This window comes from Arachis stenosperma, chromosome 2 (assembly GCF_014773155.1).
Source record: "Arachis stenosperma cultivar V10309 chromosome 2, arast.V10309.gnm1.PFL2, whole genome shotgun sequence".
NCBI classification, from domain to species: Eukaryota; Viridiplantae; Streptophyta; class Magnoliopsida; order Fabales; family Fabaceae; genus Arachis; species Arachis stenosperma.
Window position 1 is genome coordinate 97,912,635 of NC_080378.1, and position 69,420 is coordinate 97,982,054.

Here is a 69,420-nt window from a genome sequence, read left to right on the forward strand (position 1 = left end):
TAAAAACAACATACAAAAGGCAAAGTATTTATTTTTCACCAAAACACAATGGTCCAGTCAACACACATGCATTTGAGCAAATGACAATCAAAGCTCAACTTGAAATCAATCCACTAACACAAAATGCTCAAAACAAAACCAGATCAAAGCATAAAACAGAGCAAAAAAGGTCTGCAAAACAGTACAACAAATCAATGAAACATAACAGTTTTAATTTAGCCTGAAACATAACAGTTTCAATTCAGCCTTTTTTTTTCTCCTCCCTCTTTTGTCATCAAGGAGGGACCCTGCAAAAAATGAGGAAAAAACAATGCAGTCCATACTAATTCAAGACAAGTGAAAATAGTTCCTAGAATCAAGGGATGGGGGAAGGATAAAGATTTGATTTGACAACTTCCCAAAAGTATAATTTAAAAAAAAATGAGGAACAGGTCAGAGTGAGGTCAAAGAGATTTGGTGGGGCCCAAAATAATTAACTTCAGTTCAGTCTCCCCCTGTATCATGGCCCATTCAACACATCCTGAAATTTGTCTCCTGTTTTCCTACGAGACAAAACCAAATAGAATTAGAATTTCACAGATTTTCAACAGAACTTAAATCAAACATTCCCAAACTTTTTCTTAGAGAGCAGAATCTATTTTCACAGAGGGGTTTTGTAAAAATGTCAGCAAGTTGATCTTCAGATTTTACAAATTGAATATCAATAGTACCCTTTTGCACATGTTCTCTAATAAAATGATATTTGATTTCAATGTGCTTTGTTCTTGAGTGCAAAACAGGATTTTTTGAAATATTTATAGCACTCATGTTATCACAAAATAATGGTATACTATTGATTTTTAATTTGTAATCTTCCAACTGTGTTTTTAACCAAATTAATTGTGAACAACAAGCAGATGCGGATATATATTCAGCTTCAGCTGTGGATAGAGCAACTGTGGCTTGTTTCTTACTTGACCACATGTTGAGTGAGCTCCCAAGGAAACAACACATGCCGGAGGTACTTCTTCTATCCACTCTATCTCCCGCATAATCTGCATCACAAAACCCTACTGCACAAAAATTATCAGATTTTGGATACCACAAACCATAATCACATGTTCCCTTAATATATCTAATGATGCGTTTAACAGCCGAAAGATGGGATTCTTTTGGGTGAGATTGAAATCTTGAACATACACCCACACTTTGAACAATATCCGGTCTAGAGGAGGTAAGATACATTAATGAACCAATCATTCCCCTATACCGTGTTTCATCCACATCTTTGCCATTATCATCCTTTTCAAGTTTATTGTTTGGATGCATTGGTGTTCCCATTGGTTTAGAATTTTCTAGGCCAAATTTTTTGATAAGTTCTTTTGCATACTTTCCTTGGTGAATAAAAGTACCACTAGGAGTTTGTTTAATTTGGAGGCCAAGAAAGAAGGTTAGCTCCCCTATTAAACTCATTTCAAACTCACTAGTCATGAGTTTTCCAAACTCTTCATACAAGGACTCATTGGCCGATCCAAACACAATATCATCTACATAAACTTGAACTAGAAAAATATCATCATTAGATGCTTTAATAAATAAAGTTGTGTCCGTGGTACCCCTTTGAAATTGATTTTCTAATAGGAAGGCACTAAGCCTTTCATACCAAGCTCTTGGAGCTTGCCTAAGGCCATAAAGAGCCTTTGAAAGTTTGAAAACATGATTTGGAAAATCTTTATGTTCAAAATGGAGTTGGGCCACATACACTTCTCTATCAATAAAGCCATTAAGGAAAGCACATTTGACATCCATTTGAAATATTTTGAAACCCTTATGGGCAGCATAGGCAAGAAGCAACCTAATTGCTTCCATTCTAGCTACCGGAGAAAAAGACTCATCAAAATCTATTCTCTCTTCTTGATCGTAACCTTGGGCCACTAATCTAGCCTTGTTACGAACAACTTGTCCATCCTCACCAAGTTTATTTTTAAACACCCACTTAGTACCCGTAACTTTCTTACCATCCGGATGAGGTACTAATGTCCAAACCTCATTTTTGTCAAATTGAGCGAGTTCCTCTTGCATGGCCTTGACCCATGATGGATCTTCAAGAGCTTCCTTCACATTATTGGGATCCATTTGTGACAAAAATGAAAAGTTGCTTGGTTCGGATTGTCTTTTGGTTGAGGATCTTGTTGTCACTCCTTGGGAGGGATCACCAATTATGAAGTTATGAGGATAACCTCTCATAGACTTCCATTCTCTAGGCTTCCTTTGTGGTGTTGAGCTTTGATGAGTTTCTGTTAGTCTTACTGTTTCAGTTTCTCGTGCTATCTCAGGAGACAAAATAGAAATGTCTCCTCCAATCTGACAAGACAATTCTGGACTGGCAGATTCTTCAATTTGGGCAGACTTGGAATTTTCTTTGCTTGTTCCAGCTCCTTCACAATCCGAATCACTCTCTATCACAGTACTGGGAATTAAGTTAGAATCACAAAAAGTAACATGTATGGATTCCTCTATGGTTTTATGTTCTTTAAGGTAAATTCTATAGGCTTTGCTAGTGGTGGAATATCCAACAAACATTCTTTCATAAGATTTTGGATCAAACTTACCAAGATTTTCTTTGTTGTTAAGCACAAAACATTTGCATCCAAAAACATGAAAGTACTTAAGATTTGGAGAGGTTCCTTTCCATAGCTCATAAGGAGTTCTTTTCAACCCTTTTCTAATTATTGTCCTATTCAAAATATAACATGCTGTATTTACAGCTTCAGCCCATAGAAATTTAGGAACTTCATTCTCACATAACATAGCCCTAGTCATTTCTTGAAGGCTTCTATCCCTTCTTTCAACAACCCCATTTTGTTGAGGTGTTCTAGGGCATGAAAAATTATGAGAAATTCCAAAGTCATCACAGAATTTTTCAAAGTCTTAGTTTTCAAATTCTTTTCCGTGATCACTTCTCAAATGAGCTACTTTTAAATCTTTTTCATTTTGAATTTTCTTGCAAAGGGTTGAGAAAGCATGGAAAGCATCATTTTTATGAGCAAGAAAAAGTACCCAACCAAATCTAGAGTAATCATCTACTACTACCAAACCATAGTATTTACCTCCTAGACTTTGTATTCTAGTTGGACCAAAAAGATCAATGTGTAACATCTCTAATGGCCTTTTGGTTGAAAATCCATCTTTTGGTTTAAAAGAGGATTTGACTTGTTTGCCTAATTGACAAGCATCACAAGTAAGATCCTTATCAAATTTAATTTTAGGAATTCCTCTAACCAGATTTTTCTTCACTAGCTTAGAAATTTGGTACATGCTAGCATGACCCAACTTTCTATGCCATAGCCATTTTTCAGATTTAAGAGATGTAAAACATGTTACATTTTGTTCTTTCAAGTCCTCAAGAGTTAATCCATACACATTGTTGCATCTCTTAGCTTCAAAAAGAATATCCCCAGTTTTTTCACAAACAACCAAGCATACAAATTTTTTAAAAATTACTTCAAATCCTAAATCACACAATTGACTTACACTAAGTAAATTATGTTTCAAACCATTGACAAGAAGAACATCATTTATACAAGATGAAAAGTTTTTACCAACTTTTCCAATAGCCACTATCTTTCCTTTTCTATCATTACCGAAAGTGACAAGTCCTCCATCATATTCATCAAGTTTTTTGAAGAAGGTTGTCTTTCCGGTCATATGCCTAGAGCATCCGCTGTCCATGTACCACATATTTTCCTTCTTCTTGGATGCTAGGCATACCTACAAAGTAAGCTCAAGTGACCTTAGGTATCCAAATTTTCTTGGATCCTTTCACGTTAAACCATCTCTTATGTCCCAAATCATTGTAATAAAAAACAACCTTGTAAACTTTATCACCAATCATTCTTTCACCAAAGAAACATTGAACGGGAAAATGACCACTTCGGTTACACAATCTACAAAACCTTGGAGTTGCTGTTTTGTTAAAGTAGGTGGGATCTTGAAACCTTGTGTCATTAGATGAAGAAGCTTTATCTTTAAAAGAAGGTTTCCTATCAGATCTATAAAACCCCAAACCAGCTTTATCAAAGAGTAGTTTTTGACTAGCCAAAATTTGATTTAGATTTTCAGAACTTTGAGTAAATTTGGCTAAGTCATTTTCAAGACTTTTGACCCTTTTTAGCAACTCTTCATTTTCCTTAAAACAGTTTACATATGCAACTACAGAGTGATCACTTTCACAGCTTCTAAGTTGAGCTTTCAATTGCTTATTTTCTTCCACAAGATCACAAGCAGTTTTGGCCTCCCTTAACTTTTCTTTGAGAAAATCATTTTTAGCTTTAAGAATGAAAATTTGTTGTTCAAGATCTTGATTATCAGTCAGAAAACATCTTATTTTTTCATAAAGGTGATCTATCATAAGATGAAGGTCTTCAGTGTCAGGGTTTTGAAAAAATACCTGATCTATATGATTTGCCATGAGGCAAGGCTGTGACTTGGTCTCAGATTCTTCATCACTATCTGAGTCATTTTCCAAGTCTTCCCATGATGCCATCAGACCCTTCTTCTTTCCTTCTTTTTTCTTCTCCTCCCTTTTTAACTTAGGACAATCAGATTTGTAATGCCCCATTTCCTTGCAGTTGAAACAAGTCACTTTGCTAAGGTCTTTCTTCATTTTCCTTGAGCTGCCGCCTTTGCCTTTGAACTTTACCATTTTCCTGAATTTTTTGGCAAACAACACAAATTCATTTTCAGAGGAGTTATTACTGGATTCATCATCCAGAGGGTTAGTTACAGAAGAAAATACAATTCCTTTCTTTTTTGACTCTTTTTTCAAATATGTGTTTTCAAAAGCAAGAAGGTTTCCTCTCAAATCATCAAGTGTCATGGAATCAAGATTACTGCTCTAAAAAATAATTAAAGCTTTTGTTTTCCACTCTTTAGTGAGACATCTCAGCACTCTTCTCACAAGCACAGAATCAGAATGTGTTACTCCCATAGCATCCAAGCCAACAGTGATGGTGTTGAACCGTTCGAATAGTTCATCAATGGATTCTCCTTCCTTTATTGTAAACATTTCATATTCTCTATTTAACATGTCTATCCGAGTCTTCTTTACAATGGTGGTTCCTTCATGAGTGATATGTAATTTATCCCAGATTTCCTTTGCCGTTGTGCATCGTGATATCCGTCGGTACTTCTCGAAGCTGATAGCACAGTTGAGTAGATTTATGGCCTTGGCATTTAGCTCTACTTTCTTCTTATCTTCTTCGGTCCAACTTGCTTCTGGTTTAAGAGTGACTACTCCTTTAGCACTTGTGTTAGTAGGAAACTGTAGTCCTTCTAGGATGATCTTCCAAAGCCTGTAGTCTACTGCTTGCACGAAGATCTTCATTCTCTCCTTCCAATAGGTATAGTTTTTCCCATTGAAAAGAGGCGGTCTGTTGCTTGACTGCCCTTCTGTGAGATTATACGATACCAGATTTGAGCCATTGCTTTCTGCCATGAGGATCTTTTCTCCAAGCTGCAAAGCTTGATCTTTTTGAGACCAAGCTCTGATACCAATTGATGGTTTCAGTGGCTAAGAGAAGAGGGGTTGAATCTTAGCCCCCTTTTTCTTGATTACACTTTCTAGTCTTTGAGGAGACTTTTCTGTTTTTGTCTCGTCCCAAGCCACGAGACTTTTTACTTTTGTCTCGTCACTTGGCACGAGATTTTTTTATTTTAGCTCCTGTGCAGTAGAAACAGAAATGAAGAACTAGAGAGAGAAGATTACACCTAGATATATCTTGGTTCAGCTGCTAAGTGCAATGCAACCTACATCCAGTCTCCATCACAACAATTATGGAATTTCACTATAATCATCCAGATTACAAATTGTAAAGTGCTAACCCAACTTACAAGGGGATTCCCACAGAATCATGAAACACAACATAGATGAACAAAGGAACTCTAAGACATTTATGGCTTTTTCTTTTAATTTTGCACTCTCTGTCTTTTTCCGCTCTATGGCTTTTTCTTACAAACCTCACTGTTTGCTTTTTTCTATGAGACTCGAGACATGACAAAATTAAACAGAAAAATACTAAACAGAATACATTGAAGGAGAAAAAAATCTGTAAGCTTAGGTAGCTCTGAGACTTCTGTGCCTTGCACTCTCAATGCTTACTTCTAACTCCTTGCTTCAAACCATGGCTGTTCACCCTTTTTATAGAAGAGTGAAGCCTCCACAGTTGAAACCAAACAAACCAAGCTTAACTTCTTCTCCATCAAAACAGAACCGGTTCGGCCACAGAGAGAGAAGAGGTAACTCATGCAAAACCCAACATGCAAATACCTCTTAGTTCTTCCTTGGTCATCACTCTTCATCAATCCGAGCGCTCCATCCTTGGCTTGCTCTCCAAGATGGATTTCTGGCCCTTGATGCTTCATGATGATGATGGCTTCATCTGCTCCAATCTCTGCCTCTTCCATCACTTCGCCACTCTAGCTACTTCCTGTGGTGGTTGAGCAGAATCAGAGACAAGCCATGCCTCCAAAGATCTCTTACTTGCTGGCCGAATCTTCTTCTTTCTTTTTGGATATGAAGAGCTCGAGATTACTTCACCAAATCTTACCACTTTTGGTAAAAATCTCAGCCACAACATACTTTTATTTTCTTATGTTTTCTTGCCATCATTGTGATGGTCTTTAGGCGTGCTTCTTCTTCTCTTTTTTTTCGGTGTGTAGCCATAACCTCCATGCTTTCTTTGTGTTGATATGACCGAAGGTGAGAAAGAGAGATGAGAGAGAAGAAAGAAAAAGGCTTCCAAATGAAAAAAGAAAGGAATTAAAATCAATTATGTTCAATTAAAAATCCACTTCCTTTTCTTTTCTGCCTTGTAACGTGTAGCTCACATTTAATGGCCATCAAATCACATTTGCATTTTCTCTCTCATATTACCAAGGCAATTAAGGCTATTTCATAAAAATTTGAATTCCAACTAAAGAGAAAGAGAGGTAACGGAACAAAGCATGCAGATTTGCTTTCTCTTTTCATCCAAGCCTTAATGGACTTGGTACAGCAATTATTTTGGGCTTGTTTAACATAATTCTGGTTCAATTAACACATCATAAATTCAGCTACATATATTAAACCATTTTCGTACCAAAGCTGAATTTTAACTTCACATTGGGCTTATAAATTTTTCTTTTAGCCCAATATACATATCCTGTAAAATAACAAAATTATTAATCAGCAAATATAGCTTTGAAGATTAAATTGATAATTTTGTAATTAATTATTTTAATAATATTTGATCATCATCAAATTAGTTTAGAATTTTTCAAACTCATCAATTTCGTTTCAACATTATATAATATATATAACCCCCTTGTTTTCTAAAAAAAATTACTACTAATGTATGTATACATTATTATAATAAGGTGAATTCTACTATGTAGATGATTGTTGACTTCTATAGGTATAAAATTGTAGTGGCAAATATAAATGAAGACATCTGTTTCAAGAGGAGATAGAATCTGAATTTTAGCAGAAAACTTGCAGAAGAGATTTAGTGGTATTCACGTGAGGAGTAGAGGAGATTAATGCTTTGGTTTGATAATTATATTTTATTTGTTCAAATGTTCAAGTTGTGGCAATCTCCTTTTATCCATAACTCCAAAGTTATTTTTTTTTAAATTAAAGTCTATGCACATTGGATCAGATATTGAATAACTCTATATTTAACTTTTTTTGATGTTATTTTCTTTTTTAAGCAAGTACAGAATAAAGTTTGGCGTCATTGATGATTCTGACTGTGCATGTTTTGTAATTGACAAGGAGGCAAAACAAATTTTGGGAAAGAGCTGTGTTGAGATACTTGATCCACTCTTACCGGTAAGATCTAACCAATATTTATTTCTAAAAATATTAGTAAAGATGTTTTTAATGGTAATTTTTATATTATTTATTATTAATATATTATGTAATACCTGCAGAAAGGAGATCTATCAGATACACTTACACTCTTACTTATCCTAATTGATAAGACCTTTATCTTCATCGTTGAAGTTCAAATACCTAATAATCCACATATTTCACCTTCTTATAAAGTTAAGAAGATGATTGATGATGTGGACCTCATAAATAAATTCAAAGAGGCTCACCTTATTCAAATTATGAGTATAATTATAAGTGTACTTTCTATTAAAAATCAATTTATTTTTTGCTTCCTTGATCATTAGTAGTATTTAATTTATAAGTAATAATTAATAATTAATTATAATTTTAGGATGTTGACTACACGGGTGGTTTGCTTCCAATTTCAAAGGCATCCTCAATCATTGAAGGGAAGAAAGTAGAAGGTGCTAAGGTATTTGTTCAAAAAATAAATTTTTTATTTGTTTATTCTCTCAAAATTAGATCTTAATTTTATTCAAAAAATATTAGTGAAATAAAAACAAAAGTTAAAAAGAAGTCTTTAATTTAAGGTGGTATTTTGTACCGAATTTGTTGCTTGAATTCTTCAATAAAGTTGTGGCCAATGATGAATCCGAATTGTTGGAAAATACTATTACACCAACTAAGCGACTATCCTCAGAGTCAGAAGATTCGAAGGTGGAAGGAGATACCTCAACTTGCAAGAAGATCAAAATTGAGAATGAAACTTGAGAATTTGAATGCACATGTTTTAGAATCCCTTTTAGAGTCTATCTAATAGAATAATGCCAAAGCATATGTTTGTTTTGGTAGAAATATTGTCTTTTATTGAGTTGTTATTTTTGTTTTGGTTCTTTTTTATTTTTATGTTTGGAATTTAGAATATTTTTAAATATAAATTGAAGTTATTTGGTTATTACTTGTGGTTTTATTTTTAATTTGATTCTCACCGTTGATATTCTGATAATTTCTAATTTAATATTTAATGTCATAAAGTTATAAATTTTTTCTTTGAATTATTATTAATACAATTAAGTTAGTTATTAATTCTTAATGTGTACTTATTTTAAAAATAAATCTAATTATAATTTTTAATTAAAGTACTATGTTTAGAATTTTAAATTTAAATTCAAATATACTTTTTTTTGAATTTTTAAGTAAGCAACTGGGTTTGAGAATATTTTTTAAAAATTTATATAATTTATAAGCTACTATGCTAATTACAAAGAATTATAATAAAGTAAATAGAATTACCAGTCTTATTAAGATGTGAGGTTATTTGTATTATTTAAAAACATTAATTTGACATTCTTCTATATTTAATTCTGTTTCTAATGTTGTTTCGACAAAATTAACTTAATTGTGTATTTTAAAAAAATTTAAATGTTTTTTCTACATTTACGTAATTTATAAGGTAATTAATTTTTAGATTATAGTTAATTTTATTTATTTTTATCAGCAAATAATAAAGTTAATAATATTTATGATAAAACTAAAAAAAATCAATTTTAAATTAATAAATTTCTATATTCCTAATGGACAACAAACGTTTAATTAGAAAATTTTATTTAAAAATTTTAAATTTACACTAGCTAATTAAGAAATTCTATTTAAAAATTTGAAATTTAAAATTCTAATACTAATTTCTAATTAAGTGACTTCTTAACCGATTTGATTTTTAAAAATTTTTATTTGTCACATTTATAAATTTTTTCTTTTTACTTTGTTTACATTATTATTATTTTTGTCTTATCTTAGCACAACAAGGTACTTTTATTTTTTTTTTCTCTTTTTACTTATGTTGTCTCAACATAAATGAGACATAAACATAGATATACAAAAATATATAAACATAAATTTTATTAGTCTTTTAATATAAAGTTTAATATAAAATTAATATGCTATTATTATAGTTATATATATTTTTATTTTTTTATGTCTCTCTCCTTATAATTCAAAAATATTATAAACTTTAAACTCTTCTATTTACATTTTACTCTAAATAAAAATAAAAACATATTCAGCACATTTATTATATAATAATAATATAATAATAATGATAATATTATACTAAACTCAAAAAATTTATGAATATAAAATATTATTTTTAATTTAACATATCAAATTTAAATATAAGCCTAACACTAGTTACAATAAAAGGCCCATCAAATCATACCGCCATAATTGGACACTTCCGTTCCCTTTATAGGCGCTCACCCATCGAAAAACACTTTCCTTCAAAGCCAAACTTTTCCCAATTCTAATTCTAACCCTAACCCTAATTAATCATTCTCCCCTTCTCCTTCAATCCTCCACCATCGATCTCCGATTCCAGCTCTGCAACCGCACGCGGAGTTGTTCGTGATTCTCTCATTCGAGAGTTTCGATTGCAGAGGCTCGTCCAAATCCGAGTTCTCAGTTTCGCCTCCTTCACGTTCTTCCCCGAGTTGGGTCGGTTGTCGAAGCGCGACCGTCGGAAATTGTTGCTGTTCTTCCTGCTATCGATTCGACGATTGCATCGCTTAGCTCCTAACTGTCGCTGTGTCGGTGCCACGGTGGTTTCTGTTTTCATAGAGGGCTTCGACGGAGATTCATCTCTTGGATCGGTCGTATTCGGAATACTCTGATTTGTGATGGTTTTCATTGAGAGCGGCTGCAACGGAATCTGAATCAGCGGAGATTCTGAATGCGTAACGGAATTTTGTAAAGAACTTCAAGATTCCGCGTTGATTTTTGCTGGCAGGAGAGAATTCTAGTAGTGTTCGTGCTCTAAGCCTCAGCCTCGGCCTTGTGGGTTCGATTTGATCGATCTTAACCCTAGTAATTTGCAAGTGGAGGACAAAAACAGAGAAAAGAAGAAAAAAGAAATAGAGCTTTGGATATAGCATTGTACTGTTTGTTTTGTTTTGATTTATTTAATATCAAGGGCCATTCTAGTTTTGGAATTTCATAGGCCCTTTTAATTCATTGTTTATGTTCGTTATCATTAATCTTAATTAATAGAAAGAATAAATATACCATGGCGGTGTATTATAAATTTAAGAGTGCAAGAGATTATGATTCAATTTCCATGGACGGTCTTTTCATCTCTGTTGGAACATTGAAAGAAAAAATATTTGAATCCAAGCATTTAGGCAGGGGTACTGATTTTGATCTCGTGGTAACCAACGCCCAGACCAACGAAGGTTGGTTCTGAGACTTTTTAATTAAAACTATTGTTATTCTCATTCCGATAGCTATTTGGGTGGCGATACCATGAGTTTGGGGGGTTAATTGTAAAATTAAAATTTGGAACTATTGCATTCTCTTTGCCTTTGAGAAGGGCTTTCGTGGTTAAACTCTCGGTGTTTATCATGTTCCTCTCAAAGGAAACTTTTTTTGCTAGTCTTGGCTTTCAGGAGTTCATGATGTTGAAGTTGAGTTTGATGTTTTATTTTCATGCACTGACAGTGTTGTTTTACACTGATGTCCAATAAAAATCAGGGAATTGTTGTGTTTTTATTGACAGTTAAATAGGCAATTCTCATTAATTCTATTGGTTAATAAATATATAAGATTACACCGTTAGTACATGAGAATCACTTTACGATGAAATTCTTGGCTTTTGTAGTGTGTTTTTTATTTGACTAACATTGGCCTCCACCTCTTCTATTGCAAAAATCAAACGAAAAGACAACGAGTTGAGAATTTGAGTTCCAGTGAGGTTGTAAGCTAGTTGTAGGAATTACAAGCGCCCAAACCTTGCAGGATTTGCAGCGTGGTAGTTAATATATATAATTGCCTTGATGAATTGCATATTCAGTGTTTTATAGCTGCTCTGTCTCTTTGGAATTTCAGAATATCTTGATGAAGCAATGCTGATTCCTAAAAATACCTCGGTGTTAATTCGTCGGGTTCCTGGTCCGCTACGTTTACCAATTGTTACTGAACTAGAGTATTATCTCTAACCTTTAATCTTATTACTGTTGTTGGTTTTTGGACTATTGTCATGCATCATGCATGTTGGTTCTTGAAATGGGCAGTCATGGGCTTGCTATTCTCATGTTGATACTTCACGTTGTAGTCACACAGTTTTCCCAAGAAACTACCCTTTTGATTTGTGAGAAAAATTCTGCGTTGAGTTGCTACTTTCCTTGGCTTTTGCAGGCAAAAAAAGGTGGAAAATACGGCTATGGAAGCCGAACCTGAAAGCAGCAGCTTACCAGCTGAAGATGCATCTGCTGTAAAATATGTAAGTCCCTTTTTGCTTTCCATGTGTTTTATTTAATAAACAATTCCACTTCATTCCTATTTTATTTACCTTCTCATAACATGACAGCCAGAAGATTCAGATTGGGATGAATTTGGAAATGATTTGTATGCGATTCCTGATGTACCACCCATTCAATCAAGCAACTTAATTCCTGAAGCTCCTCCAACCAACAAAGCTGATGAAGAAAGTAAGATAAAGGCTTTGATTGATACTCCTGCCTTGGATTGGCAACGGTGAGTAAACTATCCACTTTCCTTCAGTTGTCTTTCTTTATTCTTGGAATCAGCATAAAAAGGGATGATGACTGTAAATATGAATATGAATTACTAATAAGTAACTTCGTATTCTTTTTCACCTGCAATAATATGGTCAATAATCTCTGGTGGAAGGGATTGCTCATTCTGGAATCAGCACCTGTACTAGAGGAGCAGTTGTTTCTTATTTACCATCATTCCTGTACAAGGATTTCTGCAGAAAATTTCATTTCACATACCAAATGTGCTTTGTTTTGGTGAAATCATTGTCACTCTAGACTTGGCCATATCTAAAGTTTCCTTTTGGCATGCAGTCCAGGATCGGACTTTGGTGCTGGTAGAGGTTTTGGAAGAGGTATGGGTGGACGGATGGGGGGTGGTCGTGGTTTTGGTGAGTCTCCTTTTCCTATTCTATACAAGTTTGAGTCACTGCCCGCTTTGAATACAGATTTTGATATTACCGTTTAATGCTTATTCACTTACTGAGCAGGGCTGGAGCGGAAAACACCTCCCCAAGGCTATGTATGTCACAGGTGCAAGGTTCCTGGTATATCCTAGACTCTTATTATTATCAGGGAGAAAAAGGGGATCTAAATCTGCTTAAATTGCTGGATGGCATTGTCGGTTATGCTTAGCTTACTTATTAAACTTTTTTTGTAGGCCATTTTATTCAGCACTGCCCTACAAACGGTGATCCAAATTATGACATCAAGAGAGTTAAACAACCTACTGGTATTCCGAGATCCATGCTGATGGTGAACCCACAAGGTTCCTATGCTCTACCAAATGGTTCAGTAGCTGTATTGAAGCCAAATGAGTGAGTACATGTTGGTTCCTTGTCTCCATTCTGTCATATGTAGGACTAATATTGTATTTCTCACCTAATCCTGCTAAACAGGGCTGCTTTTGAGAAAGAAATAGAAGGTTTACCTTCCACGACTCGTTCTGTTGGGGATCTACCACCTGAGCTTCACTGCCCCTTGTGCAATGATGTGATGAAAGATGCTATGCTGACAAGCAAGTGCTGTTTTAAAAGCTTTTGTGACAAATGTATGTTTCTTTGTCTTCCTGAAGAAGTCCTGGTTCTTAGAATTTGAGTAAATACTTACGTTTTTAAGCTTGTAATTCTTCATTAAGCAAGTAAAGAATGCTTTAGATGATATAATCTCTCCTCATCATTTCTTCCCGATGTACAAACATCTCAGATGAAGTTTTGTAAATATCATTCTGAAAATTCTTTTCAGGTATTAGGGACTATATTATCTCCAAGTCCATGTGCATATGTGGTGCAACAAATATTCTTGCAGATGATCTTTTACCAAATAAGACCCTAAGAGATACTATTAATCGTATATTGGAGTCAGGCAATAGCAGTGCTGAAAACGCTGGGAGCACCTTTCAAGTTCAAGGTTATTGAAACAAATTATCATGTGACTCTTACGTGGACTTTATTTGGTTAAAAATTTATTGAAACTAACATGCAAATTGCAATTGTTTTCACCTCCTTTCCAGATATGGAGTCTGCTCGTTGTCCACAACTGAAGCTTCCATCTCCAACCTCATCGGCTGCATCTAAGGGAGAACCAAAGGTTTCACTTGTTCATGAAGGAATGACAAATGTACCGGAAACTGTTGATGATAAAAAATCAGTTTCTGCTCCAGCTCCATTGCAAACATCAGAGCAAGTGAAGCCCAGAATGCCTGATGTAAGTGAAGCTACACATGGGTCGACGAGTGTAAAGGAACCAGCCTCACAAGGGAGTGCACAGTTGGTTGATGAGGAAGTCCAGCAAAACATGGTTCCTGCTGAAGCAGGTAATGTAGATTGCTCATGTCATCGTGTGTAAGACATGTAATAATTTATTTTCTTTGATGACAATCTTATTTGTAGTTTCAACTTTCAACTTTGCAGGAAAGAAGAAAAAAAGGAAGAAAGTCTGTTTGCCTGCAAATGGTAAATCTACTCTCCTGCATTCGAATCTATATATTTATGTTCAAATCTGGACATGTATCTCTAACTTTTCCTTTATATTAAACTTTGCAAACTGGATTGCTGCTTGAACATTCGGGAGAGAGGTCTTTTTTTTTTTTTACCTCTATTTATGTTATTTGTAACAATGTCAAATTATTTTTATCTCTTGCAGATTTTCAGTGGAAAACCCCACACGACCTTGGGGCTGAGAGCTACATGATGCCAATGGGCCCAGCACCTGGTTACAATTCATACTGGAATGGCATGCAACCTTGTATGGAAGGATTTATGGGACCATATGGTGGCCCGATGCAAATGATGGGTTATGGCCTGGGCCCCTTGGACATGCCATTTGCAGGTGGTCTGCCTCATGATCCATTTGGCATGCAGCGCTACATGATGCCTGTTGTTCCACCTCATAGGTATGCACCTTTTTTTATTATCAAAATTTGTCTTGCATATTTAGATAATTACTATTTTAGAAAGCTAAATTATTGTTTAGGGATCTTGCTGCTGAGTATGGCATGGGGATGAATGTTCCACCTCCAGTTATGAGTAGAGAGGAGTTTGAAGCTCAGAAAGCTGATCGTTGGAGAAGGCGTGAAAATGAGAAACGGATTGATAGGTAAATATTCACTGTTCAACTTTTTATTCGTGTAATTTTTGAAAAAATCAACCATTGGATTAGAAACTTATATATTATAGATCATCTTAAAAATATTTTGTCAATCTAAAATCATTTGTTATATCTTTTATGCACTTGAAAATAACGTAATATGTTTGTTCAAAATATACATAGATAAAGAGGTCTTCTATTACATGTTTGTTAATGTTTGATTTTGGTAAAATGTGTTATAGATGATCTTTATTATTTGTTAGTGTGATCCAATAGTTGGATCGAAAAATATATATCCTATAAATAGTTATGAGCGCCACCCAATTTTATGTGGGTTATTTTCGAGGTATTTCTGTTTTGTTTATCATTGTTAATGAGTTTGTTTCTTTAATGAAATAGGGATTTCTCCAAAGATCGAGATTTTGGTAGGGAAGCGAGCAGTATTGGGGATGTTCCTATGAAATCAGAAACTGTATGTGCTTTTTGTTCTCTTATTTTGCCTTTATTTATCTGTGGACTTGTATGCATCATTTACCTTTCTAGGTTTTTCCCACTAAATTTTGGTAGAAACTTGAACCTTGAGCTTGAACAGTAATTGCTTTAGATGATGCCATTCACTGTTTTGGCTTCTTAAATGATGATAGTAGTCTTTAGCAGTTAGTCTTGCTTGTTTTACAGAGTTCTATTCTTGTTGGTCATAAATGGTTGAGGGAGCAGTGCCCTCTCAGAACCATATATCTCTAATCAACAGCCACTGGTTGGTTTAAAGTTGACTAAAAGGGAATTGGTATAACTAGATTAGAGTTGCATTGCTGCACTTGGATGGTAACAGTAATGTGATTAAATTTATATGCTCTCTCTGGGTTCAGAGTCTCTTTAGCAATCATTTATGGACTATTGTTTTTCGATATTCTGACCCATGATACGTTTAGATTTATGCCTTTTATCCTGGTTGTAAGGGTTCTGTTCATAATTGTTGTCCACTAATGAGGGCAGGGTGTAGTGATTAAAATTTAACATTCCTAATTTTTGTCTATATGGTTTTAATAACTAATACATGTCTGTACTGCATTATTTATTTTTCGAATGTAAAACAAACTTGAGTCAGTATATTGTTGGTCTGTTTTGTGGAAGTTAAATTTTTTATTTGTCATTCTTGTCATGTCATAGATCTGCCTTTTGAGAGGTAAACTTCTAGTCTATATTAGTTGTAACAAGGGTAACAAGGATGAGTGTGCCACCTTGTGCGCCAAACAAAAACAAACACAAACTGCTCAAACTATGTGTCCTAAAATGATGTGTTTTGAGCGAAGAAGAATATCATGTGCGTTGAAACTAGTGTGTTACTCATGTTTCACTTGCTTGATTCCTTTAAGTTCCAAGATGGAGTTAGTTAATATAAGCTATGTTAGAATGAATAATTCTAACCTATAGCTGCATGAAATGTACAAAATGTGTAGCAATGCTGGCAAAGATCGATTTTTGAATTACTAGAATGCACAATAGTGCTTTTAAAATGTTTAAACCTTGTGCGCATGAAGAGTGGCTTTTGGAAAATGAATATGAAAGGGAGCTTTTAATTGTCCTCTAAGTCGCTCTTAGGCTATCTTAATTGAATTTATTTGGGTGACCATATTTCTGTCCTGTGTTAGTGTTCCTTAATATATAGAAAGAAAACGTGATTGGTGTGGCTATGTTGCTTACATATTATTATTTATAATATTATTGTCATTGGAAATTATCATGGAATATTGTGGTTTCAAGAGGAAGGTCAAAAAATAATAATAATAATTAAAAAAACTAAAACCGTACATGTTTCAAACAATAATTTTTGTTCTTTTTTTCAATGCAGAAGTCACTTCCAGCACCTCCAAGTAGTGAGTACCACCGTCCCCAACCCCATCGTCACCGTGCGGAACGTGTGTCACCTGATCGGTCTTCACGTGAGGTGGAGCCTCCACGTCCTATCAAGAGGAAAGCTGACTACCACGTGGATTGGGATCGGGAATGTGAACGCAACCATGATCATGATCGTGACCAGAGGGACCACCATGATCGAGAAAGAGGCCATCACCACCATCGCCACCACCGGTCAGAATCCTCTTCCCGGATGTCATCTGAACCAGTGACCAAAACCTCCTCAACTGCACCATCATCATGCCGCAAGCAGAAGGACAGTGTTTTCTCCCGCATAAGCTTCTCCGCTGAGGAAGAAATGACCAAGAAGAGGAAGATATCTGCCTTTCACACAACTGAAGCTGCTTCAGCTGGTCCCCTGCCACATCTTCAGCACATCTCAAGGCAGCATCGAAAGCCTACTATGAAGGCAGGAAGAGCAGCACGATTTCTGAATACGAGTCCAGTGATGATGAGCGGCATTTCAAACGGAGGCCATCAAGGCACTTGTATACGATGAATAGTAATAAAATTCTAAGTCACAATAATTTTGATGGCAATGCCGAAAAAATTATTGTGCAGTTAGTGTTTGCTGTTTTATTGCATATGATATGGTAGGTGAAAATAAAAAGCAAATGTAAAATGTGTATCAATGTATATTTTGTTACTATTTTTTTTTTTTTTTACTTTTATTAGAACTCCATCTTTTCATGTGCCATTTTGAGCCATCAGTGAATTTATTCTCAATTTTGGTCATAAAATTTGTGGATACTACTTTCAATCAAGTGTTAGAAAAAAATAAAGAATTTGTTTATGGCGAGAAAGTATAAATTAGTTCTTTAAGGATCAAAGAGAATATGCTATTTTTGTGGTTATGATGATTTTTCTATACTAATTTTTAATATTATGTAGATGGTCTTTAAATTGATAAAATCAATTTATAATGAGTGAATTGAAAGATAGCCCAATTAGACTAATAATTATAAGTATAAATTTAATAAAAAAATATGAATTTGTTTGTGATAGATACGTGTTTAATAAAATAATTTATTATATATATATAAAAGTAAATATCAATTCTAAATAAATAAATCAGTTATCTCTATTTTTTATATTGATAAAAAGAAAAGAAAATTGGTATTAATTTATTTACTTTATTTTGTTTCATTGCTACCAAAAAAATATATAATTAATTTATATCTTTTAACAAAATTATCACCGCGCAAAAGTAAATATCAAATTTAAAATTGTTATTTACAAACTATGTAATTTGTATATATTTAAATTGATTAGTAGATAAATATTGGTAACTACATATATAATGAATAATACAATTATTAATAATACGATGATATTATTTAATTTATTATTCATATAATTATATTAATTAAGTAAACATAGTCAATCTTTTAATTGTCTTTTATATATTTAAAATAAAAAATTTCAATCTTTCTTTGATCTTAAATTAATATAGTAATTAAAGACAAAGAGGTTACACATATATTGATTACGGTCTAATTTTAATTCTTTTAAAATTAATAAAAAAAATATATTAGTAAAACTTACACTCTTAATATAAAATTTGTATTTCTATAAAAATATATATACATAGGATAAAAAATAAAGATTTAAATTTAAAATCTCCTCTTTTTACATACAAATATTTAGTGCCATCAAATTAGTAATTTTTTTTTTGTAACTTAAATAAGTTAAACAGTTAGTAATTTAATTTGTTAATCATAAATAAATAATATTTGATATTATAAAATATAAAAAATAAAAAATGTCCTTTTACCTATAAAATTGTTTAATTGTATTACAAATTAAAATTTGATTTTTAATTTTAAAATATTGAAACTCCAGATTTTTTTTAAAAAGTAAATATTTAGCAGTTATTAAAAAATCCTAAAAAAAACATGTTTTGTTGTGGGACCATTTAATATTTCAAACGTTCTGGGATAATTTTTTTATTTTAGACATTTTTTTAAATAAATAATTTATTTATTGATATATATTTTTAAAAATATTTATATTTTTTATTATTTATATCATTATCATTTCTAATGAGATAAATAATAAAAAATAAAAAATATTATACGATCAAATTATTTTTATAACCAAATTCAATTAAGTATTTTTTTATATGTCTTTTCTTTCTTCTCTATTAGACCAATTAATTTCACTTAAAATAATAAAATTTATATTACATCAATTTAAATTTATTTTTCCATCCATTCCAATTTAAATTATTTTAATAAATAAATAAGTAAATAAATTATTGATATATAATTCTTAAAATATTTTAAATTAAGATATGTGTATTAATAAAAGAAAAAATGTAAATATTTCAAAAAAATATCTAAACAAATAATTACTTTAATTAATTTATTAAAAAAAATTCTTATTAACAAAAATTCTTATTAGAAAAGGGTATTTTTACAATTTTTTTGCCAAAATCCAACTTCCCCAACCTAATTTACAAGAGAATAAAGATGAAAATTGAGTGTTTTTGATTATATTTATTTTGTTTTAGAGACAATATTTATAATTATGTTTTTGATTATGTTTATTTTGCTTTGGGAACAATATTTATAATTATGTTTTGGATGAAAACTTGGTTTATATTTATATTTATTAGATATTTAAAATTACAAAGACTTTAATGTTTGTGAATATAAAAATTATAATTTGTTTATACTTTTAGAAATTATAATAGTTAAAAATAAAAAATAGGAGAGATTTTTTATGCATATATATATATATATATATTATTTAATAGTTAAAAGTAAAAAAAAAAAAAGAGGATATTTGGCGGGCTATGCCCGCCGTTAGGCGGAGAGGGTTAGGATTTTGGGACCGTCTCACTAGGCGGGGCGGGGCGGGCTTCCCCGCTTGCCACCCTATATATATATATATATTAGGGGTGGCAATGCGGGCCGGCTCGCCCCAACCAGCCCCGCATCACCTAGGCCCGCACCTTAAGCGGGACGGGCCAGCGCGCCCCGCCAACTAAAGTGGGTACAAAATGCTAGTCGTTCAACTTTTTTTTTTTAAATAAAATTAATTAAAATTAACTAAAAAATAATAATTAAACAATTAATTACAAATAAAAAATAATCAAATTATAATATAATTTTTTATTATTTTTTTAAAAATTTTTAACTTCAATAAAATTATTTAAAATAATATTTATCAATAGAACCATCTTTATTTTAAAAAATAAGTCACATAATTTGAACATATATACGAAATTGTAAAATAAAATAAATAAAGTCACATAATTAGAACATATATACATAATTTAGCGAATTTTTTTAATTTGACCGATTTCAAATTCTAACCCAACCCACATTTTTTAGCGAGTTCGGTGGTCGGCCCGACGAATTCGACCCGTTTTACCATCCCTAATATATATATATATATATATATATATATATATATATATATATATATATAAGAAGATTATCACATATTTTATTATATAAAGATAAAAAATTTTTGTTTTAAAAAATAAAAAATATAAATACAAAAAATATAAGTTTTTTTATCCATTAAGATTAATTATTATATACAAATTTTTTTTATAATATTAAAATAATATTTTAAACTACAACATAAAAATATAAAATAAATAAATTTTATTTTATATTACTTAACAAATAATTAGTTTATTATATTTAAAATTTATTAACTAATTACTTTGTTAAATATATTATTATATAATATATTTTTTTATCAAAATATTTGTAAAAGTAAAATTTATTTTAAACGTTATATATAATACATAAAAATATTAACTTTTTTATTTAGGTATGTATTTAAAATTATATTATTTATTCTGTTTTTCTAAAAAAATAAAAAAATAAAAAAATAATATTTTCATGTATTATATATAATATTTTAAATAAATTATTTTTAAAAATATTTTTATAAAAAATTATATTATATAATAATATTTTTAATAAAAATAGTTAGTTAATAAATTTTGAATATAATAATCTAATTATTTATCAAGTAATATAAAATAAATTTTAATGATTTTATAGTTTTATGTTACTGTTTAAAATATTATTTTAATATAATCTTTTAATATTATGAAAAAGTTTTGCATAATAATTAATTTTATTATATAAAAAATACTCATATATTTTATATTTAATTATTTAAGAATAAAAGATTTTGTTGCCGTTTAAAGTATTGTGTATTAAAGTATTACCATTTAAAGCATTTATTTATGTACTAGGATATTCTATATTTATTAGAGTCCATCAATGCTCTTGTTTTATATTAGCCTTTAATTTTCATCTAATAAAATCTAATGACCTTTATAAATGTGGCTCATTTAATAAGCATATAATAGTTGAGCTCTTTTAGACATACCCTTTTTGTGGCTATGATGATTTTTCTATACTAATTTTTAATATTATGTAGATGGTCTCTAAATTGATAAAATCAATTTATAATGAGTGAATTGAAAGATAGTCCAATTAGACTAATAATTATAAGTATAAATTTAATAAAAAAATATGAATTTGTTTGTGATAGATACGTGTTTAATAAAATAATTTATTATATATATATAAAAGTAAATATCAATTCTAAATAAATAAATCAGTTATCTCTTAATTTTTTATATTGATAAAAAGAAAAGAAAAATGGTATTAATTTATTTACTTTATTTTGTTTTATTGCTACCAAAAAAATATATAATTAATTCATATCTTTTAACAAAATTATCACCGTGCAAAAGTAAATATCAAATTTAAAATTGTTATTTACAAACTATGTAATTTGTATATATTTAAATTGATTAGTAGATAAATATTGGTAACTACATATATAATGAATAATACAATTATTAATAATACGATGATATTATTTAATTTATTATTCATATAATTCTATTAATTAAGTAAACATAGTCAATCTTTTAATTGTCTTTTATATATTTAAAATAAAAAATTTCAATCTTTCTTTGATCTTAAATTAATATAGTAATTAAAGACAAAGAGGTTACACATATATTGATTACGGTCTAATTTTAATTCTTTTAAAATTAATAATAAAAATAATATATTAGCAAAACTTACACTCTTAATATAAAATTTGTATTTCTATAAAAATACATATACATATGATAAAAAATAAAGATTTAAATTTAAAATCTCCTTTTTTACATACAAATATTTAGTGCCATCAAATTAGTAATTTAACTTTTTTTGTAACTTAAATAAGTTAAACAGTTAGTAATTTAATTTGTTAATCATAAATAAATAATATTTGATGTTATAAAATATAAAAAAATAAAAAATGTCCTTTTACCTATAAAATTGTTTAATTGTATTACAAATTAAAATTTGATTTTTTATTTTAAAATATTGAAACTCCAGATTTTTTTTTTAAAAAGTAAATATTTTTTACATTAAACATAAAAATACCAAAATATTTTTTATATAATAATTTTAAAATTGGTTTTGTCTTGGATAGAAAAAGTAGAGACTGAATCTTTATAAACTAACGTTTCAAATTTCATATTAGTGCCTTATATGAGTTCATACCATAAATATAGTAACTGAAAATTTGGTCCTATATGTATGATGAATTTCAAGTAGGTGATGTTATATTTAGCCTAATTTAATATCATAGATGAATGAAACTTTGTTTAAATTAAAACGAATTGAAAAATTTGTAAAGAATGATCACCATAAATATTTTTATAAAATATAAAATTTTTTGCTATAAGAATTTTTTTATAACTATTGTACTTATTTGTATAAAGTTTAAAAATTTGTATTGCATTTGTTACATTTTGCAACGGATACAACTAGAATAACAAATAAGATTGAAAATAACGAGTACAAGAAAAATTTTTGAACTTTATAAACAAATTAATAAATGTTTATTTGTAATTATTATTTTAATTTTATTGATAATCAAGATTCTGTTGTGTATTTATAATTGTTATAAATATTTTTATAAAATTTAAAAGTTTTTATTGTACTGTAGTAATAGTTACAACTAATAATGAGTAATCTAAATTCTAAATTTTTTTATTCAATCATGTAAATTTAATGAATTTTTTAAAATAAAATTAGTTGAAAAATTAAAAAGATTAACATTTGAAATTTAAATATGTAAACCCCGATAAAAGCAAATAATTAGTCAATAAATCGAATTTTTAATAGAAAAATTAAAAATGCAAAACTAATATTAAAATAGGATAGAGCTTGTCAAAACGAGAATTTTGATATCAATTTCAAAAATTTAGCCCAAAATTGGATTGAAAAGGTCGAACCAGTTGAACCGGAATCTAAACCGAATCCGTAGGTCCAACCGGACCCAAACACTTAAAAGAAACAGCAGCTCTTTTCCTCCTCATTAGTTGCTGCAATGCCATAACAGAAAGGGAGAGGAGGAGAGCTCCTTAACCCTAATCAAATATTCCAACCACCATATCTTCCTCGTTTGAGCTCCGATCACTGCACCGTTTGCGGCCACGCGTCCAGCGCGTCGAGCTCTACCTTTCTATCTAATCAATTTCACTGGTAAGCCTCATATTTGATTCAGAATCTCTATTCCCCTTTCTTTGGTGAAATTAAAATCTTATAGTGAAATCTTATCCAATTGTGTTTTAGGCTCAATTTAGCTTTTGGGACTTATGGGCTCAAGCTATTGAGTATATGGGTATGGTAAGGATACCCTAACCCTAGCTTAATCTTGTATTTATTATGGGAAAACTGAAATTGGAATATGTATATCTATTAGGTGTAGATTAAATGGGTATATATGCTTTGGAATTGAATTGGGAATATTTGGAGGCTTGTTGGTGATCAAGGCTTGGTTTGTGGCTGTTTTAGTTGAGTTTGGAGGGGCTGTGTTTTATCTTGTGAGGCTGCCTTGGGTGAAACTAAGTGGTCGGCCAAGGTATGGTTTAAGTTTCGCACGTTTAATATTTACGGTGTTGTGAAAACTTAGATTAGAGGAACCATAGGATAAGTTGAATTGGTTGTTGTATTTAATGATTAGTCTTGTAATGTTGTTGGAATATATTTGTTGGTGGATATGTATTGGAATTGTGAGGTGTGAAAGTTATTAATGGTATGCTCTTATATTTATTTATGATGGATTATGGTTGGTGTTTGTTAATAAAGATTTGTTATATGAGTTGATGAATTAACGTATGAAGAGTTAATAAATGTGTTAATGGAATAATGTGTGTGAAGGATTGATAAATGCATTAATGAAATTATTTACGTGAAGAGTTGATAATTGCATTAATGGAATGGTTTATGTGAAGGGTTGCTCATATATGTATATATGATATATGTTAATACAAAGTTGTGGATATGGTTCATTGGATTGGTTAATGATAGCTTGAAAAGGTTGTTGATGAGTTGAGATTGGTTATGTTAGCAATATGTAGGCTTTGAAGGAAAGGATTTATGAATATGGTGAAAATGGGGTTTGGAAGTGTTTTGGAAAAAGTGATTTTGGGTGAATTTGAAGGTCCATAATTTTCTCCTCAAATTTTGGATTGAGTTGTGATTTGTTGCAAAAAAAAAAGATGGTTTTAAGAGCTTTTGATTGATATCAATCTTGTGAAAAATAGAATTTTGAAGAGAAAGTTATGGATGTTGAAAGTTTGATGTATAAATCTGTGTTCAGGATGGCTAAAATTGGTTGCAGCAAGCTTCCTGGGCATTCTGCCCATTTTTTTGAAAGAACGCCCATCCACGCGTACGCGTAAGCCGTGGCATGAAATTTTGACGACGCATGCGCGAGAATCATGCGTACGCGTGGGTGCATATTCACGCGTACGCATGACTCACGCGTACGCGTGACTCGATGTGCGCTCCACGCGTGCGCGTAGCCTACGCGTGCGTGTGGATGCCGCCTGCTGCAAAATCCAATTTTGACTATTTTTAAACTAACTTTTCACTTCTATATCTCCATTTTCTTCCTTTAAGGTTTAAAGTACGATTTTAGATCCAATGGATAAAAGAAGCTAGGAAAATAAGATATCTTGAGGGTGAAGAAAGTTGTAAATGGTGACTTTTATGAAGGAAATGAGTATGTTAACGAAGTTTAACGCTAAGGCTTGATAAGTGATGATGTATTGATAATGAAATTGTCATGGCTTATGAATAATGATATCTGAGATGCGAGTTTTCCTAGGTAAAAATCGTGGCTCGCCACCACGTTTTTTAGGTTGAATCTCAATACTCTATTGACCCTACGTCATAAGGGTGACCGGGCATGTATAAATACCCAGATATAGATAACCCCCTTTGAGTGATTATATGATGAATGTATGTGAACTCTATGCATAGACTCTTGGGGATGCGCGACGGGGGACAGTCTAAGATTTTTGGACTTGTCGAGTTGGCTGGATAACCGACAGATGGGCCCCATTAGCCATAGGACAGGCATGCATCATATGCATTTGTTTGTTTTGATTGCTATGCATTTTCTGGGTTTGCCTAATTGATATATATACCACCTGCTACCTGTTATACTTGCCACTTATACTATCTGCTCATTATTTGTGCGTAAACTTGTTTGGTTGCTTGTTTCTGTTGCATTATGGAAGATGGAGGGATGGAGAAAATGGAGAAATGGTTTGATATTAGATTATGATTGAAATTGAGTAAGTTAGGTAGATTTAGAATACCTACCCCTGTTTATAGCTTCTGTTTAGTAATTAAGTTAGATAATTGAATAACGGAGTTCTAGGATTGCCTATGACATTCTCAGGACCTTATTTATTATGCGTGTGACACTTTTACTATGCTGAAAACCTTCGTTTCTCATTCCATACTGTGTTGTTATTTTTCAGATGCAGGTCGAGAGGCTCCTCGCTAGGCGTCTGGATCCTTGAAGTGAAGTAATTCTTGGGTGTATTTTGGATTTCTGTTTGTATATATGTACATATGTATTTAGCTTACTCTCCAAGTAACTTGTGTATGCTACTCCTCATAGAGGTTGAGAGAGAGATATGAATTTATTTTAGTATTTTGAGTTTTGAGTATTTTGGGATATATATATATATATATATATATATATATATATTCTCCGGCCAACCTTGGCTTCGCAGGCTGAGTCAGGAGCCAGATATATTGTTTCATTGGCTTTCCTTTTCTCTCTTGTTTATCTTTATAATTTTCTTTTAGGTTTCTTAGTACGCAAGTAATTCGATTCCTCGAGCGTTGCACTTTTTATTTTGCGAATTTGTTTTACCCATTTTTCAAGGCTCTTAGTTGAGTATCTTTTTTCTTATTATTATATATATTTTTTTATTTTTAGAGGTCGTAATATCATATTATCTCAGTTTTATGACTTAAGCATAAGATTAAGTATAGTAAGGTGTTACAAAATACATTTATGATTATTAACTATGATGCTTTAATTATTTATATTTAAAATTATTCATATCAATTTAAATTAAATAGTATTTAATTGTTATAATTTAGTAAATCTTTAGTAATGGTAAATAAGTAGTAATCAATAATTAAAATTGTTTATAGTCGAAGTAGTTAATAAATTATTTTAGTCTTATAAAAAAAAATATACACGTATTTTTTAAGCAGTGAAGTAAAAAAAATCTTTATTTTATATCATAGTAAACAAATTTTTAATAATAATAATAATAATAATAATAATAATAATAATAATAATAATAATAATAAATAATGAAATGTAATAATAACATTAGTAGTAATAGTACCAATATAACTGAAAAATAGATAAATAATAATAAGATATATCGATATAACAATAAATCAAATTTTTTGTATGGTATTATTTTTAACGGGCCTGCTACACATACAAACAATAAGGCCTTACAAGTATTACAAGCCCCCAGCCCACAAACATTCCACACGCGCAGTAAAGATATTGAATGGAGCATAACATCACGCGCTCCCACTCAAACGGTTACGCTTCTCTTCGCGTAAACCGCCCCTTAATGGAAGACTCTTCCACTTCTTCCACTTCTCAAAGCCATTCAGAGAAAACGCAACCCTTCCATTTTCGAGTAACATTCGAAACTCAAGATATACAACTCGTCGCTAACATTCGAAAACTCCATCAACACACCATAAAACTCTCGATCAAGAATCTCCAGAGTAAACAAAGCTATAATACTCAAGGTACGTTACATTACCATTCCTGTATATTTTTCAGATTTCGAACTAGGTTTTACTGTTCTTCTACGTTCTTCTAGTTTTTACTGTTCTTTTTGCTCTATGTCTCATTTTACAGTTTTTAATGTTCTAGGTTTTACTGTTATTCTTGCTTCTATGTTACACTGTTCTTCTTCGTTTTTGTAGGTGTTACTGTTCTTGTTGTTCTAGTTCTTCTGGTAACTGATTTTTGGGGGTATATTCCGTAGTTTGGTGGGTATATATGCAGTAATTTGTTGGGTGTATATGACATAAAATGTTGGGTGTATATTTTTGAACTGATATATATGGGTGTATCTGAATCATATCTATGGGTGTATATGGAGTAATTTGTTGGGTGTATGTATATTGGTTAAACTTGTAATGTTGCTTGATATTGATGCATGTTTGAGTGACACCTGACTGATATATATGGTTGTATCTGATTCATATCTATGGGTGTATCTAACTGATATATATGGGTGTATCTGAATCATATATATGGGTGTATCTTACTGTTATCAATGGGTGTATCTGACTCATATATATGGGTGTATCTTACTGATATCTTTGGGTGTATTTTTCATTTAAGAGAAAATGGCTGCGAGAAACCAACCTGGAAGAAATGTAAGAACAAATATATGTCTTACATGAAATCAGTTTTATATAATAGAATTTTATCTGACTATAATTTTATTTTTGTTTACAGCAAACAAAAGACCTTAAGTGTGCAACACATCTCTTAAGTGATAAATTAAGAAACATGAGTGAGGAAAAGAAAACAATTGTGAGGGATTTGGGATTCGGTGGCTTGATGCACATCCCACCACTAAGGGTGCATCACCAAGTGTTAAGGGAGCTGGCTAACAACTTCAAACTAGGGGAGAACAGACTGGAAACGGGATACAGTTCTTTTAAAATAACACCAAGAAAAATAGGTGATGTGCTTGGCATCAATGCAACAGGTAACTCGCTAAAAACTATAGGTGTATATTAACTGATGCTTGGGTGTATTTAAGTTGATGCTTGGGTGTATTTGAACCGACTTTGATACTTTGTTGTTTTCCTTTTTGTAGGAGATCTATTTCCTCAGAAAGTCGATTATAAGAAATTTTCTGAGGATGACAAAGTAATTTTTAGAAGATTCCAGGGTAAGACCCTCAAAAGTCTTACAGATGAGATGATGGATATTGGCGTTGGTAACGAAGAGGAACGCCTAATGTTCAAGAGAATTTTCATCCTCTATATACAGATGGCGTTCCTTTTACCAACGACAATAAACAAAATCTTGCCTGTGCACCTGGCCCCAATTTTTGAGATGGACAGCATAACGGAGCGAAACTGGGGGGACATGTTTTGACCTTTATCGTGAAGGGCATAACCGACTACAAGGAGAAAAAGAATAAGGCAATTGATGGCTGCCTCTTTGCCCTGATGATAATTTACTTTCATCTTTCTAAAAACAAAGGCAAGAAGAGGGCTGAAAGACCGCCAAAACCCTGGATTGCCAATTGGAGTAAGGAGGAGTTGGTCGAAAGAATGAGTGCAGAAACAGAGAAAATTTTGGTAAGTGAACATTATATGTTGGGTGTATTTTATTTACCTGAATGCTGCTAACTAAAATATCTAATGTTTCAGGGCATTGTAAAGATGGCGGAAACAAGAGAAAAAATGAAAAAAATAGAGAAAAAAGAAAAAAACAAGAAATAAAAAAAACAAAAAAGGAAGGCAAGTTCAACATCGTCTTCGGAGACAGAAACAACTGACAGTGATAGTTCTACCTCTGAGTCTGAGACTCAAGAAGACTTAGAGGATTCACCAAAAAAACAACCCAGCAAAAAAGGAAAAAAGTAAGTACCATTTGGGTGTATTTTGTTTATCAATTTGGGTGTATGTTGTTCATTAAGTTGGGTGTATATTGTCGATTCAGTTGGTTGTATCTTGTGCATTCATTTTGGTGTATTTTATATCTTTAGTATGTTCTAAATAATGATTGTTTGCCTTCCAGAATGGACTCCAGAAAAAGAAAGAAGAGTCAAGAGGATTCAGATTCTGATTCAGAATCTGAATCAACTGATGAGTAATGTTCTGAAATTATTACTCCTTTTTTTTGGCCTCATTATAAAGATTTCGTATATTAACTGAAGTGTCTCTTATTAACTTATAGAAGCGAAGAATCATCACCGGTGGAGAAGCAAAAGAAAAAGAAAAAGACACAAAGAACACCAAAAAAGTAAGCACTTCTTTGGATAATATTCTGTGATAAAATTAATTTTTTATTTCTGATTCATACTTATTTTTTCCACCCAGAACACAATCCAAAAAGAAAAAGGTTGTTGTTGAGCATTCATCTCCTGAAGAAGATCAATACTATGATGGGTACAGTACCTCGTAAGCTATATTACTGTATATCATCATAATTATTTTTATTAACATCTTCTTTTATGAATATAGTGAGAGATATGAAATAGGAAGTGAAGATCTAGATGAATTGTTAAGGGGAATCGATGAAAAATCTGCTGCAGAAGGGTATGTCTTGTTGGGGTGTATATTTCAGATTTTAGTGTGTTTTCTTCGCTAATAATTGTTTCTTGTTTCGCAGGCAGAACGAAGCTGACATGCGATCGACAGAAGGTCGCAATGTCTCCTCTGAAACGTAAGAAGCTTTATTTAATAAAATCTTGTTATCATGATTTGGGTGTATTTTGTTGATCAAGTTGGGTGTATGTTGTTTATTAAATTGGGTGTATTTCGTTTGTTGTGTTGGGTCTATATTGTCCATTCAGTTGGTTGTATCTTGTGCATTCATTTGGGTCTATTTTATACCTGTATCATATTTTTTCTGAATAACATAAAATCTGTTTAGAATACCGGATGTGAACTTGGGAAGTGATGATCCTTCCTCTCAAGGACACACAGAACAAAGTAGTATAAACAAGCCGGCAGAGAGCATGTAATTTCTCTTTCAAATTACCGTTACTTTTGTTCTTCTATTACCTTCTACTTCTAATTCTCTATATATATTTTTTTAGAAAAAAAAAGCCCTTTATTATTTTATTCGAGAAAAAAAAGGGAGGAAAAAAAGCAAAAACTGCAAGTATGTAAGTTCTCAAAAAATAAAGCCTGTCTTCTTTTTGAATTGTTCGGGTGTATTTATTGACTTTCTTTGGGTGTATTTTAGGTTGAGTCCGGTTCAACAGTCAGCCAGTGAGCCGGCTGATTCGAATATGATGGTTGTGAGGGAACAGACACCGTCGGAAGCACTTGCAATGTGAGTTTTTCAAGAATATTTCAACCTTATAACCTTATTATTTTCAAAGGCGTTGTTAACCTTTCATTTTTCTTCTTGTTTAGAGTTCCGATTCAAGTTTTTGTGCCAGTGTCCCAAACAACCACTGTGCCAGAATTTGAAGAAACACCTGAGACAGATTTTGAACCAACCCCTCTGCTACAAATTGAAGGAACTACAAAAACGTAAGAAATAGTATTATTTGTTTAGAGTTTGGGTGTATATTGGGTTACAGTTCGGGTGTATATTTGGTAACAGTTTGGGTGTATATTGTTCCTGAATAGTTTTTTTTTACGCCATGATTAATTTGTGTGTAACTGTGCAGCACTCCTGAATCCCACCCAACAACTTGAAGAAAGCACACCCACGCTTCCCCCAGCTCCAACTAAAATGTAAGTTCATTAGACTGAAATCAATCTTTACTTATCATCCGTATATTCTTATTCTTATAATACGTTATACATGATGACGCAGTTATCCAGCCGCAGAAGACGCTGCTGCCCTATTGATGATGGCACGGACAACATCGTATCTTCCTAGAACAGATCAGATGCCATCATTCAACCTTGGCCTCACTGATTCAAGCCAAGAAGAAGCATCAACGCAGGAGGGAGCGTCAACGCAGGAGGCAGAAAGGGCAAAATCTCCAGAAGCTACAAATTTGCTAGAACAATTAGAGAATTTGGTAGAAAAAATAGCAAGAAGTGCAGCGAAAGAAGAAAGTAAAAGTCCACAAATTCAAAGGAAGACTGGGGGAGAAAGTTCTAGAAAGTTTGAAACTCCTGCGGGAATAAATCAGAATACGGATGATATGAAACAGAAGTGCTACATCTGGGCGACGCGAGTGAAGACATACGCGGATGGCACAACTAACGAGTATGAGAACATGTGCACTCTGATGGCCCAAGATAAATACATTTTGACAAAAATGCACATTGCATCACTCCAGGCAGCAACTTATATAGAAGCTGAGGTAATATTAGAATAACATTAATGTTTTTACACCAAAGTTTACTGCAATGTTTATTAATATAAATTGATTTCGGCATATATTTCTAGATTGTATCTGCCATGTGCCTCATCCTCAACCAGACAAATGATAAAAGGTTTCAAGAACAAGTATACTGTCTCCGCCCTGATATTGTGGTAAGTGTTACTTCTACGCATTTTGGGTATATTTTCTGTATTCATTTGGGTGTATTTTTTAAGTTCAATTGGGTGTAAATTGTGTAGTCATTTGGGTATATTTATAGTATTCACTTGGGTGTATTTTCAGTATTATATTTGTTGTTTCACAATTGTTGCAGAACATGGCCATTTCGAAGCACCCAAACGGGGAATTCATATCACCTAAAACCAATAAAGAATTCAGGGTGGAAGACTACCCAAGTTTTATTCCCTTCATAGATGCAAAAAAATTAACTTCGCATCCATATGTAAGTTTTCATTTGTAAAATTTGTTAGTACCGTTCTTTACTTATATGCCAAATAAAATAACACACTGTTGAAATATGGCAATCCTTCAGATTTTTGTACCTGTTTGCCACTCGGACCATTGGTGGTTATGGGTGATTGATACAAGAAAGCGGAGATTTCATATACTTGACCCGCTACACAAGAAATCTCCAAGCGATAAGAGAAAGCAGCTTAATAAATTCACTGTAAGTTGCCTCTATGTTCTCCTTTGGGTGTATTTTGTGGAACCATTTGGGTGTATTTTGTTAATCATGTTGGGTGTATGTTGTTTATTCAGTTGGTTGTATCTAGTGCATTCATTTGGGTGTATTTTATATCTTTAGTATGTTCTAAATAATGATTGTTTGTATTTATTTGGGTGTATTTCATTCGGGTGTATTACTGATTTGTTTTGGTATTTAAGGGATATGTAATTTCAAGAATGAGAGCATATGCCGGCGGAGAACCTCTGAAGAAAGGCGAGAAGGAGAAGGAAATTAAAGCATCATACGTTAATATATCAGACCAAAAATCAACGTATAAATTTGTGACTCTGAACATTAAACTTTCCTAAATGAGATTTGTAATTTATTTTCTTCATTTTCAGATATGACTGCGCTATCTACGTTATGAAGTGGCTTGAGTTAATTGAGCCGGAAAACATTAAAAGGGGGAAGTATGAATGGGATAATTGGAAACAGGTAACTGTCTTTAGAACTATATAACTCTGTATTACTTTATTGAATTAATATTGCTGTTTAAACAAAATATACTTTTTTAATTGTAGGACGAGGTGGACCACTATAGAGTGGAGTATGCTTCGCGGATACTATTCAATGAAATGAGTAAAGATAGAGATGAAGCAATTAGAGCGAGTAATGCAATAAGACTGTCGAAGCCATCCTCCGTATTATTGAGTCCGTTTTGTCAGATAAATTCTACTGATATAGAAAATGAGTAATCCAACTGCTAGCTAGTTTGTAAATTGAACAAATGCTGTAAAAAATTGCCATTTATAAACAACTTCTATTCAATGAAATTTTTTTCCATAGTTAAACTATATGTGCTGTTAAACTGTCTGTGCTGTATTCAAAAGCTGTATTACAGGTGGTTAAATATGAAGAAAAATATCAAGGTAGATCTAAACATAGATTATAAATTTTACACCTAACGGGAGTTTAATATACACCCAAGATTGCTTAAAATATACACCCAAACTGTCTGTGCTCTATTCAAAATGTATGAATTACAGGTACTAAAATATGAAAAAAAACATCAAATCAAATATACACCCATAACCTGCGATTTTTTAAACCCAAATAAAGTTGAATATACACCCTGAAATCTATCCCCCCATGATGCTTTGAGACTAAAACCCTGAACCCTAAACACTTAAAATGTAAAATGTGAATTCACAAAAATACACCCAAGAGAACAGTGCTTTTACACCCATATTCTGTAAAATTATACACCCAAAGAGTTATCCCCTGCTGCTGGTACCCTAAACTGATAATTCATAACATGTCCTTGATATTGGATGGAATTTGAATGCACCACTGATGCAGCATCAAACAGGTTTATCTGAATATAACACTCACATATTAGCTAAACTATTAACGAGAAAAATAAACTCAATCACCACAAATTTAAAGAACATTACTTTTACCTCGCTTAAAACTTTCATTTTCTTCTTCTTTGTGACATTTGCAATCTGTTTGTCCAACTTTGAACTTAGCCTATTTTTTGGACGTCCTCTTGTTCGGATCCTTGGCGGGCTTTGAAGCTCGTTAACGGATTCCAAGTTGGCGTCTTCGTGGGATAAAGAAGATGTCCCCTTCCTTTTGGCTTTTAATGATTCCATCTCAGCCATGACGTTATCGTACGCACGGTGCAGAATTGCAGTCAACTCCTCCGATTCGGATGCAAATTCGCAAATATTTTGCAAACGAAAAACCAATTGGTCAAACCTCTTGCTTCTTGGCTCCATCAGTGGCTCATCGTGGCTGCTCTTGATGTGTGTGTGTCGCCTCTTTACCTTCTTGCTCCATCGTTCCAGTATATATCTAGGTGACACTTGGCTTACTTGTTCAAAGCTTAACACGCTTAGTGCGTGACGACACAGTATCCCTCTCGACTCGAATAATAAGCATTGACATTTTACCTCGGCTGCAACTGAGTCGTAAGTAACCACAAACTTGTTGAATATTGAGCTGGAAACTTGTTCTCTGACTTCGTATACTGAATAGCCTAGAGCGGAATTCGTTAATCTGGTGATGCAATTCACCTTTCCTCTGAATTGCGATTGGACTTCCCTAAACTTTTGATGAGTGTACACATCTTGAAACTGAGCTTCAATGGAGGATTTGGTTGCACACGGTATGACCGTATGAAAATCTGCAGCATCTGATTCTCTCTCTGCTTGCTCCCTGCTTCTGAGGCAATTATCATATTGTTTGGCGAACTGAATAAGCGAGCTGTTTCGGGTGATAAACTTGTTAAAAAATGAATGCATGCTCTCGCTCCTTTGTGTGCTTCTCATCCCTGCCCAGAAGTGGTGATCCAGATAGATAGGAACCCATATATGACGGTCTTCATACAGATCTGTAGAATACACCCAAACACAGACTATAAATACACCCGAAAAAACATGCAATTTACACCTCTGCTGCAGATTTTAAACAAACATTACCTGAAAGCCACTTGTTGTCCACAAGACCAAAATTCAGCAGAAAATCATTCCAATTCCTATCGAATGAGTCTTTGCTATGAGAGTTCCAAACAACTTGGCTCATTTCTTGTTCAAAATCTGCATGTCCCTTGTACCCATTTAATTTGCTTGGAATCTTCTTCATGATGTGCCAAATACACCAAAGGTGAATTGTTGTTGGCATACAGGCCTCTAAAGCCCTTTTCATTAATGCGCATTGATCGGTGAGAAACCCTTTCGGAGCGTTTCCTCCCATGCAACGAAGCCAACATTGAAATAACCATTTGAATGATTCAATTTCTTCATTTTTCATCAAAGAGCATCCAAGAAGTGTTGACTGACTGTGGTGATTCACCCCGACAAAAGAACCACAGACCAAATTATACCTTAAACAAATTACCATAGTGCAGAATGCAAAATCATTAGGTACACCCCAACACATGCTTCGTATACACCCAAAAAACAGCCAATATACACCTCTGCTGTGGATTCATAAAAATACATTAATTTAGCATCTTAAACAGGGACAGTTTGTTACCTGTTTGTATTGTAGGTGGTGTCAAATGAAATGACGTCTCCGAAATACTCAAAGGCAGCTCTACTTCTTGCATCTGCCCAAAAAGCCAGCTTAATCGATTGATCCTCCTCGAGTTCAAGCTCAAAAAAGAAATTATGATTTTTCTCTTTCATTCTTAACAAATATTTCCCGAATTCCTTTGCATCTTCTTGTTCGGAAACATTCCGCACTTCCCTGGTAATGTAATTTCTCACGTCCTTTTCGATAAAATTTAACTCGCGGTGACCCCTGGCAGCCGCAACAAATGATTGGTAGGTTTTGCTTGGTCTGATGCCAGCCTCCTTGTTATTCTCTATTGTACGATGAATGGACATGCTTAGTTCCCTATGCTGTTTGAGCATCTCTGCTTTACTTGGACAGCAGGAGTGTGAATGATCCAGCACAACCTTTGAAATGATCCAAGCACCGACATCCTTCAATGTGTGTATATAAATTCTTGCAGGACAGTTTAAACCGGCTGTCGGATTCGTCTTCTCGGTCGGAGATATTTTAGATTTCCATTTTCCCTCTCTGCTACATGTAATCAATTGATTCTTAATCTCGTTTTCCTTCCTATTTGTGCTCCGAACTCTTGTAGAAAAACCTGCAAGCTTGGCGTAGTTCCTGTAAAATTTTTCAGCATCTTCAAGGGTGGTAAAGGTCATTCCAACCTTCGGAACAAACTGGTCATCAACAACAGAGAGAGGCTTCAGAATACACCATGTCAAAAACTATAAATACACCCAATTATTGCAAATACAATACACCCGAACGGCACCAACTCAACTAAAATGACAATAAAAGCCATAAGTTGTAAACACACATGCTGCAGAATACACCATCACAAAAAACCAAAAAACACACCCAATCATGTATGATATAATACACTCGAACGACAACAACTCAGCTAAAATAACAGAAACAGCCATAAATGTAAATACGCCCACACTACCGAAACAAATACACCCAAAAAAGTTCTGATCTACACCCGAGCGTCTGCTATGAATTCCAGATAATCAATCAAAACTAATACATTACATTCAATCCATAGATTTATGTTGACGCGTTAGTCTCACAGTCAATATTCACGAATTATTCAGCTACACAATGCTATACAAAGTACTACAACAAAATTCAGAGTAAACGTATGTAAATCAAACATCAGAAACTTCGTTAGATTCAAATTCATAATCCACTTCGCCCTGATTCAGCTGAGAATCTGACGTTGAATCAACCATTATCTTCAAAATGAATCCAAACTTTGATTTCAGTAAACAAAAATCGATAGAAAACGAAGCTGGAGTTAAAAGAGAGAAGAACAAGAAGAAGAAGAACGAGAAGAAGAAGAAGAACGAGGAGAAGAACGAAGAACGAAACAAATCTAGAAATAAGGAGAGAAGAACGAGAAGAAGAAGAACTAGAAGAAGAAGAAGAACCAGAAGAAGAACGAAGAAAGGAAACAAATCTTTTAAATTTGGTAGTTATATAGCGTGTGTATTGGATGTAGGGTTGCAGCGCGTTTTGAGGGTTTATTGGTTAATGAACTTGTAAAGCATACAAGCCCTAATGGTTTGTATGCAGAGCTTTTCTGTATTTTTAAATTTTGGACTCTTATAAAAATAACATATCTATGAATTAGTCCCTCAATTTCTTCTAATTTTTTTCATACTCGATCAAATTCTTTAAGGTCCTGAAATATTTTCACCACTATAAAAAGCTCCATAATAAATTGGGTATCTATAGTAAACTGAATTTCCATGAGAGAGAGAGAGAGCTATAAATCAATTATAATGGTAAGATCGATACTCAACCATTACTGTAAGCCTTTTTTAGTTAAACTTTGAATATTATCTAAAAAAATCAGTTAGGATTATCTCTGAGGGCTACTGCTAGTAGATATTGGTATCAATTTATCTACACCTTTTTTACTACTATACTAAATTGTAACTAATGCACAAACTAATGGGGGAATACTAAGTAACCAAAGAAGTTTAATAGGGTATCATTATTGTGAAAATGATCATTCTCCTAGTCCAAAGAGACAGCCCCTTACAACTCCTTGTTTAGTAAAATTAATTTATTTAATTATTAATTTATGCATTAGTTACAAAATAGTAGTGTAGTAAAAACTATGGATAAATTGATACTACTAGCAACTAGTAATAATCTTCTCTTAAAAGAGGCAATTTTATTGACTTGGAAGACAACATAATTAAAAAAAAAATTAGTATAGGCAATCTTAATTGATTTTTTAGAATAATATTAAAAATTTAAACAGTAATTATTAAGTGTCATATCACAGTAATTTTTAAAAATACGATAGTAATTGTTGGGATTTATTTTGTAAATGAGGAAAGAGTTTTTATAAGGTTGATTTCGTATTTAAAGATTTTTCACATTATAGTCATAAAACCAGTCTAGTAAGATTAGGAACCTTAGAGTTGTAGTACCTCCCAATTGCCACTCAGCCATCATATTTTTTATTATTGTATATGACAAATTAATTATATAGTATATATTTAAACTACATAATTTTATAGATATCTAATTTAATTTAATTTTATATTTTTTTTTATTTTTCAAATCAATTATATTTTAATTATATATCATTATTAATATAAATATAAATTTTACTAAAAAATTATTAATTTACTTGATCTATTTCAATGCTAATATTATGATTAAAGTTATCTGTTTTGATACTAGTATTGAAATTTAGTTATTTATAATTAGAAGATAGAATTTGTGAATTAATTCTTATTCTTATTGTGTCAAATTAAAATATTATTGTAGTAATATTCATAAATTTTATGTTTATTTTTATATTAGTTATTTTTAGAAGTTGAGACTTGATTCTTTATAAATTAACATGTTAATGAAAATATATATTTTAAATTTTAATTTTAAATTTTTTATTATTTTATATTTTTTATTTACGTGAAATTAATTTTATTGGTTCAACCAATAATTTATCGATTGAACCAATAAATCAATAAATCAGTAATTTAATTGGTTCAATCATCGGTTCGATTCTGACAATTATGCTTCACACCGTGAACACTTACAAGCTAAGTTTGCATTTGACGTTTTCTAAAAATATTTAAAAGATGAGTAGAAAAAATTAACAGAATTATACTCTTTTCTGTTATTCAATTTCTTTTTTCTGGAATTTCGTATCTGTATTTTTTTTCTGGTTTTTATTTTTTATTTTTGAGTTTGGTGATAATAAAAAAAAAAAAGAAAAAGAGAACAGTAAAACAAAGTTACTGCGGATGAGGAATATAGCAGAAAGTGCGAAAAATGAAACATATTGGTAATAAAGAATGTTTTTTTGAGAGTATTTTTTTATTGGTAATAAACCAATTTAGTTGGGTATAATTACTATAAAAAGACTTATACATATAACATTATTAATAAATCTATTTTATGAGTTGACTGGATTTGATTTTTAGAACCATCATTTAGATAATATAATCATTTTAAAATCAAATTAGGTATTCAAAACGTACCTTTTTAGAAATGATTAACTTTGAGCTTGTTTAAAAAGTATTTGAGTGTAAAAAAAGAATTTTATTTTTTGTAAAAAAAGAATTAATTTTTATTTAAAATTTAATTTCATAGTTTAGAATGACTTTAATATACTAATGGAATATAATATAATTTTTTAGTTTGGAATAACTTTTACAGGAGTTAATTTTTTTTTATAATTTTGTCATTAACAAAATTATTTTATTAAATATCTACTTATTTAAATAAAAATATTTTTAATATTTACCATGTTAAGTTAAATTGGTGTGAGAATTAATTTTAAAATTAGATTTTTTTGTTTGATTTGTAAATAAAAAATAAAAACTTTTAAAAAAATTCGAGAAAAAAATTCTAAATGGCCCGTAACAATAACATCAAAAGACAACGAGATCCCTAGAGAAAAAAAAAATTCCTTTCCGGCCCATGTCTTTTAACTCCGTTAGATAAGTTAGCCCATTCGTTAATAATTTCTCTCTAGAGCAAACTGACCATGAATACGTAGCACGTTAAGTTAATGATGTATCAGTTAAATGCCAATCTGGATGGGCAGATTAATGGACCATCCAACCCAACCCCTAACAATTGTACTAAAAAGAGAAGATTCAACCCTCATGACACAAAAGCCCTCTTTCACTCTCTGAAATTACAGAAAATTCTAATCCTCTCCATCCAAAAATTCGTTGACGATGCTTCACTTGGAAGAAGAAGTTGGTTCCGACGGAGCTATTGAAGGCGTTTTGAGGGCGCCGTGATGGAAGAACTAACTGTTGAGGTAAGCTTCATTACTCATTCTGTAACATCCTACCACACAGAATTTTACACCTAGGATATAAATCAAAGGTGGTGAGGCGCTATAAACGCTAAAATAAAAATGCATAAATCGATATATATGAATAATAGTTTAACTAGAAGTCTTGGAAAAAAGGTTGAACAAAACAAGATCAAAAGCGCGTCACACTCGAAAAGCGATTGGATAGAAGGCTTATATAGAAAACCAAAGAGACAAGTATATAAACAGAGTTTCAAAAGATAGATATATAAGCAAGCTCTAAACTCGACCTGCAAAGCAAAGGTTGGTTAGAAATATATATATATATATATATATATATATATATATATATATATATATATAAAACTCCAAAAATAAACCAACAAATAAATATAAATTCTATTTCTCTAAGTCAACCTCTAAGAGGGACAAAACATAATATATACAAGATGGAGAATCTATATACATATATAAACATAAACCAAATACAAACACCAAGTCCCAAGATAGTTCTTCGCTTTCAAGAGTCTCCAGAATGCTCAGTGCGGTGTTTCGCGTTCTGCATCTAAAAATAACAATATATGTATGGAATGAGAACCGGGAGTTCTCAGTATAGTAAAGGTACCCGTATAGATAATATATAAGGTTCCAGAAAAGCTAGAGGCATTCCTAGAATTCTGATACTCAATTAAACTTAAGGAAAATAAACTAAACTAGAAAGTAGGTAATTGTCTAATGTTCTCAAGTCCTGAATCAATTTCTAACTTAACCATTCACTTTCTGCTTCCTCCAGCCCTTCGAAACACCGGTGCATAGACAAGCAATACAGACAAAAAATACAAGTATGATACAGATACATCAGTTAGCAAATATAGAAGGTAAGCATAATAATCACACAGGCAAGCCCAATTAATGCACAATCAAACAAAACACACATATACATATGATGTATTCCTTCTCGATGGTTGATGAGTCTCATCTGTCGATTATAAAGGCAAACCGACCTGTCCGGTAGCTAACCCTGGACAGAACAACAAACACGGAGCAAGTGGGACAATGTCTCAACCCTTGCATCTTTCCCGCATACCCGAGCAAGGGGACCGCCTCATCCCTTTCTCTTACTCAGGTGGTGTTACAATTCTCAACACAGAGCAAGCGGCGACAAAACTCAACTCTTACATCTTACCTGAAGTCTTGAACTCTTATCTGGAATAAGTGGATAACACCACTGCATCTTACCCGGCTTATTGACTTTTACTCGGAGCAAGTGGATAACACAACTACATCTTACCCGGAGTCACATTCAAAAATTCATTTTCATTATCATTACAATTCATTCAATTTCATAATCAAATTCAGTTTTCATCATTCTTTTTCCTCATCTCTTTCCCGATCACACAGATTTCATTATCATTATAATTCATACTCAAAACACAATTCATTCTTTTCTAAATAAAGCAAACTCAAAACATAATCTTTTTCTTATTAACTCAAAATCAAATCATCAAATTCTTAAAAATTCAAATCTTTCTAAATAACCATTTCAAACAAAACCTCCTATTTTCATAAAAATTTTGACAGCATCTCCTCTAAAACTTGGACTTTTGCCACCCCTCAAGGGTTCCAACCACCAAACCAGACACCTCTCGGTCATTCAAATCATTTCAAGTATCAAATTATTTCAAAATCAAACCATACTTCTCTCAACCAATCCATTTAATTCAATTTTACAAACTTACCATCAATTCTCAACACATCAATAATCATATTTATTTTATAGTCATTAAAGTCATAATCCAACACATGCAAACTCATTTATCTTTTATACACACATCGTATACCATATACATAATCCATCAATAATTCATTCAGTTCATTCCTATCTTAAGGTTTTCTAGCCTAAATTTTCACATGACATTAAACATTAACTACGAAAAACCAAAACCATACTGTTGAGTTAAGTTTATAACTAATTTAAATGATGATGACAAACTTTGATTTATTGGGTTAAACACCCAATTAGTTTTGATTGCCTTAGTTAGTGATGCAGGCCAAAATAAATCAAAAAAGCAGCAGCCCAATCCATTGGAACCAAGAAACAAAGGTAGCTGGTGAGTTTTTGATCCAAAAACAAAGCCCAAAGGAATGAAGCAAAGAAATCAGTTGGGCTGAATAGAAACTATATCCAATCCAAGACCAAGAAGGTTCCACCAAGTAGAAGCCTTCAAAAGCCAATGTTCACAAGTTTGCTTCGGTCAGAATTAGAAAGAAAGAGAGAGCTTCTTCCTTCTTGGTTATTCACCAGAGAAGAAAGAAAGAGAAAGCTAAATCTCAAAAGTAAACATCTAATCGCCCTAATCGAAGCAAGTTAAGCAAATTCAGAGGATAAAGGTGATTTATTTCCATTTGCATGCAAGTTTAATTCTTCACTTCTTCCTCATACTTCTGCAACGTCATTTTTGGATAAATGGAGAAAGATGTTTCTAATAATCACTATTGTGAATCAAAGACTCAAATTGTTTCTTGGAGTCAAAGCACCTTTTCAAGGGTTTGAATTTGGGATTATCTCTATGCAAACAAAAGCTTGCTACTCTGCCCTCCTCGGTTAAGCCACAGACCAGAGTCAAAATTTCTAATTTTGGGGTTGATTAAAGAAAAAGAAGAAAATGACATGTGGTTCAAGAAACAAAGGTTTGACTTTGGAGGAACAAAAGCCGTGACAGAAAACAAGATACAAAAAGAAAATTAATTCAGAAATTGAGAGAAAGAGAAAGAACCAGAAACTGAGTTTGTTTGAGAGCTTCCCTGTGAAGAGTTCAATATTTTGGACAATACTTCTAAGTTAAAGAAATATTCCGCCAAGATGAAGAGCTTCATCAGAGATAGCTAAATCTGGTTTAACTTATAGCAACAAAGGCTGTTATGCATCAATCTCCTTCAAGTTTTACTGTTTTGTATTTCAATTTTAATGTATATCTTTCTTTGATTTTTTTCTGAGGTAAAAGGCAAGAAAGTGAGACATTGATAAAAGCCAAAGAGTGAAAAAGGCTGAATGAAACACTTGAGAGAAAAGCCAAGAGTGATTTCAGATTTCTGTTGGTTGTAGTTTCTGTCTTGTGTCTTGTACCTGAGAGGTGCTCCTTGCTAAGTTGGGTAAACACTTAGTGTGAAGAGTTTAGGTATCAGCATAACCAATTCAAGTTTAAGTAGAAACTTGTGTGTCCAGATGGGATTGTGTGAATCCTAAGAAATTGGTGTATGTAATACTTTGACTATAGTAAAAATTACACCACTGTTGTGGTGGAGACTGGATGTAGGTTGCATTGCACAAGGCAACTGAACCAGGATACATGACTTTGTCAACTTCTTCCTTTTTCTCTTTGTTCTGTTTTCTAATATTTATGAGACAAAATGAAATTGTCTCTTAAATTTTTTGCTGCTCAGTTCAAACAGAAATCAAGTTCAAGTTAGGTAACAAAGTGTTAGTTTATTGAAAGTAAAAGAATGCCATATATTCAACCCCCCTTCTCTAAGCCTTTTGTAACCTTCACATATCTTGGCCGATACCCCCTAAACTCGAAACACCTCAAAAACCTCTCCTTTCACAAGCTCCAAGCTTCCAAACGTCAATTCTTCAAACTTAATCACCCGGATTTCGTTTCAAACCGCCTAATTGAACTCTAAATAAACAAGAACATAATCTAATTCATACAATATCACTATAATCATCATAGAGTTCACTAATTTAATAATTCACAAGGGTTCAACAGTTCCTTACCTTACCCACGGATCAATTGGACAAAACTCAATGATTATCCGTTATTAGAGTTCACATAAACCATTAAAATCATTCAATTTCTCAATACCTAAACTCAAAACTCACGAAATTTAGGAAAAAAATTTTACCACTTTGTTCAAATAGAGTTAAAGAGAATTTCAAGACAAACACGTGATCATTAACGGCTCGTCAATCAGAACTCCGAATTGAAAGTTATGGACGATTGAAAATTAGAAGTGGATTACGCACGTTAACTCTCTTCTTCGGCATGCTTCAACTGAAGTAATGCGGAAGAAAAAGGGTTGAGCCATGTTTATATAAGAAGGCCTTGGATCCAGTCCAACCGGTTTGGCCCATTGATCTATTTTTGGGCCAACATTGTTGAAATTAGTGTCAAAATTTATATTTAAATTATTTCTATTTTTTAAACTATAAAATTTAAGTTTTTAATTTTTTAAATAATAATTAATTTATTGGTTAATTATTTACTAATTATCCAGAGTTTACACACTTTCTCTGTCATTGCATGCGTATGATCAAGTTGAATATGCTTTTATTCACACTCTGTGCCATTAAATATGCTTGGGTAAAGTACTAAATTGGTCCCCTACGTTTGGGCGTAATTCTGTATTGGTCCTTAATGTTTAAAATGTCCTATTTGAATCCAAAAAGGATTCATATAGCTTCAATGTAGTTCTATTGTGAGATTAAAGTTAAATAATTAACGGAATGTCCTACATAACAGTAGTATAAGAACAAGATCGATAATATGGAGAACAAGTACAAGCTCTAAAGGTACAAAATTAACCGTGAATGCATCAATATATTTATTTATCATTTTTCTTACAATTTAAATAAAATCTTTTCTATTGAACTAAGGAGAATGATAAATAAATGTATTAATGTATCCACGGTTAATTTTGTGCCTTTGGAGCTTGTACTAGTTTTTCAAATGATCGACCTTGTTCTTCTACTGCTGTCATATAGGACATTTTGTTAATTATTTAATTTAGACCTCACGGTGGGACTAAATTGAAGTTTAATGAAATTTTTTCGGATTCAAATAAAACACTTTAAACCTTAAGAACCAAAACAAGATTATGCCCAAACGTAAGAGACCAATTTAATACTTTACTCAATATGCTTTGAAACTTATGATTTGAATTTTGAAGTATAATTTATATTTAAATTTTGCATGATGGACTGAATTTATTTAATGCTTTACCCAATATGCTTTGAAACTTATGATTTAAATTTTGAAGTATAATTTATATTTAAATTTTGCATGATAGACTGAATTTATTTTATATATATATATATACCGATATATACCGTAAGTTTGTTTATTCCTTATTATTCATAAGCTTACTGTGTTTGTTCTAAATCTTACTTGTAATGCAATTTCGTGTTTAAGCTTATTGTATTTATTCTGAATCTTACTTGCTATGCAATATCATGTTTATTCCACCATATATGCACACACAAAAATGTTTCATTGGTCATAGATTTTTATTAACTTATTGCATAATTTTATTTAAATTTTTGCAAGAATTTAAATAAGTATACCCTAAAATTATTTGGTATGAACTAGTCTATCTGAATTTTAGATAAATTGATATATAATTCACATTGACCTGTTTAGTTAGATCTGATTATCAATCATTAAAATTACTAAATAATTTACATTACTTTTAAATATATCTATCTATTAATTATTCTACCTCCTTCAACATCTTTTTCATTAAAATAGCATTTTTAAAAATAATGTTCTCATCAATATTTTTTTGAACTAATATATTTAGTCACTTAAAATACTTGCAATGTGAGCTGGGTGTCTGAAAAATTAAAAATTTCGATTGTAAAAATATAAAAATTATATAAAATTTTTAAATTTAAAAAATTTCATGCAAAAATTATAAATCAATACTTACATTGTAATTAGGGCATTCTAAGAAGAACCTATCTGGATTAAGTTTTGTACAAAATTGTAAGAGAATCACTTAGGTGCCATAGTGATATTTTGAAAACATGAATTTCTTCTTTCGTAACACTTCTAGAAGAAAAGGTGCAACTCCTATTCTCTTCGCCAACACTAAAACCATTAAGAGTGTGACTCCTAGTTTCTGAAGAATGATTTCTATTTTTCATGGTAGCAGCATAGTTAGGGTTTTACACAGAGAAAGGAGGAAAAAGCACTTAGGGTTGCTCATGTTCTACGTAAATAAAACACGAAGTTATAAATTTAAAAATTGTCAGGGATTAGGTTAGGTGATTCATTAATATGCCAATTCAGGCTTGTACTTAACGGATACATCACCATCTTAACGTGTCACATAGTTACGTTCCGTGAACCCCATAAATAGATTATTTATGTAAGGACTAACTTGTCATGGTAAAAAATATCAGGGACCAAAAAGTAATTTTTTTTAGGGATCTTGTTGTCCTTCGAAAAAATTGTCAAAGGTTAAATTGGATATTCATTAAAAAAATTCTAATATTTATATATATGAGAAAAGGACAAATAGATCTTTGATCTTTTGTCCCGTGGATATTTAGATTTAGATTCTCTAAAATTTGAATTTTACTTTAAAGAGTAAAGTATGATCTTCTACCATTAAAGGGTGAGAGATCACATTTTACTCTCTAAAGTGAAATTCAAACTTTAGAGGATTGAAATCCTGGATTTTTATATCTTTGAGGATTTAAAAATATATTTAAGTTCCTGTGTTTAATTTGTCCCATTTTAAAAATAATCTCACATATGCATCCGTATATCGACCAAGTCAGTACAACGGAAGTCATGTTTAATTTTTTCGTTGGATTTGCTAAATTCAAATGAACAGAAAGATCGATATATCCAAATTTTAAAAGATAAAAAATTTAAATATATTTTCAAATCGATAAAAATTTAAATATCTACAGATCAAAAGATCAAAAAAACTTATTTGTCTTTTTTTCTCATTATATTTTCAACCAAGGGTTATGTTATGGTGCTGAACAATAAATTTTTCAACAGGTGCGAAAGATGTGTGGATCCTTGGAGTGCTTGATGCCTGACAGTGGTATCAACACTTGCAGACAAAAGACTGAGAAAGAACAGAAATTGTCGGAAAGTGGATTAATTAGAGATGTTAGATTATAAGTTAATGAAGGTGAATAATATGTTGGGCTTTCTGGTAATGTTGGAGGTTATATTTTTGATAAAGGTAGGCTATGTGTAATACTATCGATGAAGATGAAAGAAAATTAAATTTTTTTATTTATTAGTTATTATTGAATTTTTATGTTTTTGTACATGAGTAGCCCTTATATACAGGGATTGACAAAAAAAAAAAAAAGCGAAATGTATTTAGAGTTGAAAACTAAAACAAGTATGAATTTCTTTTGAGAATATAAAATTATATGATAAGAATATAAACTAAAAGATAAACTTAATAGTATTATTAGTTTGAAATTATAAAATTTGAAATAAACAAAGATAGTAGAATAAATTTTAAAATTTGAAATTATTACAAATATAAAAAAAATTAAAATTTAAAATTTTTGAAATTTGACACTATTGGTAATTAACGTTATAGAATAAATTTTAAAAATTTAATTTAATAATTTAATTTAATTTTAATAAAAAATATTTGTATTATTATATTTATATGATTAATTTAAATCATATTTATTTAAATTTTAAATTAAAAATTTTAAATTATTTAAATAAAATTAAATTAATAAAAATAAAAATATACCAATAAAATTCAAATCGTACCAAAATAAAAATAAAAAACTCTTATAGTGGTACTTTTGTTTAAATTTCTTCATTAAAATTACTTATTGAAAAATTTATTCTATAACGTTAATTACCAATAATTTTAAATTTAAAAAATTTAAAAAATTTTAATTTTTTTCAAATTTTTAATAATTTCAAATTCTAAAATTCATTCTACTACCTTTATTTATTTTAATTTTTATAATTTCACATTAATAATACTGTTCATACTCTGATCCAATACTAAGATCTAGGTCCAAATAGAATAAAAAGGCCCAATCTATAGATTGGCCTCTCCACGTAACCGACATCCTCCTAAAAAGTCGGATTCGACACAGACTCCACCTTAAGGAAGTCGGGAACGAAGGCTAGCTGTCAGATAACACTTATTCAAATAAGTAACTGCCCCTAAAATCTCTCAACCCACTTACATGAGCCATATCTCAATTTTCCTAAGATAAATGGACAGTTATCCTCCTTAAAATGTGGAACTACTCTAACGGTCGTTATTGGTTCACCACTATAAATACACTCACATCCCACAGGTATCTCTAAGTTCCAATATTCTCCAAACTTGCTTAGACTCTTGCTGACTTAGGCATCGGAGTGTCTTTGTAGGTACCACCCCCATTCTCTCGCGTGCACACAAGTCGGACGGAGGCACCTTGGCACAAACCTAGTCAAAGGGCTCCCTCCTTCAGGCGACTGTGCCAACCCAACGAGTCCAACCCATTAATCTATGATTACCTATCGTAACAAATACTATTAGACTTATCTTTTAGTTTATACTAGTATTTTTATCTGTAGTAACATTACGGAAATATACATTTTTTAAAAATACGGTTTACTTTGTTCTGACAGTATAAATTATATATGGCACAAAAAATTTATAAAATCAAACTACTTTTACAAATAAAGAGTCGTAGGTTGATAAAAATCTCTAGCTAAAAAGACCAAGGTATCTATAGATAAAAAAATCAAATAATAAGATTTTTAGTTATAATTTTTATATAAAAAAGTCTAATTTTTATTAATAATTAATTTTAATATTCGTTATCTAAAATTTGAAACAATTTAACGTGTATACGTTTACATTTAATTAGGTGTTAAGTCTGTTGCACAAATAAAAAAATTAGGTGTTAATATTTTTTCTCTTTATGTCTATAAAAATATAATTAGATATTAGCATAAAAAAATTATACTGATAGTTATAAAATTAACTCAAAATTAATTTTTTAAAATAATTGAATCTTGATTCTAACTTTTAATTATAACATTAGTATTCTCTCCAAATTATACGTAATAAATATTTGAAAGAAGAGAAATAAAAATATATTAAAAATTTAAAACTAAATAAAAAATTAAAAAATATATATATATAATAATATTTTTTATTTAAATTATATTATTTTATTAATTTTATTTTTTAGAACAGAAAGGTAAAAAAATAGAGTGAGAGAGAGAGAAAAGAGAGAGAAAGATAAAGATGAAAAGTGAGAGTTTGTTAATTTTGAAAAAAATTATTTTAATTATAATAAAAAAATATCGGATGACATATTTTGATTTGTCAAATTGCTAATATAAAATATAAATTATATATAAAATAGAAATGGTAGAGAGAAATAGAAAAATAGAGAGAGTTAAACGAGAGAATTTAAGAATGGAGTTTATTTTGAAAAAATATATTTTTTCTTAATTTTAATAAGAGAGTGTCATGTGACTCATTTGATTATTAAATTAGATAGTAATATATGATACATAATATAGGTATATTTCAATTTCAATATCTCAAATTTTAATTTTAATGCAATTAAAGAATGTCATGTTGCATATTCTGATTGTCAAATTAGTAATTAGTCATTGATATTAATATTAATATTAATAATGATATATAAAATAGATAGAGTGGTTGAAAGAATGAGAGAGCTGAAAAAAAGAAAAGGCGGAGAGGAGAATACTTTAATTTTGGAGAGAAAGATTTGATTTTAATTGCAATGAGAGAGTGACATGTGGCATATTTTGGTTGTAAAATTAGTATAGAGGAGGGAAGAATTTTTTAATTTTGGAGGAAAAGATTTAATTTCAATTACAATAAGGGAATAATATGCGACACATTTTGGTTGTAAAATTAATAAGAAAGAGAGGAGAATTCTTTAATTTTGGAGAGAAAGATTTAATTCCTATTACAATAAGAAAGTGACAATTAGCACAGTTTAGTTGTAAAATTAAAAATATATAATATAATAAAATATAATAGATAATAGATTCCTATCATATAATTTTATATTCTTAAAATACATACTTATTTTTTTTGACAAGTGAATTAGACAACCCCCAATCCTAAGTATCCCAATAGATTAGACAATCCAATCCTAAATACACACACCCACTGACCCATATACTCCTCATATTTTTACCACATTTTTATCTCAAGTGTAATTTCTAAGATTTGAACCCTAGACCCTTAAGATAAAGAGGGAGAGATATGCTAATTGAGCTAAGTCTCATTACATCCTTGTTTTAGTATGGAATTATAAACACATTTTTTTTTTGTCAATCTCTGCATATAAGAGCTATTCATCTATAAAAATATAAAGGTCTAATTTTAGCCAATAAATTAAGAACTTTCGTAACTTTTTTCATATTCATCAATAGTACTACATATAATCTTTGGTTACCAAAAATGCAACCTCCAGCATTACCAAAAAACCCAACATACTCATTTTTATTAACTCATAATCTGACCCCTCTAATTAATTCACTCCCCAACAACCTCTGTCCCTTCTGAGTCTCTGTCTGAGCGTGTTAACACCACGCTGCCAGAAGTCAAGCGTTCCAAGAAGCCACGCATCTTTCGCACCTGCTGAAAAATTTTGTGTTCACCACCGTAGCATTGGCCTTCAACGGAAGCTTCTTTGTCTTTGGAACTTGGATGAGGATGATGATGTAATCCGCACACAGACTTCAACCGAGAGAAAAGCAAAACCAGCAAATCTCTGCTGTCTTATCTCCAATATAAATTGGAACGGAATCGACACATAGGTCAAATCAAACACTCTAGTCTAAAGTCTAAACTTATAATAAAAAACAAAAAAGAAAAGAAAAGGGGAGAAATTTCCCATGGCAGAAAGAGTAGAGGGATTCAACTTCGAGCAAAGGCATGGGAAAGAGAGGGTAAGGGTGGCTCGCCTGTGGAAGACGAAGGAAGGAAAACACTACGTTGTGGAGTGGCGAGTCGGCATCAGCCTCCTCTCGGATTGTGTCAACTCTTATCTCCGTGATGACAACTCCGATATAGTTGCCACTGACACCATGAAGAACACTGTAACCTTCTTCTTCCTCTCTTCTTCTGTGTTAGTAATTTTCTGCGTGATTTGTAGCTCTGATATCTATCTGTTTGTATGTTGATATTTGGAGTGCGAATCTATTTACTTTCTGATGGGATTTAAAATCAGTTATTTGCTTTTCTGAACTTTACCAGTTCAATATTTTAGTCTATTAAAAGATCTATATTGTAAATGTTAACAAAACAATTATGCCTGAATCTCATATGCTGCTTTGTACCTTCTGTTGGTTTCAATTGTATTTTCTCAAGAAGTGGCTAAATAGATGTGATGTTAGGTTTGTTTTGATATGATCCTGTCTCTAGAAAGAAATAGACAAGAATACAAAGAGTTATTGATTAGAGACCGATATTTTCTGCTTACATTTCTTGGAAACACAAGAACTGCAAGTATTTCTGTCTTAGATGCTTATAATATAATACCAGTATTTAAACTCAGATCACATAAAATGTTTACAACCCTGAATTTGCTTGCATATGATATGACATCTCCTGTATTAATTTTTAAATATCTTTGCTATTTGTCTTTCATCCTCCACCATCACATCTGTTCAATTTTGATTTTTTTTTTATGAAAATATTGCTAGGTATATGCAAAAGCCAAGGAGTGCTCTGAAATACTTTCTGTTGAGAACTTTGCTATTGAGCTTGCCAAGCACTTTATATCATTCTATAGGCAGGTCGGTGAATGGTAAAATACAGTATAATATCATTATTCAAATAAATCTTCATTGGTTTTCTTTTATCCTTTATAATCCTCTTGCATTATGCTCTTTCTCTTAAAATTTTCTTGCTAACAATTTTTCTTTGACCAAATTATTTCTATCACATTATGGTTTTCCGATTGAAGTTTGGAAAGGTTTAAGAGGAAAGCTGTTGGTTGGTTAAGCTAATTTTTCAATGAGGATAAGTTTAGTGTGGTAGAGATGAGGATGCTTAGATGAATGATTGACCAAACACTCGTAGACAATGCAAGGAATGGGGATATAAGAGAGAAAGCTAGAGTAGTGCCTACTTTTGAAAAGATGGTAGAATCTCGTGTTAGGTGCGTTGAACATATGAGGAGAAGATCAACGGAATATGAAGGTGGATCAGGAAGATAGATACGAGGAAGATCTAAAAAGACCTTTTACTAGGTTTAGTCAAAGGAGATCTATGTATAAATAGTTTCACGGTAAACATGATATATGATAGGGTACAATGGTGTCGTTTAATCTATGTAGTCTACCCATCTAGTGGGATAAGACTTTGTTATTATTGTTGTTGTTATATTGTCTTCCTCCCCTTAGTTTTTTGTTGCTTTATGGCTTTTCACAGGTTACTACAGCTATTGTAAACATTGTGGAAAAGCCATGGGAACGCATCATCGTGGATGGTCAACCTCATATGCATGGTTTGTTAGACTATGTTACATTCCACAATAGTATTTGTTTCAATATGGTATAGTTCGTAGATTGTACCCTTTTCTAATTGCTTTTGGTTATACAATTTGTAATATTTGGCAAACAATTTTGGTTGCCTAACATATTTCAAATTTGTATTTCACTTCTTGCTTTATTGCACTTTTAGTGGAACTAGCAATTTGAGTGAAACATTTCATTAGTTTGTCAAAATGGACAAATCCCACTTTCATCATATTTTTCTGCCTTGATGCTGTGTTGAATACTGGTGTAGCTAATTTTAGATTCCGTGATTCAGTAATAAATTCCAGTTTGTTTCTTTTCAGCCCTCAAGTCCTTTGATTTTATTTGTATAAGGTTTCAAACTTGGATTTGAGAGGCATACAGTTGAGGCAATAGTAAAAAAGTCTGGTGCTCTACAGTTGACTTCTGGTGTTGAAGGATTATCAGTGCTGAAAACTACTAAGTTAAGTATGCTATATATAAACCTGTACTTTGATTTTGATATAATATTTCATGTGTATGTAATACATAATCTCTTAAACAGTATTTTGTTTTGGGTCCAAATTCTTCTAAAATATTATAGTTGGTGATTACTTTGATATTATGGTTTCACAATTATAGGAGAAGCATGACATGATATGGTTTTGAGTTGAAAGGAAATTCCTTTTCCTGCTTGTGATCCCCTTCTTCTATCCCCCTAACGCTGGAAAGAATATCAAATGTATAAAGTAGGTATCGATAACAGAAACACAAAAAAGTATATTTGCAATTATATATAATAGATCTATATCTATAAGAAGGATCATCAACGTAGATTTTTCTAAAAAAAAGTTTTTTTTTAAAGAACCTGAAGAATTTTTATTTATAAAAATGTTCTAGAGTTTATTAAATGCCCAATAATGTTTAGAGGAAAGGGGCAGCCCGATGCACAAGCATCCTGTATTAACGCAGGTCCTAGGAAGGGCCGCATCTAAAGGAAGAATGTTATCAGTGGCTGTTTCGACGGCTTGAACCTATGACCTTGAGGTACAGAGACAACTCAACTATTGCTCTAAGGCTCCCCTTCAATAAGATTTAGAGGAAGAGAAAGAAAACCTCTTTGGAACTATTAAAAAGGATCAAGTTCTAAATTGGACTACTAAAATTTTGAAAAGTTGGGAATCTTTTTTTTTTTCTGTAACATACTCAAACTGCTTTTAGTACTATAATACTCAAACCTTTCAAAATTTGTATGAGCATATGGATAACGACCTAGCATTTCTTGGAGGTCTGGTTTCTGACATCCATACTATGATGCTGAGTTTTTGTGACAAATATTGTGTCAATTTTCTTTTACTCTCCACTGATCCCGCTTTTACGAAATAGTAGCTGCTATTGGTCTCCTTTTGATTTACAGAGTTAAAAGCAAGATTGTGATATACAATCCCTTATTTCTGTTCTAACTTTAGTTTGGATTGGTTGTGAGCAGTCTGGTTTTGAAGGGTTTATACGAGACAAGTACACGGCTCTTCCTGAAACACGTGAAAGGATGCTGGCAACAGAAGTAACTGGTCTGTGGAGGTAAGACTTCATTGTTTCCTTAGACATTTTTTTCCCTATTAGTGAATCTTAATGAAGAGGTAAAAACAGAAATAGTTTCTGGTGTCGGAAAGAGTTATGCGATTTAAATCAATCACCTAAATTACATAGATATCTTGCAGGCTTAATTCTGACTTTTAAGCAACTTTATTACACTTAAGTTATTGTTTATTAATAAAAAGATTTTTATTTGAGCATCATAAGGATTATTTATTTAGCACCATCATGGAGAGAAGTTATCATATTGCAATAACTATTGCCACCAATGGTTAAATGTGGAAATAGAGTCATTCTTCTAATGTAACTTGTAGGTACTCTTATGAATCACTAAGCAGCGTCCCACAGAAGCCACTTTACTTTATGGAGAGGTACGACGATGTTAAAAGAGTTCTGCTTGAAACCTTTTTCGGTCCACCGAATGTGGGGGTGTACAGCCCATCTGTTCAAAGCACTCTCTATCAAATGGCAAGGGCCACATTGAACAGGTATCTCTCTTCAATACTCTCCCTGTTTAGGGAGGCAATCGATGCTTCTTTATCCACTCTGCACCTCAGTGTAGAACCCGCAATCAGTTTATGTTTATTTCCTACGTGCTTCAAATTTATTCTTTAGTTCAATCAAGTAGGGTCTGACAATTAACTATATGCTTCAGATTTCCTGACATAGATTCTGTTCAACTAAAGATGCCAAATATTCATTTCCTACCAGTCAATATCTCAAATACAGGTGGTCAAATTGTAAAGGTATTCCCTCTTTTCCCTAAGAGCTCACTACATTAATAGAACCAATGAATAGACTGAAATGGATTAATATAGACTGAACTTTTTATGGAATAATTGTACATTTTCCCATTTTTAAGATATCAAAGCATGAAATGGAAGAAATTTCATCTCCGTTTTCTGTAAATAGAATTATAGAAGATGAAGAATAAGAAATTTTAGTAGCTTGCACTTTCATCTCCTTTTGCCCAAATTTGGAGAGATCGGAAAATAAGAATATTCAATAGAGTAGAATGGATTCAATCCAATGCCATTTTGTTCTATTCTATTCTATTATTAAGTATCCAACAGTGAAACTGAATACTCTTTCATGAATTCATGCAAGTCCTCAAACCATAAAGGTCCACCTCCACTATGTGCCACATAAGTTGAAGCCTTCATTTCATTCCCCACCATTCCATCACTTTGGATCGTTCCAATCATAAAAACCAAAGAATGGTAAACAACCACAGTTGTGAATTGACTGGGGTAGTATGAATGTTGAGTGAATGGTAAAGAACCACGGTTGTGAATTGACAAGTTTGGTTTTACATTCTCGTGGTTTTACAGTCTTACAAGCGTACCATCCAAAAACAAGCTAACTTGCATAAACTTTGAAAAAACTGATATACTCTTGATCCTATTAGCAATCTTATATTCTTATGTGTTTATATTTCGATTCGTTATGTCCTCAAATGTACAAGTTTGGTTAGTGTTGTTGGTTACTCAAGTATCTGGTTATGTCATGCAATATTTATTCAATTATTAAGCTAATTCCATATAGATACTATTAAATTGTCAAGCAACAAAAGTAATATTTGCATTGATTAAAATATACTATAATAATAAGTCCTATATTGAATTATTTTTACAATGTTGCCTTTCACTTTTCGAGTTTATGGTCCAAGTTTATTAAGACCACATTAGCTTGCCTCAACTCTCCTCATCAGCGAGTTTATTATTATTATTATTAGAGAAACTCTAGGGAACCAATTATAGCATAAGCCAATTCAGTTAACTCTTCTTTGTTTCTAATTTTGAAATTCCAGAAAATGGGGAGTAGTGAGGAGTTGTTTTATTTTTTTTTTTATGTAAATAACATTTTTCAACTAATTGGCTATAATTGGCTATATCCCAAGTTGGTCCCTAGCGGAATCCTTATTATTATTGTTATTGTTATTGTTTGGTAACTTCTTTAGGCACTCTTGATTTATAGTTTTTAATAATTGTGCGTTTAAGCAAAGTGACAGATAAAAAGATACAGAAGAGTAGTGTGTAATCCCCCTTTTTTTATGTAAAGTTTTGATATGATGAATAATATAAATAAAATTTTGAATGCAATGTATTGGAATTTGCTTCCAATGCATAGGTAGTTTAAACCCTAATTTAATATCTTAAAGCTGTTAAATGATGGTGTTTGTGCAGTTTAACGATGATGTATACTTACCCACGGACGAGCCACATGGGTCGATTCAAGCTACATTGAGCCGCTTTTGGTCAAAGATGTAGGAACTGCTGAAACACCACAGATACAGATCATCCTTTCTGATCAAAATAACATGTTATATATAAATAATGTTGGTTATGCTTTTCCAGCTGTTTCTTTACATGCCCTTTCTTCAGAATAAAATGTATAGGCAAGAACTGCTTGGGTTGTTCTATGAGCATGTCAAAAGTCAAAACTGATTGGTATGGCCAGTTTGAAAATCTGAACATAAAGGTAGTGTTTGGTGGAGAGAGAAAGACCGAGAGACAGAGACTAAAATAAATTTCAGTGTTTTGTTTGGTGTAAAATGGGAGACAGAAATTGAAACAAGAATAAAGTTCTAATTTAATTTGTACAAAGGGTAAAATTAAAATTAATTAAAATGAGAGTATTTTAGGTATAAAATATTATTAAAGTTTCAGTCTCTGTTTTTAAAAATTTCAGTCCCTTGTGTCCTTACTTTTTAGAGGTACTGAAATTTTGGAAATAGAGACAGAAATTTTAGTATTAGTCTCTAAATCAATAAACATGATACTGAGTCTTTCAGTCTCTGTTTTAATACCTCAAAACAAACGCTATCAAAGAGATATTTCAAAGAGATATTTCGGATATCATTATGGGAAAATATGGATTAATGTTAATTAGTAATGGCTGATATTGTTATCCTCTACAAAACGGAAACATTATCTTGTTTTCATCATTCGTGCATGTATATAGTATATACCAAGTTTTTGTCAGGTTCTTTTGGGATTTCCCAACGTGATATTGTCTTGTCTTGTGGTGCCGAAAGTGTTTGAAACATTTGCAAGTTCGTTCCAAGGGGGCAAGATATCAAAAGTCACGTTTGGCACTTCAAATGACTGAATCTCTTTGCCACTCATGCAAATCATATATGCTAATCACCGAGTTGGATTTTGTCACCACGAGTCTGGATCCAACGTCGCTGAATTTCACATTAACGCAACTATTTTTTTTCTAGCTTGCAGAAGTTTGACCATTGGCAAATGGGAGTCTAATCCAGGTTGAGAACTCTTCAGGTGTTCTTAGTTCGAACTAAGATAGAAGCAAAGTAGTAGCAGAAGTAACAATTATAACGAGTTCATAATAACAAGCGAGAGTGAACAAGCCTATATAGCTAAAAAATAAGAAAGCTACTAGTATCAAAAAAAGAATAGCCAACTTCTAAACAACACAATTAATTCCATGAAGCTTGGATTCACATGAGAGCAAAATCATTAGAAAGCTTATTGTCTCTAGTATATTCTTACCCTTAATTATGGATTTTGGAAGTTTGTTGCCTAAGACTTCTTAAGTGCACAAAACTAATAGGAAACTTGGTGTTTCTAGTATATCCCTGTCTAAAATCAACTCTGTTAGAGGTCTCTAAGGAGTTATATTCATATTTGAATAAACTAAATAGGAAGTTGATCTGTGAGATAGGGAAGTTTTAGTTTTGCCCTGTATTTTGAGCTAGGTTGCCCATAAAATTTAGAAACTGAAGGTTTGTTTCCTTAAGATCATTTTTGGATAGAGTTTGTAATTTCAATGTCGTTTGCCTACGTTACAATGTAGAGCATTTTAGCTTACGACCTCCACTAGAGGAAACCAAGAGTGTTTGGGACTTAATGAATCTATGAAAAGAGGTTTGACATGATTGATAATCATAATTCAGTTGTGCTATATGCACACCACTTTCAGTCACTATTTTCAGCCACCGTATTTGTATACATATACAATACAAAATTTAAAAATTAAAAATCAAATCCCACTCTCACTCTTTACGTGCGTTGTTTCCGTTCCTCTTTTTCGTTCCTTCACTCTCATTCTCACTCTCCGACACTACTCCATCCTCATTCTCATTCTCAAAGGCGATTCTCCTTCCCCCTCTTTCTTTCTCTCCGATCGTACAATTCTCCTTCACTCTCTTTCAAGCGCGGTTGCGATTCTCCTTTCTCTGTCTCAAGCGTAGTGCTCTCCGTCTTAGACGCGAACTTCTTCGGCTGCATTTTCCTTATTTGATTCTGCAAGGTAAGCTTTTATTCCTTGGACTTCTATCAGCTTCTTCGACGGCATTTTTCTTGTTCGTTTTGAACTTCTATAAATCAATTTGTGTTGTGCATAGTTTGTACTCTCAAACAAAAATTTATACTAATAGCATGGGTATGCTGGATATTCACAAAAGTTAACACATATACCAACTTCTTATTCCTTTTCACAATATCCTAGAACATACCAAGATTTGGTATGTAATATGTCTATTTTGATCCCACTTTGTAATTCTTATATTCTATGAAAAATTAACCCTCTTTACATAATTGGTATAAAAAGCTTCATAATTTTTCACAGAGAAAAATGTCATTCCTATGTTTGGAACAACCTAAAACATGGATATTAAAAAAATTAAAATTAAATCAGGAATAAAAAATGAATAATAAAAAATTAAAATCAAATTAGAGCCATATGCATATGTAAAATTATCTCAATGGCTTACAAAAAATTTTAAACGTGTAAACTACCAATTGACTCTAATCTAGGGGTTAAACATTTTTTTCATTACACAGATTTATAACATAAATTTTCTAGGATGTAATCACACAACATACATGATGTAATTGGGAGGAATTTCTTTCTAGAACCAAATAAAAGGACCCAAATGACATAATGAAGCCACAAATAAAAAGTATTGGCCAAATCAGAAGCATTTGCATAACTAGATATACAGATAACCAAAATTCAACACATATAATACATTGATCAACTGGAGCAACTAGACTCTCCATTAGAAACCAAATATGTAATTAAACCATTCAGGAATAAAAAATGGATAATAAAAAAATTGAAATCAAATTAGGAATAAAAAATTAACATATGAAGTAAATTAAACACAGACATCATGATTCAAACTTGTGGATTCTATTGAATCAGAAGTTATAATCAAAACCCTAAGATAACAAGAACCAGAAACGACACTGAGAAGAGTTTTTCTAAACTGCAGGATCGAAGCAGAGCAGAGAGAAGCGTGGAGAAGAGAAGAAAGCGAGGAGTGAGGTTGGCACGATCGAAGAGAAGAGAAGTGATGTGCATGCAATGGAACCCCTCTGCCGAGAAGAGAAGAAATCGCAATTGAAAGAGGAGATTTTTGGCGCGATGAAGAAACTCCTAGGCGCGTTGTATTGTCTTTGAATCCTAGTGCATCCTTATACATAACCGTATCTCTACTGTATCCCAGTGAGAGTGGCTGAAAAGTGGTGTACAAATAACATTTTTCTTTAAATATAGTAATAACTTACCAAGACTGACCTCTATACCTCTTTCTTCACAAGATAAAACCTCTTTAGAGCATGATAATATTTCTTCTTCTTCACCATTAAGCAACAATAGTCAACATGTCATTACTAGTGACAATATTATTTCTCATCAAGAGAACATCATAATAGACAATGTAAATTCTACACAAAGGCAGCAGCATGATCCTTCATCTAATCCTTCTTCATCCTCTAATCCAAGTTAGAGACATCAACTTCATCAAAATACTCATTCCATGTTGACAAGATCAAAGATAAGTTCTTCTAAACCCAAACACTACAAGAAAATAAGCTTTTTGCCACGCTTTTAAAGCGTGCCGAAAAGTGCTAAAAAGAGTGCCGATAGCTTTTCGCCACGCTTTTTGAGCTATCGGCACACTTTTAAAAGGGTCACATCCGCCAGCGTGCCGGTTGCTCTATCGCCACGCTTTTGTGGATCTATCGACACGCTTTCTTTTTGGCCACGCTTTCAACTCTTGCCACGCTTTTAAGCGTGGCCATAGGTGTTAACTTATCGGTACGCTTTAAAAGCGTACCAAAAAGTTCACATATCGCCACACTTTTGAAACGTGCCAAGAAAGCTGGTTTTCAGAGACAGTCAATATCACAATCCGCAAATAGCTCTCTTTGTTCCCAAAAAACTCGAGAAAATTCAAGTAATCTACATAAAGAAATCCAAAAACAAATAAAGATAATTATTTAGAGACTGTTGTTAAAGAGCATTTTTGTTCTTGTTTTGATCCTTCCACAGCTGGGGTTGCTGCTGCTGTTATTGCAGCCGCTGCTTTGTACATGATGAGTTTCTGAATGACTGCTTTGTACATGACGAGTTTCTGAATGGCAAAGTTGTTGAATTAGTCCAAGAAGAAAACAAGTAGGACCCTTTGCTAGCTAAGACCCCAGGGTTTATGCACAAAAAGGAGAAAATTATATACTTGCCTCATTAGGTTCTGTAAAGAGTACGATGCATTAGTGTCTTCCAAAAATTTGAGACAAGAATTCCAAGACCTCGTCCTCTGTCTCTCAATTTCTGTTTTCTCATTTAAGTTAGTTCAAATTGTCCCAAAAACATCACATGTGGTCAACCAATATAATTAAGTAATTAACTATGTAGTATTATAGCATGGAGTAAAAAATCAAGAGAGGGTGGTCAGATACCTTGAATGCATCTTCATCGATTCTATCATCTAATATAAACAGGAATTTTAGCTTTAAACAAGTCTAAATAGTTTAACAATAATAGCAATAGCAATAGCAGTCAGCAGCCACTAATAACTCAAAACCCACAATTTGAGTGCATAACCTCAAATAAATAAATAAATAAATGAATAAATAAATAAAGCGCTTAATGTACTAGAATAATTTATCATGTTCCTAGAATAATTTATCATGTTCCTATTTTGACAAATATTACTTAATATACTAGAATAAAGTATGTAAGCCAAAAAATATTTTCCTTCCCTTTTTACAATAAAGGATGAACTCTAATCTTTGGTCTCTTATTTAGATTTATGAAAATGACTCCAAAAGTGTTAAAGTGGATTTTTAGAGAGAAAAAGAAATTAAACCTAATCATGATAGGGTAGCATTTAAAAATATACTAATTTTTATCGTCATTCCATTTCGTTTCATAGACTATACAATAATAATCAATTTGTACAAAGCCTAATATAGCAAGAGACAAAAATCTCATTCTAATTAATTAAGGTATAACTACGTTTATGGCCTAGCTAGTAGCATCAAAGATGAAAATTGCTTCTTGTCTCAAATAGATCTCATTACTCACATTTAGTTAGGACCCCAACAAGATAAGTACATGACTGTTTTAAAATGAATTGAACACAAAATATTCTGTAAAATTTGATTAACTTGGTCAAAAATTTTAGAAGGTCTATATGATCGAAATTCAGTATATGGTTTTCTTTGCTTTTAAAAAAAAGAAAAGGAAGAAGAGAGAAAGGAGAAAGCCACTAATCAAACTCTTATCAGATGCAGTGCTTTGTTTTATAAGAAAAATTACTAAAATCAAATAAGCAGAATCATAAAACAAGGCTAGATTATTACAAGAAAAGTCTTATAAGGGAAGTTTAGGACAAAACAAGGACCTACCGGTTCACTGTATGTACCAACAGATCATTAGTATATTTGATGTTCCATCATATAATAAGATGCTTGAACAGAAGCTGAAGAAAGCTACTGCAGCTGCCTCTCTTGCTCTTTTTGATGAACTACCCATGGGAAGAACAGGAAGTCTTGGGGGGTGCTGATTCCAATAGCAAATCTGTCAGCATGTATCCCAAGCAAGAAGCCTTGCAGTTCCAGAGTCAACAATTGACCAGTCACTAGCCATGTATACAGAAAAGGAAATGTTTCATTAAAAGCTATTCATATCATTGAAAGGAAACTTTCAATTTTTGTACCTTCAAAAGATGTTGGAAATATGAAGAATGTCGGTGCTGGTTCCTGTTCTTATAGACAATCTTTGCAGAATGCCACACTCACATTGGAGTTGTGCAAGCATAGGTGTTATTCTTGTCTCAATTATTTCAAATTCAGTACCCATCAAGTACCTTCAATTTAAAATATGATTCACTGATAAAGCAATTGAACAAAGGAAAAATAAACACATCAAGTACCCATCAAGTACCCTTCGTGTTGAGTGCATTCGTTTCAGGACTCTTGCAAGTCTTGCTGGACAGGTTGGCTTCACGCCAAATTCTGAAACTATTTCATCAGATAACTTCAGCAGCCAAGAAGCTGAGGTCCAGTTGCTATTAGTGAAGACAAGTACATAGTAAAAAAGTTTTATCTAAATTAAGTAGGGTAATAATTCATAGGGGGAATTCATAAACTATTTATAAAGATTAATGACAATACGATAATCAACAATAATCAATCTAACAGACAGCAACAATAAAAAAATTATATGGATTGTGTATGAAATTAACAAAACACCATCAACAATAATCAATCTAACACAAATAGTGAACAGACTCAAACTCAAAATAGTTAACATCGAATTCCATTGAAGCACACATAATAGCAGCATTGCATTGGGATGCTCCTCAAAATAATTGTAGGGTAATTAATTCATATGGGGAAAATTCATAAACTCAATATTTATAAAAAGATTAATGACAATACGATAATCAACAATAATCTAACAGACCAGCAACAATAATAAAAAATATTTATATGGATTGTGTATGAAATTAACACAAACACACCATCAACAATAATCAATCTAACACAAATAGTGAACACAGACTCAAACTCAAAATAGTTAACATCGAATTCCATTGAAGCACACATAATAGCAGCATTGCATTGGGATGCTCCTCAAAATAATTAACATCAAATCTGCACTGCATTACTCACACACATTTAATCAAACACATGGTGGGCAGTAACAGTGGCAGTGATAGAGTCTAAATAAAGAAACGAAAGAAACCTCAAGGGTTGAGCGCCGAGTGAGGGATAGGTAGCGATAGACAGCGCCGATTCAGGGAGGACACGCCGAGGGATCAGCATCGATAGAGCAGCACCGACGGGGCAGCGCCGATAGAAGGTTGCGAGGAGGAGGCTTACATTGAGGGTGCGACGCTCAGTGATGAAGATGATGAAGGCGATGCGACGCTCATTGATGAAGATGATGAAGGCTGTGGATAATGAAGGCGGTGCGATGAACATCGATGAACATTCGACGACGCAGCTTCACTTTTAGGGTTTAAAAGGGAATTTTGAAATTAAGTTAAAATATGCTGTTGTTATCACTTTAGGCTTAAAAATGAAACCTTAGTAAAAAAAAGTAAAGTGTAGACAAAATGGGTGGGGAACTAAATTTTAGGGGGGGAGGAAACTCTATCGGCACGTTTTTTGCAGGGTGCTAAAATAAACACAGGATATAGGCACGCTTTAAAAAGGTGCCTATTAGAAAGCAAATTAGCCACATTTTATAAGCGTGCCAGTTTCTCTCTATGGCCACGCTTTTTAAGTGTGACAAAAAAAAGCGTGGCCAAATTTTAAATCAGTAGCCACCCTAAAAAAAGCGTGCCAACAGCCTTCTATGGCCACGCTTTTCAAGCGTGGCAAAAAAAGCGTGGCCAAATCACAAATAAGTGGCCACCTTCGTAAAAGCGTGCCCATTGACCACTTTTCGCCACACTTTAAAAGCGTGGCAAGAAAAAAGTGTACCGATAGACCTTTTTTCTTGTAGTGAAAGTTTTATTTTCTTCTATCATAACTCACACTGAGGTTGAACAACTTCCTAAGAATGCTCAAAATACTTTTGCTATACCACATTGGAAACTTGCTATGATAGATGAGTTTCAAGCTCTAAAAAGAACTAATACATAGGCATTAGTGCCTAAACCTAAAAATGCTAAAGTGATAGGCTGTAAATAGGTTTTCACCATTTAAAAAAATTCAAATAGGACTATTCAGAAGTATAAGGCCAGATTAGTGGCACAAGGATTCCATCAACAAGAGGGTTTTGACTTTGAACAAGTCTTTAGTCCTGTAATTAGACCTATTACAATTAGATTAATCCTTATTTTAGTTCTCTCTAGAGGTTGTCAATAAGACAATTTGACTTTAACAACGCATTTCTAAATAGTGATTTACATCAAATTCTATTTATGTCATAGCCAATAGGCTTTTGAAGATAAAATTTTATACTTATGTTTGCAAATTAAATAAATCTCTCTATGGCTTGAAACAAGCTCCTAGAGAATGGTTCCTTAAACTTAGCAACACACTGCATATCTTTGGTTTTATGAATGCAAAGTCAGATACTTCATTGTGCATTAGGAATGCTTTTAATTCACTCAAGGATTTAGGAGAATTAAGTTAATTTTTAGGAATAGAAGTACATAGAACCAACTCAAACCAACTTCATCTCTCTCAAGCTAAGTATAGATGTATTGAATGGTTGTTGGTTCACTTTTCTATACAATACTAAAGGGTTCCTTTTCTATACTTGGTACATTCACCAAGGTTCGAACCCGAGTGTAGCATATTAAGAGGCACGTGGATTACCATCTGAGCTAAAGTCTCAGCTGCGATTTTAGATTATATAGTTTCTTTGATTCTGATTGGACTGCAAATTTAGAGGATAGAAGGCCTGTGTCAGGTTTTTGTGTCTATTTTGGGACTAATTTGTTTTCTTGGTGTTGTAGGAAATAAGCTACTATCAGTAAATCTTCCACAGAGGTCGAATTTAAAAGTTTAGCCGCTTGTGAGGTAAAGTTACAATGGCTGAGAAATATTTTGAAGAGTTGGATGTCCATCTCCAGACAGTCCCCAATATATATTGTGATAATTTAAGCACAATTTTGTTGATGGCAAATCCAATTTTGCATGACAAGACCAAACATTTTCATATTGAAGTTCAGCTTGTTTGAGAGAAAATAATCCAAAATCAACTACATGTCATGCATTTTTCAGAGACGGACGAAGTGGCTGACCTTCTAACCAAGCCTTTCACGCTACCATGTTTGAGTAGTTGAAGAGCAAACTTTGAGTTGTTTTGAGACTAGACTCGTGTTTGAAGGGGTGTAAAGGGAAATAAATCTCTACTTTTCTTTAAGAATCAAGATGATCAAGAACAAGATTGAAAGAAGTGCAATTAGTTATGTTAGTTTGCTTTGTGTAATCTTTAGCTTATTTAGTGCTTTTGGATTAGATTCCTGAATTAAGGGAAATATATAAGGCTTTAGCCAAGTGTGGTTTAAGTGTATAATTTTTTAATAATAATTCAGGATTTGTTTCCAAGAGTCACAATATTATTCCTCTGCACAATACTCATCTCTTGTTTTTTGTTGTATAATTCTTTTTTTTAGTATTGTTGCTATCATTATCCTTGATTTGGTTGAAGTTGAGAAGTTTACCAAGAACCGGAGAGAGATTCATGGTTATAAGGGTGATGAGGATTTGACTTTTATATGGTGTGAACATTTAATGGCCAATGAGTATGGACAATGTTGTGAAGTTAGTTGAGGATGTAAGTGATGTTGGTGTTATACAATATTTGTAGGTTAGTTGGTATAAATTCTTCAATTAATATGTGTCTATTTTTAGATGATTGTTTGACTTGGTGTTTTAATCTTTGTAAGTGATGGGAGCTTGGCTGATGTGTGTGGGTCGAACTCAAGAGATGAGGTATATGAAAGATGGTTACGACAGGGATAATTTGAAAAAAAAAATCATATTGAAAAGTGTTGAGAAAGGAAAGATGCTACAAGAGGCCTTGGAGAAACTTGACATGAAGGATGAAGAAATAAGGTTGCTAAAAGGGAGTTTAACAATAGATGAAGAAGGAGAAAATAATTTTGAGAAGGGTAAGGCCGATCTTGATAGTAGGGTTGTGGAACTGTCCTTAGAAAGGAAGAATGTGAAAATGGAAAAAAATAACTATGGGTTGGAGATGTTTTGCTACTGGGTTTGATAGGGCTATAGCAAAAGTGAAGTTTATTGCACTTGATATTGACTTTTTTGAGATGGATCCTTGTAAGGTGATTATGAATGGAGAGCTGGTTGAGAGCTTATTGATGATGATCAGGATGAAGAAGGCGGGAATGACAATATTGCTGCCCCGTGATGTTTACTCTGTCAAATATTTATATGTTTTGTAGTAAAAAATCTTTGGATATTTGAAGTATTTAAATGAGCATAACCTTTAGTATGCTTTGAATATTTGAATGATTATGATTGCATTGTTCCTTTTTGCATTGAATAGCTTTGTTTGTATCTTCCGAGATATATCGAGAAAAAAGAGAGTTGAGGTTTGGATTTTTGATATTCATAGAAATGTAATGGATTGGTTGAAGATACCGTGAATCTTAGTGCGAAATTTATAACCACAAACTAATCGAGTAACCGGTAAGTGCACCGGGTCGTACTAAGTAGTACCTCAAGTGAATGAGGGTCAATCCCACGAGGATTGATGGATCAAGCAACAATGGTTAAGTGATTGGCTTAGGTAGACAAACAGAAAAGAGTGCTTTGAGAGTTCAAAAGCATTAAACAGTAAATCAGAGAATCAGAATAAAAAATAGTAAACAAGTTGTGAAATATATATAGAGAAAACAGTTAAGCCTTCAGAGTTATCTATTTTCCGAATTGACTTTTCTTACTAACTATTTTAATCATGCAAGATTTAATTCATGGTAAACTATATGTGACTAAACCCTAATTCCTTAGACCTTTTTAGCCTCCTCTAAAATTCATCAATCGCCAATTCCTTGGTCACTTAATTCCAATTAGAGGGTGAAGTTCAATTCTAGTTATATGCCACAGAAATCCTAATTACCCAAATATAAGAGGATTATATGTCACGTATCCCATTAAGTCCAAATAATTAGAAATTTAGGAGAATATGTTTTCAAGCTGTTGTTCAAGTAAAAAGCTTTTTCAAGTTATACAAGAACTCATTTAGAAAGAGGGTCATACTTCCATTCCACCCAAATTCATAAGATAAAGAACGAAAATAATTCTTGAAATATAAATCAGTGCATGAATTAAAATAGAAAAATAATAGTATCAATCCATACAATAGACAGAGCTCCTAACCTTAACAGTGGAGGTTTAGTTGCTCATGATTCAGAGAGAAAACTAGGATTCGTAAAATTGTAAAGTGCGGAATGAGGTAGAAGAGAGGAGAAGAGCCCGAAGAGCTGATTCTTTTTCCTTTTATATCTAATCCTAATTAATGTAAAATATAATTCCTAAACTAAATAATATCTTTTTCTAATTATAAATAAAATAAAAGTTTAAATCAAAATTATTTTAGATTGATCCGTGTAGCCTTTGGACGAATTGGGAACCACTTGATTCATTAAGGTCCACGCTGAACTTGAAAATTCTCAAGTTCAACGTGGACGAGGCAATGTATTTCCTTTGTTTTCCTTGAATCCATGCCAAACTTGGATTAAACCAAGTTCAGCGTGGAATGGTGTGCGCATTCCCCCTTTTGAGTCTTCAAGCTGGCGCTGAACTTGGAAGGAGCCAGCCAAGTTCAGCGTGGAGGAGGCAGAGTGAATCCTTTGGAACTTTTCATGTTGGTGCCGAACTTGACCATTATCAAGTTCAGCATGGAGGTCACGTGTATATTCCCTAGGAGGTGTTGATGTTGGCGCTGAACTTGAATAACTTCAAGTTCAGCGTGGAGGAGGCAGCATACAATCTTCACTCTCTCCATTCTCTAGCCTCGATTTAAACTCCGTAAAATTCGTCCAAAATGCTACCTGAAATAAACAGAATTGTACACAACTCAAAGTAGCATTCATAGTGGCTAAAATATATTAAATTTTGATTTAACATAGCAATTCAAGTGCAAATTCACAAGGAAAAGACAGAGAATATGCTCACGCATCAAATCTGTGTATAGATTGCATGTGTATTTTGCTTGTGATATGTTTTGATATGATAATAGGTGGGCCGACTTATATGTTGGTTCCAATATGTCATAATGGAAAAGAAAAAAGAAACATATAATGAAAATAATAAAAAGTTTTAGAAACATTTTTCACCTGTTCTTTGAATGGCGTAAAATTCACAGACCTAATTTTTGTATGAAATAAGTTTGAAATAATTTGGGAGTCCAGAAGCCAAGTTATGTCTCGCCGAAGTTCGGCCAAAAATCAAGTTTACACAAAAACCTCAAACCTCTAATTTCATTAAATCCAAACTCAATCCCAACCTTCTACACATATATTCAGCACAGAAACATACCATATACAGCATCACAATCCCATATTCTACCACAATCAAACCTACCTCAATTTGCATACACTTCCTTTCAACATTTTCAATTATAACATCAAAATAATTAACCTTCACATATCCACAACCAACTTACTCATTTACAATCATTAAAGTCATCATTCATAAATCCTTATCATAACATATCAACTATATCCATATCATAACATCATTGAATCTATCATTCATCATCAATTCATCATACCATGTCAACTAAACTACCAATCAAATTTCAACACTTTAATTCAACTTATCCTAGGTCGTCTAGCCTAAGTTTTCACAAGACATTATACATTAAATACGAGAAACCTAAACCATACCTTTTTCGATTTTCTCGTATAACCTAAAGGCACCACCAAAAGATTCAGAACTCAGCCCCAAGGAAACAAAGCAATGACACCCAAAGCTCCACCAGGCTCGAATGTTCACAATCAAACTCCAAAATACATATATACACACCTAATACACATTACCACACATGTATACCCAAAACTCAATACACAATACACTTAATCAAGAAATTAGCTATGATTCTAGGATTCTCACCTTACACAAGCACCAATGAAGCAAGATTAAGTATTTTCCTCAAGCTAATTCGAGCCTAAATACCAGAATTTAACAATTTTTAACATAATTGCTCATATATTTTGGAAATTGGGAAGGAAGAAATTGGAATGTATAAGTGATTTTCTTACCTAATTATTGACTAAGCTTTGTAGAGCTCAACGCTGCGGTCACGTGGCTGCAAACGGTGCGACGATCGGAACTTGGAGTGAGAAGTTATATGAGATTAAAGTGGAAGTTAGGTTATCAAGCTCTCCCTTCCCTTTCTTTGCATGCTCCACGGGTTCCTCAATGAGGAAGAAGAAGAATGAGCTAATGCTCATTAATTTAATCGGTTAGTTGGGCCCACGGGTTCGGTTTGGGTCGGATTTGATTGGTTCGGTTCGTTTTGTCCAATTTTGGGCCAAATTTTTTAAAATTAGTGTCAAAATTCTTACTTTAATTAGCTCTTTCACATTAAACTATAAAATTTACATTTATAATTTATTTTATTAAAAATTAATTTATTGACTAATTATTTGCTAATTTTACAGGGTTTACACCTTGTGCCTGAACAGATAGAAGCCTATTATCCTTTGATTCATTATCCTTTTTCCCATTTGAATTTTCATGAGTTATATTTCCTTACTCATAAAGAGCGTTAAAGCGTGACCCCCTCCAAATAAATGGATTCTTGATTTGCCTCCCTTTCCATATTAGAGTTGGAATCATAATCATAATGAGATCCTTTCTTTTTGGGGAAAGAAATATCTTTTTTCCATCTAATTGGCCTTTTTTCCAGCATTCATGGGCCAAAATCCGGAGAATCTTTTGCCATAAACTCCTACGCATTAATTTCTGCATTATTTCTTTTTTGGTCTCCCTCACCGTCAACGACAACACCTTTCCTAGTTATCTCAGCGCCACCAGGGTTTGTAAGTTGGGACGACATTTGTCCTCCAAGATTTTTGTAACAAGAATCAAGCCAATGCCCATATTTTCTACAAGAGAAACAGATTTGATGCAGTCCTTCATACTCAATATTTAGTTTACAATCCAACATAGAGATTTGAGGCACCAGTTTTTTAGCCAGATCAATTTTCACACATATTCTAGCAAATTTTTCTCTTGAGTGTATAGAAGTCGTACGATCGATTTTGAGCATATGACCAATGGCTGATCCCACCCTCCACAGAAAGTGTTGATTATAAAGTTCAATGGGCAAGTTAGGTATGTGAATCCAAACAGCAATCTTTCGAATAATATCTTCTGATGTGAGGAAGAAAGGTCTCCATCGTTGGACGACGAGGTAGTGACCCACAATCATCCATGGTCTTTCCATAAGTGCATGAGAGTAGCCT

General features: G+C 32.3%; 1 protein-coding gene, 1 long non-coding RNA gene and 1 pseudogene across 2 annotated transcripts; all 3 read left to right on the plus strand.

Moving 5' to 3' along the window:
• Positions 1 to 10,065: 10,065 nt before the first annotated feature.
• LOC130962305 (E3 ubiquitin ligase PQT3-like) lies at positions 10,066 to 17,600 on the plus strand (annotated as a pseudogene).
• A 5,670-nt stretch (positions 17,601 to 23,270) lies between these two features.
• LOC130957489 (uncharacterized) lies at positions 23,271 to 25,953 on the plus strand. The gene is made up of 4 exons (XR_009077251.1): positions 23,271 to 23,426; positions 23,517 to 23,570; positions 23,647 to 23,805; positions 25,718 to 25,953. It is a non-coding gene; the product is annotated as an uncharacterized LOC130957489 (long non-coding RNA).
• A 23,620-nt stretch (positions 25,954 to 49,573) lies between these two features.
• LOC130960827 (uricase-2 isozyme 2-like) lies at positions 49,574 to 55,626 on the plus strand. The gene is made up of 8 exons (XM_057886310.1): positions 49,574 to 50,207; positions 50,814 to 50,906; positions 51,544 to 51,619; positions 51,984 to 52,091; positions 53,096 to 53,189; positions 53,519 to 53,692; positions 53,860 to 53,950; positions 55,391 to 55,626. Exons 1-8 carry the CDS (start codon positions 50,004 to 50,006, stop codon positions 55,472 to 55,474), a joined length of 924 nt encoding a protein of 307 aa, XP_057742293.1. The 5' UTR covers positions 49,574 to 50,003; the 3' UTR covers positions 55,475 to 55,626.
• Positions 55,627 to 69,420: the final 13,794 nt, after the last annotated feature.

Coding starts and splice junctions, on each gene's coding strand:
- LOC130960827 (XM_057886310.1), top strand. CDS start 50,004: ATGGCAGAAAGAGTAGAGGGATTCAACTTCGAGCAAAGGCATGGGAAA. Junction 51,620..51,983: donor TGGTCAACCTCATATGCATG/GTTTGTTAGACT, acceptor TATTTGTATAAG/GTTTCAAACTTGGATTTGAG. Junction 53,693..53,859: donor GCAAGGGCCACATTGAACAG/GTATCTCTCTTC, acceptor TATATGCTTCAG/ATTTCCTGACATAGATTCTG.